We start from the raw sequence: 68,576 nt of genomic DNA, 5'->3' as shown, positions 1-68,576 counted from the left end.
TAACAGCTGCAGGGATTCACTTAGCTGTGTCAAGAAAGGTCGTGAAATGGGGTAGGGAGCTCAACAGCTGTCTTGCTTAGCAACGGAAGCCTTGGGCTCAAGTGTGGTCGTAAGTCAAGGATTACCTGCACGTTGAAGAACAAGAGTTTCATCCTTCCTGCAAGGGGCTCTCAGATGCACAGCTCCCCCTCCCCCCCCAAAAAAAAATTGCCGAGCGGATTTCTGCAGCGAGTAGGGAAGCGGGCACCAAGTCCTAACTTTGTGCCGCTTCTGCGCGGGTGTTTTTCCCTCTCAGAGGCAGCAAAAGCAGAGGCAGCTGCTCGGCCGTCTGCAGGACATGCTCCTGGGACCCACGGCGGACGAGCAGACCACGTGCGAGGTGCTGGACTACTTCCTCAGACGCCTCAGCTCATCCCAGGTGGCCTCGCGGGTCCTGGCCATGAAGGTAAGGAAAGCAGCGGAAAGCAGTGCCCGGTTTAGAACAGAGAAGGACGCGAGCCAGATTCTTGCTAGGCAGAACGTATTTTCCCCGTCTGGCTGCCAGCCAGAGTTTGGCCAGAAGTGGACCTTAGCTCAGAGGCAGCTCAGGCTGGATGCGGCTCTTCTGTTCTCCCCCCACCCCCCCCAGGGTCTGTCCTTGGTGCTTTCGGAAGGAGCCCTCCACGAGAAGGAGGAGAAAGAGCACCCAATGGAGGAAGACTCCTGGGACTTCGAGCTGCTTCAGAGCTACCAGTGGCTTCTGCGAGACCTCCCCAAGCTGCCCTCGTTCGACAGCGTCCGGACCACGACGGCCGTGGCTTTGCAGCAGGTGCAGGACCTAAAAACCTGGTGGTTTTATTTAGCTGGCCTGGACTGAGGGGTTTTTAAATTTTTAAATTTTAAATTAAATTTTAAATTTGGGCTAACGTTATTTAATTCTATTTTAATTTTAACTGTATTCTAACTTTTGTACTGTTTTAACTGTTTTTAACTTTGCCCTGTCAACCGCCCTGAGTCCTTCGGGGAATAGGGCGGTATAGAAATCTGATAAATGAATGAATGAATGAATGAATGAATGATGAATGTTCTGATCCTGGAAAGGCTCTTCTGACCCAGCGCCCTCCTCCTCCCCCACCCCAGAGGGTGTAATGTTGCTTTCCCTTTGCTTTCCCGTGCCAGGCCATCCACATGGAGACAGACCCTCAGACCATCAGTGCTTACCTGGTCTATCTTTCCCAGCATGCTCCGGTGGAGGAACAAGGCCAACACAACGACTTGGCTTTGGTGAGAGAAGTCGTGGGTTGTGGGGAGAAGGAGGTCCCGAGAGCACAGGGCTCTTCCAACTTGGCCCTTTGATGACTTGTGGACTTCAACTCCCAGAATTCCTCAGCCGGGCACACGTCGTGTCGTGCCCTCCAGAGATAGAGGGGGACTCTTCTCCAGAAAGGGGTTGGGGTGGGTGTTAGTTGGCCCTGTCCTTCAGAGTTGGAGAGAGAAGTGACCTTGGCCGCCTTCGCTCACACTCGGCAGAGAGAAGAGCTGAATTCTTTCTCTGATCTCCGCTTGATGCCTTCGTTCTTCCGTTGCTCTGTGTTTCTTCCTCTTCCCCTCTGCAGGATGTGGCCAGGTTGATTGTGGAGCGATCCACCATTATGTCTCACCTCTTCTCGAAGCTCTCCTACTGCTCGGAGTCCGACTCCGTGTTGGTGGCTCTGCTCTCCATCTTCTCGCGCTACATCAAACGCATGCGCCACACCAAAGAAGGCGACGAGGTTTACAACTGGGTGCGTCCCTCTCTCCTCCCTTCCTCTTGGTCATATTTTTCCATTTGCATTTCCAGGGCAGTGTTTCTCAACCTCGGGAACTTTAAGAAGGATGGACTTCAACTCCCAGGATTCCTCGGCTAGCATGCTGGCTGAGGAATTCTGGGAGCTGAAGTCTTCGCATCTTAAGTGGAGAGGGGAAATTCTGGGAGCTGAAGGCTTTGCATCTTAGTGGAGAGGGGAAATTCTGGGAGTTGAAGTCCGTTCTTCTTAAAGTTGCTGAGCTTGAGAAACACTGTTTTGGATGGAAGCGTATGATTTATAAAAAAAACCCCTCAAAGCAAGAATCGGCAAAACGTGGTGGGTGCTCCATCCCTGGAGCTTTTCAAGAAGAGACTGGAAAGCCACTTGTCTGGAACTAAGCACAGGGTCTCCTGCTGGAGCAGGGGGTTAGACTAGAAGACCTCCAAGGTCCCTTCCAGCTGTGCTACTCTGTTAAGACAATGTGAAATAAAACACCAGCATTTGACCGGCTGATGTAGACGCCCGCCCACCGATCAGGGAGGGAGGGAGGGAGACCCTGTTTCCAAGAAGGAGGGAGTGGGATTGAGCCATGGGGACGGGCTTCTCTTCATTTGCCTCGTTTCTGTTCTAGTCAGAGTCCCAAGACCAGGTCTTCCTTCGCTGGAGTGGTGGAGAAACTGCCACCATGCACATCCTGGTGGTCCACGCCATGGTGATTCTGCTGACCCTCGGACCCCCTCAAGGTGAAGGAACGCTTGCTGGGAAAGCGACCCGTGGGGGGGGGAGGGAGTCTCAGGCGCTGGTTATGTTCCATCCAACTTCAGCAGCGTCCAACTTGAAGACTTGTGGACTTCAACTCCCAGAATTCCCCAGCCAGCAGAGCTGGCTGGGGAATTCTGGGAGTTGAAGTCCACAAGTCTTCAGGTTGACCCAAGTTGGACATGTCTCCTCTAAACGTTGCTTTAAAGCGGAGGATGGCGATTTCTACACCCTGCTGGACATTTGGTTCCCCGAGAAGAAGCTGCTCCCCACAGCCTTCCTGGTGGACACCTCCGAAGAGGCCCTGCTTCTCCCCGATTGGCTGAAGCTGCGCATGATTCGCTCCGAGGTGCCCCGGCTGGTGGATGCAGGTGAGGAGGTTGGGGGGAAAAAGCCGAGGCCGTGTCCGTCTGGCACGATTATGGAAGAAATGGCTGCCTCTGCTGGCTTGTCGTCAGCAGGGTGGATCCGGAAAGAAAGCCGCCTCCCTTTTTGCTTCGGAGGGCGTTGAATTTGGGGGTGTTTTATTGCAGCCTTGCAAGACCTGGAACCTCAGCAACTGCTGCTGTTTGTCCAGTCCTTTGGCATCCCGGTTTCCAGCATGAGCAAACTTCTGCAGTATCTGGATCAAACCGTCTCTCACGACCCTCAGACGCTGGAGCAGAATATCATGGACAAGAGTAAAAGATGTTTTTTTTTGGGGGGGGCATGGGATTTTCCCTCGAGTCTCTTCCGTGCCTTTGGGGATTCTGCCAAAGCCACCTAGGACGACTCTGATGGAGGCCTCTCCTCTCGTCCCCTTACAGACTACATGGCCCATCTTGTGGAGGTGCAGCATGAAAGAGGAGCTATCGGCGGGCAGACCTTCCACTCCCTCCTCACCGCCTCCCTGCCGTCTCACCAAGGTTCGGCATTTAGCTTTCAGCCGTTATTTATGGGTTTGATTGATTTCTACAGCCACCTCTCTCAGTAATCGGAACACAGAACCAAAGAGTTGGAAGGGACCTGGGAGGTCTTCTAGTCTAACCCCCTGCTCCGGCAGGAGATCCCATATCATTTCAGACAAAGGGCTGTCCGGTCTCTTCTTAAAAGCCTCCAGCGATGGAGCGCCTACAACTTCTGAAGGCAACTTCCGTCCCGTTAATTGATGGTTCTATAACTGTCAGGACGTTTCTCCTTAATTCTAGGTTGCTTCTCTCTTTGGCTCGTTTCCAACCATTGCTTCTTGTCTTGCCTTTCGGTGCTTTGGAAAATAGTTGGACCCCCCTCAACTTCGTAGGAGACTCTGGGCGGCTTGCAATTCAAAACACACAACCATTAAAAATAAAAAATAAAAAAACTTCTTAAAACAGTAAAGGTAAAGGTTCCCCCCCCGCACGTGCGTGCTAGTCGTTTCCGACTCTAGGAGCCGGTGCTCATCTCCGTTTCAAAGCCGAAGAGCCAGCGCTCGTCCGAGGACGTCTCCGTGGTCATGTGGCCGGCATGACTGGACGCCAAAGGCGCACGGAACACTTAAAACAGTAGAAAGCATTAAAAGCAATAGCGTGAAGACACCTAATTCAAAGGACACACGAGGGCAAGATAATCTGGCCCATGAAAAAACATAGTCAGGAGATGGGGGTCCTTAGCCTATGCGGTGCCCCAAACTCGGGAGCGTAGCCAGGTTTTTAAGCCTCTATGAAAAGCTAACAGGGTTGGGGCCATTCTAATCTCCAAAGCTCATGAACTGAAGAAGCTTCTTGGGTGAGAAGTGAAATGTTTTCAAGGAAAAAAACCACACCCAAGAAAGTCCAGTTGCCTTTTGGGAAAGCACTTTAGGGACAACCAAGACCTGGGTGATCCATAGACATCACTGTGGGGGAAACTCTGTGTGTGCGTGTGTGTGTGTGTGTGTGTGTGTGTGTGTAAGAAAGGGAGGGGGCTTTACCGTCCCACTGACAAGATTTCGTTTGTCTCTCTGATCAGAGAGCGATGATGCCCCACGCATCAAATCCAGCCTCGAGGTTCCTCAAGGGCAAGGAAGGAGCCGAGCTTTAGCCCAGTTCCCTATCGTCAGTCCCGAGGCCGACTTGGCGGGTATCCTCCTCCAGGTAATCGGCTTTGCCTTGTCTCCTTTTGGGGTGATGGGCCTGCCTAGTTTCCCCCTTGCTTTCAGGCAGGCAGCTCCAGCTTCCCACGTCCTCTCTGATGTTGGAGACGTTATTCCTATCTTTGAGAAGAACAGAGAGATCAGCCTTGCCAGTTCCAGCTGACTTGTTCTGCACTGCTTCAAGCGGGACTGTTTTTTCTGGGAAATGAAGCTTGAAAGAACTTGCTTATTCTTCTGCTTGTTGGATAAGACAGCCTACGAGCCGGTTGACGTGTTCACAGGCATCCCATAATTCTCACGTGGCCAAACCTTTAAGCCCCTCTGATTTCCCTCGCAGAGGGATCCCATCTCTGCCATCATAGTTCCTTTTGGAATACATGTTGTTGGAATGTATTTTTGTGTAACAACTACAGTAGCATTCAGCCAGTAGATGGCAGCATTTACAAATATGGATCTATGGTATATAGCAGACATGTCAAACTCGCGACGTCATGCGACGTATCGGAACCTTTTCCCTTTGCCGGCAATGGGATGGGCGCGGTTTCTCCGTGACGCTCCGGCCCGCGGGCCGGCAGTTTGACACCCCTGGTATATAGTATACTCTGTTCTTTTGTTCTGAGTAGAGTTTCCCGTTTCCTGTTACAATTAAGCAGCAAAGCACATGATGACTGTGTTCTTTGATCTGTGGTGCTATATATAAACAGAATTCCTAACAGGTTATCGGCCCAGAGACTACATCCAAAATTGCAGCAGATCCGTGTTTGCTTCCAATTTTGGACAAAAATGCCCAGTGAACAAATGGGTTCTCTTAATGGGCCACGGATTCACTTAACGAACATGGTGATTTGTTTAATGATCGCTGCAAACCCCTCCCCCAAATAAAATCAGGCCGGTCATGTGGATCAGCTGCTTTACAGTCGTCCCCACTTCTTACCATAAAGGGCAGCAGGCTCCATTGCGGTCGTAAGTCGAGGACTACCTGTAAGCAAACATCCTCTGGAGTGACGTTATGTCTGAACGGCAGAAATGCACCTGGATCTTTAAAAACGAGCACTCCTAACTTAGCAGCGAGCGAAACGGGGGTCTCCCTTTCAGATTTTTCTCTTTCTTCGGTCTGCCCAGTTGTTTCCGTTGGCTCCGGACCCCCGCTGGCAGAACTCGAACCCGCGGCCCCTCGCCCTGGCTTTGCAGCAGACCCTGGGCCAGGAGCTGGCTCATCTGCGCCAAGGAGGCGGCCCGCCGTCGCCCAAGACGGCAGCGCGTCTTCTAAAGGCCCTGGCGGCCCTCTTGAACTCGCCCCACGGAGGAGCCCTGGTGATGGCGATGCACCGCAACCACGTCATGGCTTGCCCGCTCGTGCGCCTGCTGTGGCAGCACCAGGTGAGGCAGCCAGCCAGCGCCTGCTCGGCCAGGGGCAACCTCGGGTCGTGGGGGTGGGGGGAACTGGGAGGTAGAGTTTTCGCTCTGTTGTACAGGTGGCCCTGGGCTTACGACGGTTCGTTTAGTGACCGGAGTTCACAGCGGCACCGGAAAAAAAGGGACTTAGGCCCATTTTCCACCGTGGCATCCCCAAGCTCACGTGATCAAAATCCAGAGGCTTGGCAACGGATTCCTATTTATGACGGTTTGCCGTGTCCCTGGGACCACGTGATCCCCTTTTTCCGACCTTCCGACAAAGCCAAGGTGGAAGCCGGATTCACTTAACAACCGGGTTAACTGACTTAACAATCACAGTGATTCACTTAACAACGGTGTCCAGAAAGGCCGTGAAAAGGTCATTTAAGAGCTACCTTGCTTAGCAACAGAAAATTGGGGCTCAGTGGTTGTAAGCTGAGGGCTGCCTGTACTTCTAGGACCTTGCTTGTTATTTTGGAGGGGAGGGGGGGCTTGGGGGCTCTTGGCTGGCCCTGTGGCCCCTCAGGTGAGACTAGGGAGGCTATACAGGGTCAGGAGCCCTCCTGATTCCAGAAATGAGTAGGTGGGGGCATTGGGAGGGGCTCCTGGATCGGGACTCTTGATCCGAAAGGTGCAAATAGGAATCTCCCCTCCCCACAATTGCCATGAGTTTGAATAATCTGGATTATAAGAAGAGAGCCTATGCCATCCTTGTCTGGAATAAGGTTTGGGGGAAAGGACCGATGGGGAGGGGGACAAGCAAAGCCAGGGAGGGCAGTAATTAAGCGACATGCAGTGATTTTTATTTTACTTTATTTTTATTTTATCTTTTCACTTTACTGTTATTTTATGCTTTTATTGTTTTTAACCCTTTACGAGCCGCCCGTCTCGCTCTCCAGAGACTCTGTGCAGGTCCCGTGGCCAAATGTTCTGGTTTCAAAGCCCCTTGGGCCATAAAGTCGATTCCCTCCCGGAAGTGGGGGACCTCAGCTGTTGGGGGTCTTCACCCTGGGGCTGCTCAGCAAGGAGTAGAGCTTTCTTCCAAGGCCTTTTGAATGCCTCTTTTGGGGCTGGGCGATGCTGCCTGTGACCCCACCTCCTCTTCCTCCTCTCAGCGCCACGCTCCCCAAGACGAGGCCTTCTCCTCGCTGTTTTTCAAAGTCCTCATGCAGATGTTGCAGTGGCTGGAGAGCCCCGGGGTGGAAGACGGCCTTCTGCGGACCCAGCTCAAGTCTCTGGCGGTGCAGTTTTCCTCCCAGCACAGAATCGGCGATGGTAGGAAGAACGTGGGGAGAATTGGGGGGAGCGGCAGGGGGGCTGGGCGGGCGAGGTAACTTCCCCTTTGAACGTCTTTGGTGGCATCTCTTGACTCTTCCCCACGGTCCCTCTCTAGGCGTAGCCCCACGGACTAAATGAACTGCTTTTCTGTGTTCAGACAATAGATTGACCTGACCCAGCGGGCTGCTTCACACACCAAAATCCGAAGGAAGCTTTGGGTATTTTGTGAATGCAGCCACTAAGTCTGGCCCCTTTAGGGATGGGGATTCACGCACCAGCCCAAAATAGGAATAAGGGGGGAGAGCAGAACCTGGAAGGGATCCAGTTGGCCAAGAGGGAAGCAAGCATCCGTGTTTGAGCCGTGTCTGTGGGAGGGCACCTGCCCTGAGTCAGTCTGTGGGCTGGTGGCTCTTCAGACTGTCTGCATTTTGTGGCCTCAACCTTGGGCAAATTAAGATCTGTGGACTTCAACACCCAGAATTCCCCAGCCAGCTGGGAGTTGAAGGCCACACAGATTTAACATCTCTGACCTGACTAGCAGGCCTGGGCCCAGGGGCCCTTCCCAAGCGGAACCCGTCTTCGTTCCATGCTGTCTCACAGCCCTTTCCGTTCTGTAACTGCAGCCCAAGCAGGCTTCTTGCACCTGGCCGATGCGCTGGCCTTCTGCCACAACTCTGAAGTGATCGGCTCCGCCGTCCGTGCCATCGTGGCCACCTTGAAGTCCAGCAAAACATGGAACGTGGAACCCGAGCTTGTCAGCAAAGGTAGGATTGAGACACACACACACACACACAGACACCCACACACACACACACACCCCGTTTCTTCTGCCTTGCCTGTCCTCCGAGTCTCGGAATGTTTTTGTTTCTCCCATCCAGTCCTCGAAGGCCTGTCCAGAACGCGCTCGCCGCATCTGGAGGAGTTGCTGGTGACCCTCTTCTCCGTGGCCACGGAAATGACGCCTCATTTCCCTACCGCTGGGCCCATCTCGGTGGTGACCTCCTTGCTGCTCCAGTGCAGAGAGGAAAGCCTAATTAAGAAAGAAGCAGAGAGCTCCAGGTTGGGACGGGGGCTGTTTTGGGCTCCTTCTCGCCTCCTCTGCGCACGTTGCTCCCTTTTCCCACCCCCTGCTTTGTTCCCCCCTTCAGTGTCGAAAGCGCCTCCGGTCTCTTCATCGACTGGCTGGAGTTGCTGGATCCAGAAATCGTCAGCAGCTGCCCTGATCTCCAGCAGAAATTGCTGTTCTCCTGGGACAAGGTGAGGATCGGTCTGGAACATGGGTCAAAGCTTGAGAAGTCGCCATCCCTCGAGAGCTGGGAAGCCGGCCTACACGGTCTGGGCTCCTCGCGGTTTGCGGGATCTGCAAGTAGAATCTGCCTGGCCTGCAGAGGCTGCAGGTGCCCCTCAGTGTAGTAGGAGGAGAAGAGACAAGAGTCTAGGAGTTACAAGTGCGATAGAATTTAGAGTGGTGTTTTTTTTAGTTAGCATATTTTAGCTTAAGTTGGTAAAAGTTAATACCCTGTATTCAGCTCTGGGAAGTTGGGGGGGAGGGGGAGGGAGGGAAAGTGGGGGGGGGAGGGGGAGGGAGGGAGTTTATGTTTTTAAAATGTATTTTAAAACTTTTCAATTAAAAAAAAAAGTCTAGGGCGGAGTCAAGCACGGCATTAGCTTAGAATCCTTAACGTTCTCACAAGCCAACATATTTTGGATCTAAAACAAGCGGAGGAAGGAAGGATCGGGGATCCCGATGCAGATCTTTCAGAAAACATGAGGGGGAAAAACACGCACACAGAGAGAGAACCGAAGGTGTAGGAACAATTCTGAGTGCTGAGTTGTCATCCATTCCAGAGATTTCATCTTTTGCGTGGCCTTATCGACGCTTCCTGCTAGCCTGTTGGTGCCCCTTTTCTAGCCTGCCTTTTTCCCTTTGCAGAGTAAAGACTCTTCCCAGTCGGAGCCCCCGTCCTTCCGTCCCTACCTTCTGGCCCTCCTCACTGACCAGTCCAGCTGGTCCACCCTTCACTCCTGCGTCAGGACTTTGCTCTGCCGAAAGAAAGTGGGCGGGTAAGCTGCCCAGAGCCCAGAAGTTCTGGGAAGTGGGCAAAGCAGAGGCTTCTCTGAGGAAAGCAGGCTGGAGGGTTCTCCATTCAGGAGAGAGAGAGAGAGAGAGAGAGGGCGATCCCTTTGGATCCTGCATCCTCACTTCCATCTCTTCCAACAGTTTTGACCCAACGGCTTCCCTGGATTTCTTGTGGGCCTGCATTCATATGCCCCGGATCTGGCAAGGCAGAGACCAAAGGATCCCGCAGGTATGTGTGCCCAGGAAGGGGTTGATCTACAGTTCTTTTGCACAAACCCTACTTTCCCCTTAGCCCTACCTACTTGTTTTGTTTTGTTTTAATCCCATTTATATCCTGCCTTTCTCCGAAGACTCAGGGCGGCTTACAATCTAAAGCACAAATCATTCTATGTATATGCCTGCTTATTAGGGCTTTTGCCCCCCCCCCAAGTGGCATTATTACAAAGTCAGCTTATTGCCCCCAACAATCTGGGTCCTCATTTTACCTACCTCGGAAAGATGGAAGGCTGAGTCAACCTTGAGCCTGGTGGGACTCGAACCTGCACTAATTGCAGGCAGCTGGTGTTACTTAAGGAGGCATTAGCCCACTGCTCCACCAAGGCTCATTTTAAAGGTCTGGGATCCAATTCAGGGATTTGGTTTGGTCCGAACTGAGTCTTAACCGGATTGTTTCGATCTTCCGAACTGATCCGCCCCTTCAGATCCCTTCCCCTTTGCGCTTGCCTGATCCGTTTCTTCCGGCTGCTGAATAGAAACGCCGAGAAGAGTTTGTCCTCCGCCTGAAGACCTCTCAGCTGCTGAGCTTGGTGGACCTCATCCTGGCGGAATCGGAAAACAGAACCCCGGATCCCAAAGGGACCGCCTGCTTGGTCCCCCAGTCCCGGCTGCCGCTTCTCCTGAGCTGCTGCCATGGAAACGTGCAGAGGATCCAAAAGGCCACCGGGTACCTAATCTCGTCCACCCAGAAGTGGGGAAAGAGGTGAGCCTAACTCTTACTCAGGTAAATCGATAAAGGTTTTTAGCAGGCTTGTAGTTGGACCCTCTAGAGAGACCAGGCCAGGAAAATCGGTTCTGCAGACAGTGGAAAACTCTTGAGATGGACAAAAGTAACTTGAGTCTTGCAAGACTGATTGAGCTGAATGTCCTCCTCCTCTTCCTCTCCTCCTCCTCCTCTTCTCCTCCTCCTCCTCCTCCTCCTCCTCCTCCTCCTCCTCCTCTTTTTCTTCTCCTTCTTCTCCTCCTCCTGCTTTTGATCCTTCTGGTCCATCATCCAGATGTGCCTTCTTTGGCATCCAAGGGAAGAAATGGCACATCTCTTGCAAATCCCAGCAGCAGAACGTGACCTTGGGTGGAAATGATAGGACTGCTAAATCCGCAAGGGCTGTTTTGATCGGGCGGCAGTGCTCCCATCCGATCTTCATCTCTGTTTCAGCTCCATGGGACAACACGGCCAGGATCTCCTCCTACAAATGTACCTTCAGCTGCCGGAGCTCTTGGTCCCGGTGCCCGAGGCTCTCTTGTCCTGCGAAGGGGCCACGGACAGCAGCCCCTGCAAGGTAATTTTGCTCTGGTGGGGCCAGAGGTTTGCCACAGACTCCTGCAGGCTGCTTTTTGTGTGGCTCTCCCAAGCTGAGAATTCGCCCTCTCCTCCACAGCAGCTCGTGTCTTCATCCGCCCTTTCCGGTTTTTCTGATTTGTTTGTTTTATTTGTTAAATTTGCCTGCCACCCTCCTCACCCACAAGGTGATTCTGGGTGGCTTTTTTATTAGTGCCTTACTTTTATTCAAGAGGCTTACTTTGGTGTCGTGGTGAAGGCCCCAGGCTAGAAACCAGGAGTTGTGAGTTCTAGTTCTGCCTAAGGCACAAAGCCAGCTGGGTGACCTTGGGCCAGTCTCTCATCCTAGGAACGTCGTGCTGCTGACAGCTTTGAGTCCCCCCCCCCTTGGCTTTGTTCTCACGTTGCCCAAGTCAAACCCCAAACTCTTGATGACGGTCAGCGACCGATGTAAGAACAATTCATCGAGAGGAAAAGGAGGGTTTTGCTTTGGGGTTTTTCAGTTCACCCGAGAAAGAGGATGAAAAGCAGAATCGGTAACAGCTGGAGAAGCAGACTTGTCTTACGTAAAGTAATGGGAATTGCAAGAAAGAGTCAGCTCAGGAGTGTCCAACTTTGGCAACTTTAAGACTCGTGAACTTCCGACTCCCAGAAGTCTCCACGCTGGCCGGGTTGAAGTCCACAAGTCTTAAAAATCGCCAAGGTTAGACATCCCTAGGTTACCTGTTCAATAAAGTCCGTGTCTCTGCAGCTGGACAGCCTGATCCACCGGTTCATCACCCTCCTTGCAGAGGCCGGCGATGTGAAGATGAACGAAGGCCGGCTGTGGGACGCCAACATGGCATGTCGGAAGTTGGCTGTGGCTCACCCCCTCCTCCTGCTCAGGTTCGTGGACCTCTTGGTTCATTTGGGGGTGTTTTTAAGAGTTTTTGGCTGCACCAGAGTCTCACCTCCACGCAGCCTTGTTGGTGTTTTCATGCTGCAGGGGGGGTTGATCTTGTGCTTTCTGCTCCAGGCCAGAGCCCCTCCCTTCCTCTTTCTTCGGATCTTGGAGCAGCGAAGCTCAAAAAAAGGGGAGTTCCTTCTCCCCAAGTTTGGTTATTATAATCGGTCGCACAGTCAGCCAGATGTTTGGACTGGATTTGGGGTGTTTTTATCCACCTATCGAGTCCTTCTCAAGGACCTGGGATAGGCAGATGTGGATGTTCGGTGGGGTTAAGAGGTTTCATAGGAGGTTGTCAGCTTTTCCAAGTCAAGCTGCCTTTTGCAATTGACCGATGGGGATTTTGTCAATGCCGATGGCGGTTCAAAGTGATGCTCCAGATATTTTGAGATTGCCATTTTTTTTAAATTATCCAACTTATTTAGCCACCCAACTCATAGACAGCGACCGCCCTGCCCCACTGCCAGAAACCCCTGCTAAGCTGGCTCCTCTTCCTCCTGTGTCCCTTCCCAGGCACCTGCCGATGATCGCCGCTCTGCTGCACGGCCGGATCCACCTCAATTTCCAGGAATTCCGCCAGCAGAAGCATCTCGCCTTCTTCCTCCATGTCCTGGGCATTCTGGAGCTCCTGCAGCCGCAGGTTTTCCAGAACGAGCACCAGGGGGCGCTGTGGGACTGTCTCCTTTCCTTCATTCAGTTGCTTCTGGTAGGGGAAAGTGGGGGGGGCTGCTTTGGGGAAGGGGGGGCTGCTGTGTCCTGCAGACAGACAGACAGACAGACAGACAGGCACCAGGATGCCAAAGAGTTATGTTCACAGGAATCCACTTCACATAAGGACATCACCCAGAAGGCCACCATCATCTCCAGCAGAGTTGGGTGATGATAGCTCAGAGCAGAGCCAGTTACAGGACGTCCAGTTGCCATTATGGTCATTCTAGGATGACATTTGGAAGAGAATCTCTGAGGCTCAGGGTCAAATTATGGGGCCCTTGAGGCTCTCTGAGCTTGATGGTTTTCTTGCAGATGTTTCATGACCCAACTAGGTAACATCATCAGTGTTAGAAAGGACGGGGACTTGGGAGGAGGAGAAGGACTGTGGGGTCCTTGCTGCTCTCTGAGCTTGGTGGTTTTCTTGCAGACCCAACTAGGCCACATCACAGACCGTAGACATCACAGGAACCAAGCTCGGAGAGCACCAGGGACACACACACACACACACACCCAGAATGACACCTGGCCTGACCTCCCACACCTCTTCTAACTTCTTAGTCCAAGTTCACAGAAGCTGGGAATCCTGGTTAATCCTGAGCAGGAGTTGGGGGTTTCAGTCTTAACGTTCTGGATGCAGCCAAGATCCCCCGCGACTCAGAAGGGGCCCGGGCCAGACCCAGGTTGTCTGTCTGTCTCTGTGGGTCAGTCCTAAGAAGATCCTACAAGATGGGCTCACTTGTCCTCCATCCTTCTCTGCTTCAGAGCTACCGGAAGTCTTCTCGCCACCTGGCCTGCTTCATCACCAAATTTGTGCAGTTCATTCACAAGTACATCACCGCCAATGCCCCGGCCGCCGTCTCCTTCCTGCAGAAGCACTCCGACCCCCTCCAGTAAGTCCTTGGTTCTCCGTCCCGGTTGGGCCTCGATGGCTAAAGCACCAGAGCCAGGCTTGACCTTTATCTCCGGCTTCCCTGCAGTGACCTTTCCTCGGACAACAGTGACCTGGCCATGCTGAAGTCTCTTCTGGCCGGTCTCAGTTTGCCCAGTCGGGCCGGTGCTTCAGATTGGGGAGCCGAAGATGAAAAGAACGGTGAGTCTTCTCCAATCTTCGTTGGCAGATAGTCGGGAGGTGAGTCACCGGGTTTGTCCCAAAGCAGATAAATCTGGAGCTTTTGAGCGATCACGATACTTGGTTTGTGTACAAATCGGGTCCTTCAACAGAACAATGGTGTGGAGGTTGGTTGCTCTGGAGAGTATCTACCTCCGAAGACAGTCCAGTTTGGGGCAGGGGGCCCTTAGGTGTTGTAGGGCCTCTGGGGAATGGGAGATTAGCCTTCCCAGATGTGGTCCCCGCCAGGTGTTGGGCCTTGAGGCCCCTCCTGGCTGAGAGTTGGGGGATTCGCAGGGCCAGCCCATCAGGAAGTAGATGGGGATCACGGTGACCCTCGTCAGAAAGGCCGGTCGCTGACCGCCAGAATTTTAATCCCGTGCTGCTGCGGCAGTCGTTAAGTGCGAAGACCGGTTGCAAGTCGTTATTTTCAGCACCGTTTGTAACTTTGGTCGCTAAATGGGAGTTGTGTTGAGAGCCACCCGTCCTGCCTTTGGCCAGCCCTGCCCCACAGAAGAGGGTGGGAAAGAGCGCCCCCTGCTGGCGGAGGGAGAGAGAACCTCACAGGTCTCCCCCTTCTGGTGCCCGGAGGGAAACGTTCGTTGGTGGTCTGGTTTCAGATGAGGCTGCAGCCGGATCTTTGCCCCTGGTCAGCGTCTCCCTCTACACGCCTCTCACCCCTGCTGAAATGGCCCCCTACATGAAGAGTCTCTCCAGGGGCCAGAACGTCGAGGGTAAGTAAGAGCGAAACCCCCTCACGCACACACACACCTTTCCTGTGGCAGAACTGGAAATCGGATCCCCAGAGAATCTTCAACTTCGGGGTACCCCGTACTAGGCACTCTGCAAAACTCTTTAGTACAGTGTTGTTATTTTTTCCAAACGTGGCTGCTTTAAGAGGTGTGGACTTCAACTCCCAGAATTCCCCAGCCAGCTGAAGTCCATACCTCTTAAAGCCGCCAAACTTGAAAAAAAACACTGCCTTGTTGAAGTCTATTTACAGCCAATCAAAGCTGATGCCAACACGTGGGGCAGCCTCGTTGTAAAAAGGCACTTTTTTGAGCATCAGAAAGACCTCTGCGAACCGAGGGCTTCCCCCTTCCCTGCCACACACACACACACACACACTCACTCTCTCTCTCTCTCTCTCTCTCTCTCTTACGTCCCTTTTCCAATTCTCAGATATCTTGGAGGTGCTGACCGACATTGACGAGATGGCTCGGCGGAGGCCGGAAATCCTCGCTTTCTTTTCTGTAAGTCAACCCTCCTCCTCCTCCTCCTGTTTATTGTTGGGGGTCTCTCCTGTGGCCTTTGCCCCCCTGCCAGTTTTGGTAGGGGTGTTGTTTTCTCTTTGGCAGTGCTTCGATTAGAGTATTGTGTTCTGCTTGATTGTTTGTCTGGGGTTGATCTCTGCTTATCTGTTGGTTGCTGGATAAGATGCGTTCCAGTCTCTTGGTTTGTTTGTTTTTAGCTTTTTGTCGTCTCTTCTGAATGCCACGTAAATGTGGTTTGTGTGCCTGTTTAATAGCTTACATTCCAACAGAATTAGGTAAAACTACCAAGAAGAAAACCACACACCCCACCAACTCTGATACCGCAAATCACTTGTATATAAAGAGAGCAAAGCCCTCTCCCTTCTAGCACTGATGATGCCACCTAGCTGGGTCATGAAATGTCTGCAAGAAAATGACCAAGCTCAGAGAACACCAAGGATCCCACAGTCTTCCTCCTCCTCCTCCTCCTCCTCCTCCTCCTCCTCCTCCTCCTCCTCCTCCCTTCTAGCACTGATGATGTTACCTAGCTGTGTAGTGAAATATCTGCAAAGAAGTTCAGAGAGCAGTAAAGGCACCACAGTTCTTCTTCTTCTTCTTCTTCTTCTTCTTCTTCTTCTTCTTCTTCTTCTTCTTCTTCTTCTTCTTCTTCTTCTTCTTCTTCTTCTTCTTCTTCTTCTTCTTCTTCTTCTTCTTCATCTTCTTCCTCCTCTTCTTCTTCTTCTTCTTCTTCTTCTTCTTCTTCTTCTTCTTCTTCTTCTTCTTCTTCTTCTTCTCCTCCTCCTCCTCCTCCTCCTCCTCCTCCTCCTCCTCCTCCTCCTCTTCCTTCTCCTCCTCTTCCTCCCTTCTAGCACTGATGATGTTCCCTAGTTGGGTCATGAAACATCTGCAAACAATCGAACTCAGCAGAAGTACTCCATAGACATGCCATCCCTGGCAACGCTCACCAGATGTTCACCCCCCCACCCCTCCCTCTTTCCCCCTCTCAGACTCACTTGCAAAAACTGATGAACTCTGAAGGGGAGGCCTGCCGGAATCTGGCTTTCAGCCTGGCTCTGCGCTGCATTCAGCATAACCCCAGGTACCGGGGCGCGGAGGGGAGGGGCTGAGAGGAGGTCAGGGTCCAGCTGTGAGGAGGAACCTGCCAGAGAAGACCCACCTTTGATCCTTACCCTCCTCATTTCTTGCTCTGGGTGTCTTTCTTTTTCTCTGCTTCTTTCCTTTCCTTTTCTCGAACCTGCAGCATCGCGGCGGATTTCCTGCCCACCTTCATGTACTGCCTGGGCAGCTGCGACTTCGAAGTCGTCCAGACAGCCCTGAGAAACCTGCCTGAATACACCTTGCTCTGCCAAGGTGAGGCCCCACAGGCGTCTGACCTGCCCCCCACCCCCACTGCACCCAAAGGTGGCTCATTTCACACAACCTCCCTAACATTCCCTTCCCCGTCCCCCTTGCAGAACACGCGGCAGCCCTGCTGCAAAGGGCCTTCCTGGTGGGCATGTACGGGCAGATGGACACCAGCACCCAGATCTCAGAAGCCTTGAAGGTTTTACACATGGAGGCCATGATGTGAGCGGTGAAGACGGGGACTTTGTCTGAGAGGGCTGGCCGGCAACTCTCCTGAGAAGAGAAGAATTCTGTGGAGAAGAGCAGAATCTCACCTGCTGGATCGTTTCCGGAAGAAGAAGAAAAGGCTTGAAGGATCTTAGGATTTGTTCCATTCTGGATCCCAGTTGGATGGAGGAGGAAGACGTTTCTCCATCCTCATGGTTCTTCATCTGTGGTCACAGGCCGAGCAGGAGGAACAATCCTGTCTTGAGGGAGTGGGGCTAAAAAAAATGAGGGTGCTTCACTAAACTCTTCCTGGGGATCAAATTCCACCCCATAGAACAGGGCTATCAAACCTCGGCAACCTTTTAGGACTTCAGCTTCCAGAATTCCCCAGCCAGCTATGGGAATTCTGGGAAGTGAAGTCCACAGGTCTTAAAAGTTGCCAAGGTTGGGCCCTTCTGCCATCGAGTATCAAAACCTCTCTTGAGCAACGATCCAGTCATTCTTCTTACCCTTTTTAAATTAAAACTTTGCTTTTCATGGACTTTCCAAGTATACAACTCTTCCTTTTGATTTCCCGATATTTTTTGGCTTTGTTGTATGAGAATCACAGCTAAATAATAACAGACAGAACTCAACTTGCAACCACAACTGCGTAGTTGTCAAGTGAGACATTTGTTAAGCGAGTTTTGCCCCATTTTACAGTCTTCCTTGCCTCGGTTGTTAAGTAAACCACTGCAGTTGATAAGCTGGTCACCCGGTTGTTAAGTGAATCTGGTATCCCCACATTGACTTTGCTTGCCAGAAGGTCGCAAAAGGGGACGCCGCGACCGTCATAAGTACGAGCTAGCCACGCGTCCGAATTTTGATCACGTGACCACGGGGATGCTGCAACAGTGGCACGCACGACGTGCTCCTAAGTCACTTTTTTCCGGTGCCGTCGTAACTTGGGATGGTCACTAAATGAAACCTCAGTCCAGGACTGCGTGTATAAAAGGGAAAATTGGGAAAAACGTGATAGTAGTAGCCATCCATCGTGCCAAAAGGCAACCTGGCCCCAAGAGACGAGTTAGCCAATTGTCCCCATAGCATCCACGGTTAGGGGGAATCTACCTTGGAATAGGAATCTACCAAAGAAGCAAAATGCAGGTGGGGGTCCCAGAAGGATCTGCTCTGCCTTCCTCGAGCCACCGGCCTCTCTCTCTATCTCCACCTCGGCCAGGGCTTCAAATCCCCCTCAAGCCAGCCGATTCTCATCTCGGAAATTGCTTCCACCTCTGGAGAAAAAAAACCAAACGGTTTATATATCGGGCCGCGTCGGCTTCGGCGTGTGGCTTTAGTGGCCGCCGAGGGCCTGAAATGAAATCGGAGGCTAATCACACAGCGGTTTCCTCGGGCAGCTTAAGGATGATGAATTTGGCTTACCAGCCACCGAGTGGCTTTTAGCGCTGACTCGGGCCAGCGACCGGCCAGATTTGTGAGCGCTGCAGCCTCGGTGCCTGGCTTGGTCTTCTTTCCGAGGAAATTGGGGGGAGGGGGGGGAAAGAGAAATAGCTGGAATTCAGCTGCTTAAATTTCTCTCCCACCCCCACCCACTGCCTGAAAGATTCCTGGAGAAAATAGTTCCAAGTTGGAAACGTCAGTGGAAAAATTCCAAATATGGTAAAATTATGCAGGGCTTCTTAATTGATTCCAATTGCAGAAATTTTCCTTCAGGTTTTGAATCCAAATTTAATTCCTTCATCTTCTCTCCCCCCCCACCTTTGCAGAATTCCTAGGGAATAGAATAGAATAGAAATATTTTTATTATTTAGAATATTTTTTAATATTCTTTATTATTTATATTTTTTATATAGAGTGTAGAATTTCAAATAAGGTACAACACTTTCAAGAGTTCCCCAGGCTTAATTTATTCCAGTTGCAGAAATTGTCTTTCAAGATTTGAATTGCATCCGTGATGTTTGGGGTTGTTGTTTTTTTTTTGGGGGGGGCGCAGTTGGGCCCTGGCAGCTCCCAAAAATGTGCATCTGCGAAGCCCTGCACGAAAGGAGTCTTTGCATTAGATGTCGCCCTTGCAGGGTTGTTATTAGCACATTTATTTTGCAAATCTATTGATTTATTTGCTGAAGCGAAACAGGGTGCCCGGTGAATCTGGAGGTGCTCATCTATGCAGCCTCACACCCAGTTAAGACTGTTGGCAGCACACATCAAAAATGGCCAGAGCTTTGATTACATTCTTGCCATCTTGACTTTTTTGACCCTTCTTGGCAGATCCTTCTGCCCCTGAGCTGAGAGAGGAAACCCAGGGAAGCCAGAAAAAGTGCAAAATAAATAAATTTGAAAACAGGAGTTGGCAATCCATGTCTTTTTGGATGCTTGGACTCCCATGAGTTTCTCCCAGCGCGCTGATATCAAAATAATATGGGAGTTGTAGTCCAAAACATGAAGAGGGTGCCAGTTGGTTTTATCCAGAAGAGGAATATGATACGATGATTGGGGGGGGGGGTTGTCTCTCCTTTCTGGAGACTCAGCAGCTTTTAGTATTTATTCACTAATGAAATATTACAACTCTAGTTGGAAGTTTGCCATGTCCAAAAGGGGATGCCAGTTTGCTGGACAAGAGGCTGCCTGCCGCCCCTCTGCTTGACTCTGCGATCTGCCGCCTCCTCGTCACTCAGCTGTTGCTGCAAATGCACCTGCGTGCTTCCTTTTCTTCGGGCAGAATTCGCTTCAGGAAGTGGGCCTCCAGATAACTTGCCCACCACAAAAATCCCAAGCACGTTACCTGAGGTTTAATGTGGTTGCTTTTACCCTTGCCCTCCCCCCCCAAAAAAACCCTCCCCCCTCCCCCCCCATTGCCCAGTGCTTGCTTTGGCTCCTGACCAATTTGCCCATCAGCTCCCAAAGAGCAAAACGGCCATCACCCGCAATCTGCAATCTCTTTTATTAGTGTAAAAATAAAAGGGAGTCATTTTATTGCTATTACAGCCTGTTTGCCCTTATTTGCATAATTGTTAAATGCTAATAAGACAATTAGCAATTATAGCTTAATAATTATGCTGGTGCAATAACTGTCCTATTGTATCGTAATGAAATTCTTAATTGTTGCTAGGCATTTTTCTTGCAGCGCTCAGAGTTCCTGGAGAGGCGCAAGGGAAAGAAGAGAAGGAAGGACAAAGGAAAAAATGGGGTAAGAAAGAGAGAGAAAAATGGCCTAGAGAAAGAGAGAACTGAGATTTTTGCTAACAAATTTACTTTAAAGCAGCAGGACACCATTTTGAACTTGTGTCCAATGGTGTCAAAAGATAAAAAGTTTTGCTCTATGAAAAGGGCAGCTAAATGATTACAAGTACTCCTCGGCTTCCGTTGCTAAGCGAGACAATTGTTAAGTGAGCTATGTCCCCGTTTTACGACCGTTTTGCCGCAGTTGTTCAGTGAATCCCTGCAGGTGTTAAAAGTTGGTAACGCGGTTGTCAAGCGAATCTAGCTTCCCCTGTTGACATTGCTTGTCAAAAAAAAAAATCACAAAGGGGGATCACGTGACACTGCGACCGTCGTAAATGCAAGCCAGTTGCCAAGCGGCTGAATTTTGGTTCACACGACCCCGGGGATGCTGCAACGGTGGTAAAAGTGTGAAAAAGAGTCCCAGTGCTGTTCTAACTTTAGTCGCTAAACCAACAAGAATTATCTGTTATTGACACGTAGGTAGGACATAAAAGCAGCGGCGGCTTGTGGGTGCAACAGCTGGTAACCAAAGGGAGGGTGGACGTAGGGGGAAAAAAAAGGGGGGGGGGAGGAATCTTACAAAAAGCCACAAAATTGAAGAAGCCAAAAACACTGGCCGTTCTCCACGGCTTTTCGGTAAGAGTTAATCCCCAGAAATTAAGAAATTGGGACTGGAGCCTCGTTTTTCTTTTCAAGTTGCGGCTGGAAACCCGGCCTGCTTTGCACCAGGACGTCCTGCTGAACGGATCCTGCTTGTAAGGGGCTGATTTGGAGAAACCCAAGACCAGATGCCCAGTTGAGGTTTTGGGATTTTGGAACAAACGGAAGGGGGTCCGTGCTATTTCCAAACGGGGGCTTCTGTTGCATTGTTCTTAAAAGGCATCGCTGCTGTTAAATTTTGGACCTCAATGTACCCCAAAGAGGTTTCTTTTTATAAAAGAAAACCCATTGAACCAAGTTTGGTCCGTTTTGGGGCTCAGAAAGGACCCAAGGAGAATCTCCTGTCCATAACGCCTTCAAAACGACGTCAAGCTATCTCTGGTGACATTTTCTACAAAATAAACCCTTTTTCCTTTGCAAAGCCTTGGGTTCTCTTTGGCAAAAGCCGCTAGCTGCCAGCCGGCTGGGCCTCGTAATATTAATTTAGCTCCCTCATCAGAGCAGAAGAGGTTAATTGGTTAATATTTGAGGGTGATCTGAAGCTGAGCAGCCACTAAATACCGATTCTGGTTTATCACCAGCCCACAATTCCACCTCCCTCCGCCGACTTTTTAATTGCTATTTCCCTGATCACGATTTGCGGGGCAAATTTCAGACTGGGACAGTCTTGAAAGAAGGGAGGTGAAACCTGTTTTTACAAGAACTGGTGGGATGAATCAATTTGGAGCCGGCTTCAGAGTGAAGTGGGATTCCAGGTAGTCCTCGACTTACAACTGTTTGTTTAGTGAGCGTTTGAAATTACAACGGCAATGAAAAAAAGAGGAGCAGTCCTCACACCTAGGACCGTCACAGCACTCCCATGGTCATGTGATCAAAATTCAGGCACCTAGCAACTGGCATGTATTTACAACGGTTTTAGCATCCTGGGGTCAGGGGTCCTCCATCTGTGACGTTCCCAGCTAGCTTCCCATAAGCAAAGTCAATGGGAGAAGCTGAATTTGCTTAACGGCCGTGTGATTCGCTTAAGAACTGCAGCGATTCGCTTAAAAAAACCTTGGCAAAAAAGGGTCGCAAAATTGGACGTGACCCATTCAGTCACCCCCTTGGCTAGCAACAGAAATTGTGGCCCCCAGTTGCCGTCATAACTCGAGGACTCCCTGTATCTCTCCCAAGACAGCCCGGAAATCTCCTCTTCAGAACGCAGAAGAACAGAATGATTTCCCTCTTTTTTCTTAATCAAGATAAATCAATCCAGCATTGTAAGACAGGTTACGCAATGCGATGTGAAATGCAACCGTTGCATTGGCACCGTTGCAACCGAATGCAACAATTCATTTGTTTTATTCGTATTAACGCATCTGGAGAATATACGTGCATATTTGTAAGGCTTAGATCAGGCATGTCAAATTCACGACATCACGTGATGTCGCACGACATATCGTGACTTCCCCCCCCCATTGCCGGCAATGGGTTGGGCGCGGTTTTAGTATGATGCATCCGGCCCACGGGCCACCAGTTTGACATGCCTGGCTTAGTTGAAGAAGAGAAGGGAAAACAGGAAACGGAAGTAGAGCCAGGGCTGGTGTGCAGGAAGACTCACAATTGGACGGATGCCTTGAACCCAGGGCCAGGGCTAGACTGGAGCGGGCCCTTTAAGGCAGCCCTAAACTTGCCAAGTTTTATTGGTTAAGGCCAGTCCTGAGCTTAAAAAACCCCACAAAACTCTTTTTGAGCTTTCCATCAGGGGTTCTGCCCAGCTCTGGCACACCCTTGATTTCCTCGCTTTATCTAAAGGCCGGCAGATGTCCAAGCGACTTCCTTTCCTCGGCCAGGACCGGCTGCAGAGGAAAAAGTCTTCAGCGGCCATCTATTTTTCGTCAGCTGCCGAAATCCTATTTATTATCCCTGTTGTAGAGCAACATATGGTAAATCCTTATTACAAGAGATTCCTATAAACGGCGTGGAGGATTAATAATGCATTTATAACACAACTTTGCTTTGGTATGAAGTGATCTATAAACACATAATAAATGTTTTATCGTGTTTTTGCAGCCTGTTATAAATGATGAATGGGCAGGCTCTGGATGGCCCATCAAATATTCATGCTGCATTGTTTGCGCCGGGACTGTTTGGGAATCCATTAATAATCCAATGAATGGGGGTGCTTTACAAAAAGAAGGGAAGGGAAGGGAAGGAGATGAGAGAGAGGAAAGTAAAAAAGGAAAGAAAATAAAATTGGGATGAGGGAGGGAAGGAAAAGAAATAAAAGGGAGGGAAGGAAGGAAGGAAGGCAGGAAGGAAGGAAAGAAGAAAGGGAGGGAGGGAAGGAAGTAAAAGGGAGAGAGGGAGGAAGGAAAGGAAAGAAAAAGGAAAGATAAGAAATTTGGGATGGGGCTCAACAGTCCTAATGCCTTTCCTAATCCTCCCCATAAAATAAATAGGCTGCCCAGTGACCAGTAATTAGACGGGAGAAAACACGGTGAATTATTTGTCAGGGTGGTTATATATTAATGTATATTATCCATAGCATGCCCATAGAAATATCATGAATATATTATATGGCATGTATTATTCATCCTTTCCACCCAATTTATAGGCAGCAGCTCTTTCCGAAGGGAGAGGGGAGAGACCCCCTCACGTCATTTCTCCCGTCGCAGCCCAGGCAGAAAGCAGGCTGGTTACTTCCAACGGATCTTCTGGACTTTTTCTGACATTTTCTCTGAATTGCAGAATTCTTTTTTTTTTTCCCTTCTCGTTCCACGGCTGTGGCTTAAAGTGGCCCTGGGCTGGGAGCAAAGAAACAGACCTGAGATGGAAACGAGGAGGAAAAATCCTCTTTCGTTATTCTCCATAAATTTATTGTTTATTTATTTATTTAATTTATATGCCGCCTGTCAAAGAGACTCCAGGTGGCTCATTTGTATGTTGGGCGTATCCCTCTCCCTCCCTTCCTCTCTCTCCGTAGTAAGACATGGACTAAAACAAATAAGTAAATACATACATACATACATACATATATACATACATACATACATACCAAACAGCCAATTGCAAAGTTCAGTATCCAGGCAGGGTAAGGGAACGAATGGGCCCGATTTTTGCCGTGAAATTCATGGCAATTCATGACTCGTTTCAGTGGGAAAAGGGAAATTTTGCACCCCTACAGAATATAAGTCCAAATAGTTCTCAACTTAATTCAGCAACTGTTTGAAGTAACAACGGCACTGGAAAAAAAAAGTGATTTACGCCCCGGTCCTCACACTTACGACTGTCACATGCAAGGAACCACCAGCTTACGGCCATTTTCGGCAGAAAGTTCCTTGGCTCAAGCTGAGAATGGAGCTTTTCGCCAACAAAGTTCTTGATGGGGCCCATTTGCAGCTCCTCATGGTTTCCTTGCGTGATTGGGACACAGCAACCGACAATATCCTCTAGGTCTAGGACGGGTAGGCAACCTCAACTCTTTTATGACTCATGGACTTCAACTCCCAGAATCCCTGAGCATAGCTGACTCAGGAATTCTGGGAGTTGAAGTCCATGAGTCATAAAAGAGCCGAGGTTGCCTACCCCTGGTCTAGGAAGACTTTTAAGAGTGAGCGTGATGCTTCACACGTCTCCATATAGCAAAGTTTCATCTAGCGGTTAAGGCACCACGCTAGAAACCAGGAGGCTGCGAGTTCTAGTCCTGCCTTTGACATGAAAGCCAGCTGTGTGACTTTGGGCCAGTCCAATTGTTGTGGGGAAAAGAGAAGGAATGAGTATTGGATACCTTCCCTTCCTCGCGTAGTTTAGAACAGAGGACCCCCAACCATTTGAGAACCAGGGACTGGTTCTGTGGAGAAGGGTTTTTCCATGGACCGGAGAGTGTGTGGTTTTGTGTGCTGACAGCATCCCACGGATGGGGCTTTGCTCGTTTTTGTGTGCGCGCTAGTTGCTAAATCGGGGGGGGGGGGATTGGGGAGCCCTGGTTTAGAAGAAACAATAAAAGCAGGAGGTAAAGTAAATAAATAAATAAACACAAAAATAAAATAAAATAAAATAAAAAATAAAAATAACCCATTCAACCAAGGTCTAGCTGCCCCCAAGCAGCGAAGAGAGGAGCAACTGTGATAAAAATTCATGTTTGTGTGAACTTTCCCAAATTTTTCTTTTCCAGAATCCGGGACAGCCAGAAATTCTCTGTTCCTCCGCTTCATCCGGGGTGCGCAGGGAGAATTGGGGTGCGTTTCCTCCCAAATGCAAAATCTTTCCCTCCTTCTCCCCCTCTTCCTCCCCCTCACAAGGGCGACCCTCCTTCCTGGGGGGTGGGGAGGGGGGACGCGGATTTTTTAAAGGCAGCTTTTTAAACTGGGGGGGGGGAAATCCGCAGCACCGGCAACCGCCTGCTGGGGTGGCGCCGCTCCGGGGTCCTTTGCAAAGCGGTTCCGTTCGGGGCGGGTTCGGCAACCTCTTTGGGGGCTCCTTTTGCGGACGGGACCAGCCCTGGGGGGGGACGCGGGGGGGGAGGCTTCCCCAATCTGGCTCTTCCGCCTCTTTGGCCCCCCGGGACCTTGCCAAGCTTTTTTTTTTTGGCACCCTCCTGGAGCTCTTTGGCTCCAGCCAACTGGCCCAAACTGGTCTGCCCCTCTCCCTTTCCCCCCCCCCGCCCTTGGGACCCCCGGTACCGACCCTCCCCACGAGCCCCCCCCGCCGGGCTCCCCCTCTTCCAGCCTGCCCGGCCCTCCTCCAGCAGACGCGGGTCCGGGTCGTGCGAACGCCGCTCGCCTGCCTGGCTGCGCCCTTTCCCCGCGTCGGAAGGCGGAGGCGGCGCCTCTCGGCCGGGCCGGTCGCTCCCGCCCCGCCGCGGCCATTGGCGGCTCCCCTCGCCCGGCCCGCGGCTCCGCAACAGCCCAGTCCGCTCGGACAGCGCCGGGCCGGCCGTTCGGAGAGCTCCGCGCGGCTTTGGGCGCCCCTCTCCGGCGGGGATGCTCCGGCGGGAGATGCGCGCCGGCCGGCTGGCTGGCGGCCGGGGCTGGGCCGGGGGAGGCTCCCAGCTGCGCGGCGGCCCCTCCGGCCGGGAGGCGAGGCCAGGCCAGGCGGGGGCGGCGCCTTGCAGGAGGAGGCGTGAAGATCCCGGCGGAGAGGGAAGAAGTTGGCGTTGCCCGCGGAAGAAAGTTGTTCTTGCCCTTCTTCTCGTCCTTTTCCCCCCTCCTCCTTTCTTTGGGAGAGGGGGAGAGACCCCCTCCCCACTTTCCCGACTCAGCCTGTCCCGCTCCAGAAAGGCCAGCCTCTGGCTGCCTTCTTCCCACTCCTCCTCCCTGCTTTTCTCCCCACTCCTCTTTCTTGCTTTTTTCCATCCCTCTTTCCCGCTTGACCCTCCTCCCTGCTTTTCTCCCCATCCCTCTTTCCTGCTTGACCCTCCCCCACTCCTCCTCCCTGCTTTTCTCCCCATCCCTCTTTCCTGCTTGACCCTCCCCCACTCCTCCTCCCTGCTTTTCTCCCCACTCCTCTTTCTTGCTTTTTTCCATCCCTCTTTCCCGCTTGACCCTCCCCCACTCCTCCTCCCTGCTTTTCTCCCCACTCCTCTTTCTTGCTTTTTTCCATCCCTCTTTTCTGCTTGACCCCCCCCACACTCCTCCTCCCTGCTTTTCTCCCCATCCCTCTTTCCTGCTTGACCCTCCCCCACTCCTCCTCCCTGCTTTTCTCCCCACTCCTCTTTCTTGCTTTTTTCCATCCCTCTTTCCCGCTTGACCCTCCCCCACTCCTCCTCCCTGCTTTTCTCCCCACTCCTCTTTCTTGCTTTTTTCCATCCCTCTTTCCCGCTTGACCCTCCCCCACTCCTCCTCCCTGCTTTTCTCCCCACTCCTCTTTCTTGCTTTTTTCCATCCCTCTTTTCTGCTTGACCCCCCCCACACTCCTCCTCCCTGCTTTTCTCCCCATCCCTCTTTCCTGCTTGACCCTCCCCCACTCCTCCTCCCTGCTTTTCTCCCCATCCCTCTTTCCTGCTTGACCCTCCCCCACTCCTCCTCCCTGCTTTTCTCCCCACTCCTCTTTCTTGCTTTTTTCCATCCCTCTTTTCTGCTTGACCCCCCCCCACACTCCTCCTCCCTGCTTTTCTCCCCATCCCTCTTTCCTGCTTGACCCTCCCCCACTCCTCCTCCCTGCTTTTCTCCCCATCCCTCTTTCCTGCTTGACCCTCCCCCACTCCTCCTCCCTGCTTTTCTCCCCACTCCTCTTTCTTGCTTTTTTCCATCCCTCTTTTCTGCTTGACCCCCCCCCACACTCCTCCTCCCTGCTTTTCTCCCCATCCCTCTTTCCTGCTTGACCCTCCCCCACTCCTCCTTCCTGCTTTTCTCCCCATCCCTCTTTCCTGCTTGACCCTCCCCCACTCCTCCTTCCTGCTTTTCTCCCCATCCCTCTTTCCTGCTTGACCCACTCCTCTTTCTTGCTTTTTTCCATCCCTCTTTTCTGCTTGACCCCCCCACACTCCTCCTCCCTGCTTTTCTCCCCATCCCTCTTTCCTGCTTGACCCTCCCCCACTCCTCCTTCCTGCTTTTCTCCCCATCCCTCTTTCCTGCTTGACCCACTCCTCTTTCTTGCTTTTTTCCATCCCTCTTTTCTGCTTGACCCCCCCACACACACACACACTCCTCCTCCCTGCTTTTCTCTCCATCCCTCTTTTCTGCTTGATTTTCCCCACACACACATTGTCTCTGCCACCACCCCCACGCCCCCACACCCTTCAGGATGTCCCCCATCCAAGCCTTACAACTCTGGTGCAAGCAACAATGCGAAGGCTACAGAGACGTCTCCATCACCAACATGACCACCTCGTTCCGGGACGGCCTGGCCTTTTGCGCCATTCTGCACCGCCACAGGCCGGACCTCATGTGAGTCGTGCTGGGGGTCCCCTTCCTGGAAGGGGTACACGGGGGGGGAGGGGGAGAAGTGTGGAAAGGGAGGAGGACCTGCTCGTTTTTCCCAGCGGAAGTTGAGGGGAGCTTCCAGCTTCCAAGGCAGTCTACCCCTAGAACCTCAAAAGCTGAAGGTCCTTGGTCCATCATGTTCTGTCTTGGCAGCACCTATGCCCAGGCTGTTGGGCATCTCACAGAGGGTGAAGCCTCTGCCCCGTCCTGTCCCCTTCGGAATTTGTCTGGTACGAATTAAGTGGGGGAGCCCCCAGTTTGGGATAAACTTTTGCAACAAGGGGTGTGTACGTGTGTGTCTGTTTGTTTGTGGTATGATGCCACAAAGCTGCACCAAAGAAGCCTCTTGGTGGGCAAGATGCATTTTGGAAGGACTTTGCATTGGATTTATGTATTTCTTCCATTTTATTTGTGTCCCACCTTCATTAATTTTGAAAAGGATGAATTGAGAAGGTTTTTGCCCAGACCTGTTCCTCAAAGGATTAGCATTTCCAAACCATTTTTGGTGTCTAATTTCCAGCTTTTCTAAGCACCCCAATTCTGCTTTGTTTTTAAGATTATTTTCCTATGCACTTTTTTTGTATGCTGTACTTTGATTTTCTTTTTAATCTGTTGAATCGTCTTACGGATTTATCCTTGTGTTGGCTTTGTTTTTCCCCCTGAAACTGCCAAGGATGAAAGAAGATGCTCTACTGTTACAGGACGTACCAAAAGTCAGGTCCCGTAAACAGTTTATTACAGTATATAAATTCCACTAAATAGTCAAATGGGTTTCTAGTTTCTGATAAAACCGCTCCTTATGCATTTGATCTCTGACCTTTGAAGATTGCTATTTGCAGTGGCAGCATTTTCTCTGGGAAAAACATAATTAATTAATTAACCAGACTGGGATTGGCTTATGGGACCTGTATATCAATCTTAACACTTCTGACAACAATCAGATTATTGCTTGATATTAATATCACCCCTAAATCCACCCAGTCCAGAGTGAACTTTGAGTTTTCCCAGTTAAAACCGAAGTCCAAAATAATAACACCCATTGTCTGCAGCTGGAACAGTACTTTCCCCCCCCTAAATTAAAAAAAAAACAACAGTTACAGTTTAAGAGCTTGCAAGTATTTGTCACTTCATTACACATTCTAAGTTTGTCCTCTTCTCAATAAGAACCAAACAGAAAACTCATTTATTTCCTAATTTCCCCACCAAATTTCGCCAGTCTGATGTCATCCGCAGCGCAACCAGAGTCAAGAGTTTGTGAGCAACAGGCAAACTCCAGCTATGGCTGGACGCATATTTGTCATTTCCTTCCACGTGACTGACCCCAGTGAAGAAACGGGCCCTGGGAACAAAGCCACAAAGCCGTCCTTCTTTTCTCCAGTTGGTATCTCTTTAAGAGACCCATAAAGGGTTTTTTTTTCCTCCTTTCTTTTTTAAGCAAAAAAGGAGTAAGAAAAAAAGAGAGGGGAAAAAAACAACAACAACCCAGACCCCAAACACGAAAACACACACTGACCATAGGAAGAGAACATCATATTTATCCGAATGGGGAAATCATTAAACACGGACGCCATAAAATAGCATTTAATCACGGTTGATGTGGTTGAAGGCTTCTTATCTAGAACAACCTTTGGCAGGCAGAAAGCCGGCCAGCCAGTTACTAAAGGCTGGTTCCTGTTTGGGCAGGGCCTAAATCAAATAAATTAAATTAAATCCTGGACAGAATTCCGGTGGAGTCTTTTCCCTCGATGTGTTCAGTTTCTGCATGCAGGGATGGATTAGGGTCCCCTGGTGGTAAGATAGGCAGCAAACAAACAGAACGATAAACTAAATAATAAACTAACTAACTAACTAAGTAAATAAATAAATAAATAAATCGTATCTCCCATGAAGCTTCTGGTCGGTCTAGAAATTTTGGCGGAAAGGTAAACCGTGACGACTTGCTGGTACTTTTCAAAAAGCTATTTATAATATTTGGATTGACATGAGCAAGCAGGATGTGATCCAGAGAAAGCGCCTTGCCCTGTTGATCAGCTGCTTCGCCTTGCTCTCCATCCAGAAAAAGCGAAGTAACTTACAGAGATGGAACGATGGAGGGAGGGGGGGGGAGGAGAAAATTAGAGGATGCCCAACGTGGAGGTGGCAACTGGCATTTTTTTAAACAAATACTGTTTGACTTGTTTTATAATTTTAGCATTGTAGGCTGCCCAGAGCCTCTTGACTTCGTTGGGCAGCTTCAGAAGTTGAACAAATAAATACAAACGAATTTTCTCTCAAGTTACTTGGTGGTTGTTCCTGACTTCAGGAGGGTCTGCAAAGGAGGTCCAAAAAGTCAACATGCCCGCTAAGACTCTCTGATCCAAGCTCCTCCCACTTTTTATGGGCATCATGGACACCATCTTGATGTTTTTGACCTCTCGGCCCTGCCTTGGTACAGACAGTTCTGCCTCGTCTCAACCAAAAATAATCAGAAAGCCCCTTGTTCTTGTCTTGAAATTAAAAAAAAACCATTTATTTCAGAGCAGTTGTTTGCCATGATACTTGGAAAGGCGGGTTTAAAACAAACAAGGGTTTGTCAAGATGGAAACGCTTTGCGTCTCCCAGCTGATGTTTAGACACCTTCGGCTAACAGTCCTGAGGTATGTTGGCTGTTTACATTTATGTGTGACAGCCTTTGTGAGCAAAGCCAGCGAGGCGGAGGGGTGGGCAGGAGTGGAGCTGATCGCTGGGGGGGGGGCTTCCTCCCCTCCATTAAAATCTCGTTGCTGTCATCTCTGGGGAGAGCAGGACTGGAAGAAGCCCATTCCCCTCCTGTCTTCCTCAGCCAATTTTGGTCAAATCAGACCCAAATTTTTGGCAACCAGTGCAGGTCTCGGCACGATGGGTCTGCTGGGTGCCGAATTGGACTTTGGAGACTAGACGGTCCCATAGGCTGAAGTTCCTGCGAATAGAAGGCTTGATTGTGAAGATAATGTTATGATGCCAACACCTACCTGGCTGTTGTGGTGTGGCCGTTTCACAAATGAAGCTACAGGCATGTCCATAGCAGCTCAAGAATGCTGGTTTTGTTTTCCTGGATTGATTGATATAAGAAGTAGCTCAAGGACATCAAGTCTGTTTTCCTGGTTTTCCTTACCTGGGGCAACCTGGGGTTACTCTAGAGCAGGGGTCCCCCTGGTCCATGGACCGGTCCCAGGCTGCGGCATGCCAGCAACCGGTCCACACAAACAAGCAAAGCCCCATCCGTGGATGCACGCAAGCACACAAAACCACGCACTCTCCGGTCCACGGAAAAACCTCTCTCCACGGAACCGGTCCCTGGTGCCCAAAAGGTCGGGGACCTCTGCTTTAGAAGAGTGTCAATGTTCCCAATTCTTTCTGGCAGATGTGAGATTTAAATCAGGGTTTCGTGGCCCACTTGGCTCCTTGTCAGGTTGCAATGATATGCCAGCTTTTTTCAACAGAGTCGCTGGCTTACTCCTTCCCTATTGGCAGAGCTGCCCTGAACCTGGGCTGGAAGACTATGGTTGTCAGTCAGAATATTATTCACATTTGGATTGGATCTCCCTGTAAAATTGTGAGCCCCAAGAATTCAGTAGGAAGTTCTTTCTTTTTATATGTACATTTATTGCCTGTCTCCTTAGATGTATTGTTTACATCACCCAAAACAAAACTGGAAATTCCATTTCTCCCCAAATCCTTCTCACACACCTTCCAGTTGTAGCTTCCTGGTTGTTACCCAAGAGATGTATGTGACTGTTCAAACCTCCTGCAGGCTTTTCCCGAATTCTGTTGAACTGTTTTCTTCTAACTTCCCAGCCCCCGTTTAATTTTTATTTGCCTGAATGCTGTTGCAGTGGGGGGGGGGGGGAGAAAAGACCTACATTGCCCAATTCTTTGAAGCAGGATCTTGTTTTTACAGAAACAACAAATATATACCTTCTTGTTGTAAAGATCAAACTCCTTATAGTGATGAAATTCCCATAAAAATGTTCTCCAACTAATATATTGTGGATGGATGAGATCTGGTTCTTAGAAACTTGCATCAGGCATGTGGAATTATTAATTAAAAGTTGACAATGGATCCCTTTTCCTGAACTAGCCATGTAAGGGCAAGTAGATTCCTGCAGGAGGAGATAGCTGAACTTGGTCAGGACTATTACAGGAGAGATTTTCAGGTGTACGAAAATTGGAGGACTGTGTCTAAACTTCAAAAACATTCAGACTTAGAGAATATAGAATAACCAAGTTGGAAGGGATCCTGGATGTCTTCTAGTCCAACCCACTGCTCAAGCAGTGTCTGTCCAATCTTTTCTTAAAAGCCTCCAGTGATGGAGCATCCCCACACCACTTCTGGAGGCAAGTTGTTCCACTGGTTTATTATTCTCACTGACAGGAAATTTCTCCTTATTTCTCGGTTGATCCTCTCCTTGATCAGTTTCCATCCGTTGCTTCTTGTCCTGCCCTCAGATGCCTTGGAGAATAGGTTGACCCCCTCTTCTTTGGGGCAGCCCCTCAAATATTGGAAGATTGCTATCAGGTCACCCCTAGTCCTTCTGTTTGTTAGAGACATAGCCTGTTCCTGCAACTATTCACCATATGTTTTATCCTCCAGTCCCCTAATCGTTGACCGAGACTGTCTTCCATCATCATAAGGAATGTAAATTCCAGGAAGGAAGATTTCCGTAGAGTGTTAGGACAAACATCTTAACATTGAGAATATGTTGCGTGCTTTGATGGGGAAAAACTGGCTGGATGGAGAGTTTGGCCTGGCAGGCAACATAGTGGGGCAAGGAATCCTGGCCTGTTGCTACTTGTTTCTCTATAACTTTTGCTTTTCTTTCTGTTTCAGAGATTTTACTTCCCTGAGCAAGGAAAACGTCTTCGAGAACAACGCCTTGGTAAGGTGGTTTTCCTCTCCCCTTCGCTTCCTCGTCATTTCCCTCCAGGCTGTTTTTCTTCCCCTTTCTTTCTCCTGCACACCTTGACCTCAGGTAGATCAGAACAAACAGATCATAAAACAAATACTCGACCCCATTAACTTTCCTTTTTTTAAAAAAAATAAAAATTAGCAGTTTGCCTTTCATGCGTAGGATTACTCAATTTTTCCCTGGCCTTTTTCTCTTTGCGTGCGGCGTTCTTGAACTGTGTTGGTAGAGCAGGTTCCACGCCTCGCCTGGGGCCCTTGAGACACTCCGAACGCGGATGGGCTTCAGGTTGAGGGTGTGGAGGAACCCCAAAGTCTGGCGGCAAGAGATCAAACCTTAAAAATAAGGGGGAGGAAAAGGTGGATTAATCTTGAAAGTGAACTCAGTCACGTTCAGTTCAAGGCAGAGTCTGGAAAAACCAGTTTGACGAGATTACCAGCGCCGTCCATTTGAATGGGGGGAAAGTTGGACGAGGATGAGGACCTATCAGTCAATGTCTGGACCGCCTCAGAGCACCAACAGCAGTCGCCATCCTGAACCCCATTTGGCAACAAGCAGGGCCCTGATTTGTTATTTGTCTGGACTGGACCAAGCGGTTGTGGAATGATAGCTGGTGATCACCTAATGGTAGCTTATCCTTGGGTTGCACAGCTGGCATATCGTGGTTCTGCAGGGTGGGTTAGCTCCATCCAGGTGACTTACGAGCCGCTTTGATAGATAAATAAATACATAAATGTAATTTGGGGTGTAAAAGGTTGTGAAAGCTGGCAGTATGAATACAGATACAGACTTACGGAAGTTTAGTTCTTGAATGCAGGTTTTACAAGGGAGAGTCTCGATGCATCTATCTCTATCTCTCTATCTCTATCTCTCTATCTCTCTATCTATCTATCTATCTATCTATCTATCTATCTATCTATCTATCTATCTATCTATCTATCTATCTATCTATCTATCTATCTATCTATCTATCTATCTATCTATCTATCTATCGTCTGTGTCTTTTTGTCTGCCTGCCTGCCTGCCTGCCTGCCTGCCTGCCTGCCTGCCTGTCTGTCTGTCTGTCTGTCTGTCTTTTACCTACCTACCTACCTATCTCTATTTTCATCTCTCTATCCATCTCGATCTATCTCTTCTCTCAGTCTCTCCTCCCTGCAACCCTGTAAAGCCAATCTGATTTCTGGCGATCCAGGGGACCCTCCCTGAGAAATCAAAGATCAGATTTAGATGCACATCGTTTCACCCCTTCGCCTCTGGCCAGTCCGTTGTGCTCCCTTGTGCTCCCAGTCTGGCTGCCTCCTGAAATAGGTTCCTCCTTCCCCTCCAGAAACCAGATCCTCCTCCATCCCCCCCTTCCTTACTCTGTTTTTTGGAAACCTGAGATCCTTGGATGTGGAGCGCCTGGGAAAGCCAATTGTTGTCAGGAAGGAAAGTCTCCCAGATGTTTGTGAGGAGGAAGCAGGCTTGGACCACCCATCGTCTGCGCGCCGGGTCCAACAATCCGAGCGTGGGTTGAGGGCCGGAGGAATGGAATGTCCTGGTGAAGTTGCTGAGCCTCCACGTTGAGTTTCTGTGGCCTGGCTGGTCTTCAACTTTTGGTGCCAGACTTGGAGATGAGATTCTTTTTCAACCACACCAAAGAGCCCTTTTTTAATGAGGACTAGAAGACTTGGCAGCCTCTTGTCTCTATCGCAGGATTCCCTTTGCACATGCTGGCTTGTCTTCCTCTCCTGCTAGGGAGGCTTCCTCCCGTTTGGTGGAATGGCGCTTTAACTCTGCAGTGAAAATTCTCCTTCACACCAGGGTTGACTTCTGGGGTCTCCCAGGCCACACCGGTCCACTGTTCATGGCAAAAGTGTGTGGCCTCGATAGAAAGTGTGTAGTTGGTGGAGAACAATTTGCAAAATGCTGTCTTTGCTTCTTGACCATGAGGACCATGAGGACAGGAATGGATTTTCTGGAAGGGGGTTGTTCCGAGGTCAGGATTCAGGACCTGAACTCGTCACAGATCTGGCTGTCCTGCAGAATCGTTTGGCCATGGATCTCCTCTTGCTTGGCTTGGTTAAAGAGAAGGACATCACCTCAACCTCTCTGTTCGCATCTCACAGGCTTTCCGGGTTGCGGAGAAGGAGCTGGGCATCCCGGCTTTGCTGGACGCTGAAGACATGGTGGCCCTTAAAGTGCCCGACCGGCTGAGCATCCTCACTTACGTCTCCCAGTATTACAATTACTTCCACGGCAAGTCGCCCAGTGAGTATCTCTCTCTTTCTCGCTCCCTCCGTCCAAGCGTTGGACTGATGTGAAAGTCCTGTCCACGCTGTGATGGCTCCTCCGAAGACTTTTAGAGGATGGGAAGGATTAAAGAACAACAACAAACCCTGCCCCCACGAGATGTAACCAGCTTGACGTAAGCCATGGGCAGGATAGCTAGAAATGGAGCTTCCATGGGTAGAGGCAGTGTAATATCCAAGGACTAGAGGCCAGCAAAACTGGAGTGGTAATTGCTGAGACGGAGGGGAAGGGAAAGGAAGGGAGGGGAAGGGAAGGGAAGGGAGGAAGGAAGGGATGCCTCTTTAAATTGGGAAAAGAAATATTGATTTAAAAAAAAACAGACGGTTATCTCAGCAAGCAATCATCAGCCTTAATAACATAAGGCAGGTCAATCAGATTGCATTTGATGCCAGTTTTGTGGACTAAAATATCCACTCGTGCCCTTTTATGTCTCTCTTATACGATGAGAGCCTTGGCATCTCCATTCTGTTTCTTTCTGCAGTTGGAGGGATGGGTGGAATCAAGCGCCCGGCGTCCCAACCCAGTGAGCAGCCGACCGAGAAAAGAGGGGTTCCTGAGCCGAGGGCCCCAAGCTCAACGCAGCCAGTGAGGCCGCCTTTTCTGGAACCCAAAGCGGAACCAGCCGCGGTGGGCCGGAGGCTGGTGTTGGACTCCCCTCCGGCAGTCGAAGTACGAAACGCCATCCCTTTTGTCCTGGAGGCTGATTCTCTCTCTCTCTCTCTCTCTCTCTCTCTCTCTCTCTCTCTCTCTCTCTCTCTCTCTCTCTCTCTCTCTCTCTCTCTCTCTCTCTCTCTCTCTCTCTCTCTCTCTGTGTTTATGACAGCGGGATATTTCAGAATCGAACCTCCATGGATCAGCAGAGTGTATCTTAGAATAATGGCGGCTCAGGGATGAGGACTCTAATCCTCTAAAATCGCTGCTTCTCACCCTTTTGGAATCCATAACACAATATTTAATAGACCAGTGCTTTGGTGGCACACCAGAAGATTATTAATCACTTATAAGTAATTGTTGACTTGCGGCCAAAGTAGGGACCGGAATTTCCGTTGTAAGTCGTTGCCGTGGTAAGTCAAGTCACCCTGTGACTGAAGCCGATTTCACGACCATTTTTTTACAGCGGTTGTAAAGCGATTCCCCTTGGCCATCCAACGAGCCACACCATCGTTAAATGAATCCACTTTCTCGCAATGTGCGTTGTTTTTTTTTAACCAGAAATTGGCAAAAAAAAAAAAAGAAGTTGTAAATGGTGATGGTATGATTGCAGGATAAAGCCACCGGTCCTGAATGTGAGGCTAAGCTAATGGGAACAGAGAATGGAGGGTGCCCTGCGAAACAGGGGAGGGGGCTAGAAGGGTCTTGGGCTGGATGGAGGGGGGGGGCTCCTTTTGAATGCCCGTGTGCCTCCTTTTCTCTCCCTCCAGAGACGGGTCTTAGCCGAGAAGAACAATGCACAACCTAGCAACTGTGCCGTCTGCGGAACTCATGTCCACTTGGTCCAGCGCCTCCTGATGGACGGGAAACTGTATCACAGGAATTGCTTTAGGTACGGGCCCCTGGAGGAGTCGGTCGGGCTGGCCTTGCCCCCTGGGCCGTGCTCCAGGGGTCTGGCTTGGGGAGGGGTAAGGATGCTGCAAGGATTGGCTTGTCTGTAAAGTCCACTCTGGCCCACTCTTTCTCCACCTTGCCCACTTTAAGACTCCCAGAATTCCCAGCCAGCCAATCGGATTCCTTTCTTAGATGGTCACGTTTGGTCCAAAATTTTGCTTCCAGGTGCAAAAAATGTTCCAGCACTTTACAGAGAGGAAACTACAAAGCCGGGTTTAGCCCGGGCACCTTCCTTTGCAACCGACACGCAGGGGCTGAACTTGCCCCCGTTCCTCCTGCCCAGGAGAGCAGGGCGGAGAAGAAGACCACCAGCGCTTCCAAGACCCCTTCAGGGAACTGTGGGAAGGGGCTGGCACCGCCGCAGGCGGCATCCCCCGTGCCCAAACCGCGTAGGGTCTTCCAAAACAATGTGGCCCCCCAGCCAGCAGCAACTCAGCCACCACCCAGTTCCTGGAGTCCTAAAACCAGCGGGGTCTCCGCAAGTCCGAGCTTGACTCGCCCGCCCCCTCCTGCCCCAAGCGCGGATCCCCCCATGGCTTCCTCTTCGACGGAGGTGCGCTCCAGGATCCAGCAGGCTCGGGAGAAGTTTTTCCAGGCTGATCCAGCCTCTTCTGGCTTCCCGGTGAGAAAACCTGAGCCGGCGAGAAATCATAGCAGCTCTCCCGTCCAGCCTGCCCAAGTCCCTGAGAAAACACCCGTCTCTCGAACTCAGCTCCCTGTCAGCAGCAACAGCACCAGTGACAGCAAGAAAGACCAAGCACGGAGCATCCTTCAGCGCGTCTTACCGGGACCGCAGCCCTCGACCGGCCAGCCGGGAGGGGTTAGCAGCACCGCGGTGCCCCGATCTTTGGCTTACAACAGGTGAGCCTTCGGTATTCCACTGGCATTTACTTACTTGTATTCTGGCTTTTTTTTATTATTTTGACAAATAACTCCAGGTGGCCAACAAATCCGACACACCTTCCTCCTCCTCCTATTTTCCCCACCACAACAACCCTGTGAGGTAGGTTGGGCTGAGAGAGAGACTAATTGACCCGATATCACCCAGGTGGCTTTCATGGCTGAGGCGAAACTAGAACTCACCAACTCCTGGCGATTGACTCAAAGCCACCCAGCCGGCTTTCACAGTTAAGGCAGGACTAGAACTCACCGTTTCCTGGTGATTGGCCCAAAATGTTTCCTGGCTAAGGCTAGAATGAGACTAGACTAGAACTCGCTGTCTCCTGGCCCAACGTCACAGATGGCTTTCGTGGCTAACGCAGGACTAGAACTCACCATCTCCTGCTTTCTAGTCTGGTGCCTTCAGCACCGGACCAAACTGGGTCTCCTTAAATTTGCAGATTTGAGCTTGCAAAGACGGGTGTTTGCGGGGTAGGGCGAGCCGACACACCCCGGAATGGACAAAAGCGCAACTTTACCTCTTATGAATTTGGTTTGGTAGGGAGTACGTGGATTATGATTTTATTTCTTTATGAAATGTATATATGCTGGAAGAGGGCGGTTTCAAGAACTCGGTTCCCATATGCTTCCAAGACGGCCAGGTTCTGCGTCTTCTTAACTCAGCCACGAAGCTAGTAACCATCTTTTCTTTCCAGCAACTCATCTTCTGCTGCCCTCTCCAGTTCGCAGCAACCCCAGATTCCGCCAGCTAGCAAACCCTTTAACAAGCCAGCTTTTGCAGATGCTCAGAGAGGGCCAGAAACACCCCATCGGGTTGGGAATCTCCCCAAGGAGCCCAGCCACAAAGTGGAGGCTGGAGCTGAGCCCCAGAGCAAAGTCAAGGAGGGGTCCACTGGCACATCGGCCAACGCTGGACGTAAATCGGAGACCAAGCTGGTTAAAGGTAGGAAGCAGCCATCCATGTGCCTGTGATGAGTCGGGTGTCAAATCCTGACTTAAATCCCCAGCCATTGAATGGTTTCAATCCTTAGTTAATGCTTAAACCGGTGATTCTCAATCTGGGCAACGTTCAGATGGGTGGACTTCAACTCCCAGAATTCCCCAGCCAGCCATGGGATGGGATGGATAGAAACAGCAGGGAAATCCAATTCTACCTTTAAAAAAAAATCAATAAATCTCAAAGACTTTGGTTCTATAAACTGCACACTTACAATTTTGCAGAATCGGCATGTTTTCGCACCCACTCTGTAATTCACTCACTCCACGTGGTGGTTGGGACTCAGGAGGAGGAGGAGGAAGAGGGGTGCAAACCTTGAATGCTGGTTTATGCTTCACCCTCCTTTGCGTGTTTCTCATTCAGGGAAAAATGCCAGTGGGGCAGAAGAGAAGTTGGAGAACCCAGAAGACTGGAGAGCAAGGCTGAAGCCAGTCAAGTGAGTGCTAAAAAGAGGGGGAAGCAAAATCTAAGTGGTCCTCGGTTTATGACTGACTGTTTAAAGACAGTTAACAACAGCCTTGGGAAAAATGATCGATGACCTGTCCTTGCCATACCATGACCACAACCATGTGGCCACAATTTGGACAGCGTCCTTCCCAGCTGGTTTCCGGCCAAAAAAAGTCAACTGGGGGAGCTGGATTCGCTTAACCACCATGTGATTCGCTTAATGCCCACGATGACTTGCTTTACAATTGCTGTAAACATGTTGTAAACCTGGTTAAGTCCAGTCACGTGACTGACTTAAGACCGTACTGGAATACTGCTAAGGTATCGTCTCTCTACCCCCCCCGCCCCTAATCCTTCTTTCTCTAGACTGGCCATTCCCAAATCCTGCAGCCGTTCTTCTTCGTATCTTTTAGTCTCCAGGCCTTTAATAATGTAATAATAAATGTAATAATAATAATAAATCATCTTAGTTGCTCTTCTTTGCAATTTTTCCAAAGTTTCAACATCTTTTTAGTAACGTGGGGACCAAAACTGGATGCGGGTATCCCTAGGTGTGACTTTACTAAGGATTTATAAAGCGGTTCTAATACTTCATGTGATTTGATTTGCAGAGTCCAGTATGGCCAGATTCTGCCTTCCTTGGCCCAAAATGTCGGTTAGGGCCTATCCGTGCTAACGGCCTCTCTCCTTTTCTGCAGACCCCCCCATCAGGACGCAGCCAAGCCGTCTCCAAAACCTGCCGATGTTCACAAAGTGTTGATCAACATAGAGGTGAAGCCAGGACAAAACGACAAAAAGCCGTCTCTGTCAGTCATCTCCCCGGCAGCTCCTAACTCTGGTATGACTAACTGTGCTTTGACAGGATCAGGGTAATTCCCATAGGAACAGTGGCAGTTTCCCCCCCCCCCTTTGGGCTTTTGAAGCCTTTCAAGCAAGACGCTAGTCCTCATGAAGGGGAGAGAACTCCCGATTGCTCAGTTTTCTCTATTTCGGCTTGCCTGATTGGGCCTGATCTGTGTGCTAACTTTGTCCTCTCCTGGGCACATCCTTCTTGAGAAGGATCTCGCCCATCGGGATAGCTGAAAGCTGAATCTGAACTCAAGTCCACGCTCATAAGTTGGGTTTTCTCTCGTTTTTTGTTTCCATCCTAGCACCGCTGGCTGTCCAACTCCCAAAAAAGAAGCTGTTGGTGCCACAGCTGGATGTCTCCATCGGCTGGCAGAAAGAGAAGCTGCCGTGGGAATCTCAGCCAGCCACTGCCAAAGCAGAGAAATTGAGTCCCTCGAAAACAGTGGCTGCGGCCGGTCAGTTTCTCTCATTAGGCTCTGAGTTTCTGACATTGCTGAACTACAGTTCTCATCAGCCCCAGCTAGGAGGGCCATTGCTGAGGGATGCTGGGAATTGTAGTTCAGCAACATCTGGAAGGCCGTCGGACAGCAACTGAATCTTTCCCTCTCCGTTTTCAGCCCAGCCGTCCTCTCTGGGAACCTTCTGGAAGAATCTGGGTGATCAAGCCATCTCTCCCACCAAGGTAGGCTACGGATTCAAGCTGAGCTGCCGGCCTACCTTGCAGGATTGTCAGGATGCCAAACCGCCCTGAGCCTCAGGGTGGCGAATCGGATGTCTTTAACTCTTTGATGCCTTTCAGCTGCACCCGGATTACGTCCCCGAGGAAGAGATCCAGAAAGAAATCCGGCAGATTGAAAGAGATCTGGACAAGCTGGAGCAGAAGGGGATCTCCTTGGAGAAACAGCTGCGGGCTTGCGAGGGAGGTAAGGGGGTCCTGGTCAAACTGATAACAGCCCAAAGATGGGGCTTTCTGGTCTTCTTTTGAAAAAAGGTTTGCAAAGGTCCAGGTTTCTAGTCCTTATGGAGACCCAGAAGGCTACAACACGTGGCTTCTTTTTTCTTCTTTAATAACGAACAAGATTAGGGGAAGTTTTCCAAATTGGGTAATTTTTCTTCTGCAGAGGCAGGTGCTGGGTTATTTTCCCACCTGGCCTACCTTACAGGGACTGTCTGAGGTTCTTTGCGGTGGATGGTGCCTCGTTTGACCTCTTTCTTGGATCTTGTACACAGACGATTCCGAAGACGCCCTGATGGTGGAATGGTTCAAACTGATCCACGAGAAGCAGATCTTGCTGAGACGGGAATCCGAGTTGATGCACAAGTGAGTGGAACTGGATGGGGCAAGCAAAGTGGCCGGTTCAGGGCATCTGGGTAGCCAGTTGCCGACTAGCTAGGATTTGGGCTCCTTTTTTAAACCCAACAGGTCATTACAGGTAATTCTCATTTGCTGACTGTCTTGTTTATTGACCGTTTGCAGTCCTCGTAGCTTTACGAGCAGTCCTCTCATTTATGACTTTTGCAGACCTGTAGCGCAAAGGAAAGCTGAAGTCATAAGTATACTTGTGATTTTGTTTAGCAACCATTTCGCTTAATGACCAAGTTACCAATCCCTTGTGGCCACTAAGCAAGCATGTCCTCTGTTTCTTTTCCTTCACAGCCCCAAGTTGTTTGAAACAGGGAGGCTTTCCTTCCTTTCCCCCCCAATTTTAAAAAAATCTTTTTCTTATTTCTTATCTTTTCTGCTGCCCTGCATTTTTCTTCCCTTTTTTGAAATTATTGTTATTCTATGGCAAAATTCTACTCAAGATAATAATAAACAAATAAGAAGAAGAAAAAGAGGTCGTAGAATCCTTCCAGCAATCAGTTCAGGAGGGCTCCAAAACTTTGGACCAGCCCCACGTGCGAATCTGGACTCCTTAAAGTAACGTTTCTCTCCCGCAGGATAAACCAGCAGAAACTGGAAGTAAAGCAGTGGGATATTGAGACCGAACTTCGGAGTCTCATGAGCAAAGATGGTGAGTATCCCATCCACCTTCTTCTTGGAAAAGAAATGGAGAGGGAGGGAGGGAGGGAGGGAGGGAGGGAGGGAGGGAGGGAGGAAGGAAGGAAGGAAGGAAGGAAAGAAAGAAAGAAAGAAAGAAAGAAAGAAAGAAAGAAAGAAAGAAAGAAAGAAAGAAAGAAAGAAAGAAAAAGAAAGAGAAGAAAGGGAGGGAGGGAGGGAGAGAGGGGGAGGAAGGAAGGAAGGAAGGAAGGAAGGAAGGAAGGAAAGAAAGAAAAAGAAGAAAGGGAGGGAGGGAGGAAGGAAGGAAGGAAGGAAGGAAGGAAAGAAAGAAAAAGAAGAAAGGGAGGGAGGGAGAGAGGGGGAGGGAGGGAGGGAGAGAGGGGGGGAGGGAGGAAGGAAGGAAGGAGGGAAGGAAGGGAGGAAGGAAGGAAGGAAGGAAGGAAGGAAGGAAGGAAGGAATTAATTATTGGCCAGTGTTCTTAGGCAAAAAGTTGAACTTCACTGGATAAAGAAATGAAATATGTAGGAAGCAACTGATCCCTGAACAACAGAATGTCAACTTACTAAGCAGCAATATTCAGAGTTTTTCAAGCTTGGCAACTTGAAGATGAGTGGACTTCAATTCCCAGAATTCCCCAGCCAGTATTAGCGTGCATGACGTGGGTTTTCAGGTCTGGTCTACCTTGAAGGGCTGGCAGAATCTTGCAAGTCTGCTTCTCTCCCCCTTAGGCCTCCCCTTTGGGTCAGAGAGGATCCAACCTGGCCTTTTCCTTAGCAGGACCCCCTTTTCCCAGAACTTCAGGTCTTCTTCTGTCCTCCTTCCTCTTAACCGTTCCTGAATCTTCTCTCCAAGGTCATCCATGGTTGTCTAACCCAACCCAACCCTTGGGAGAGTCTTCCATTGTTTTGTGCTGTGATTGATTTCTTTAACATACAATTCTGGTTCTTCCCCTGCCGCCCAGATCACTTGAAGACCGCGACGGAGAAGGCTCGCGAGAAGGAACTTCTCGACTCATACCTGGACATGGTCAACAATCGGAACAAAATCGTCGAAGACCTGGATGAGGACAGACTGAGGTACGAACGGGTGGAGGAAGGCAGGAGGACTGGAGGGACAGCCCTTGTCCAGCCCTTGGTTTTCCCAGCCCTTGGTTTTCCCAGCAAGGTTGGCTGGGGAATTCTGGGATTTGAAGTCCACACGTCTTTAAGCTTGCCAAGGTTGGGGAACGTGGCTGAAAGAAGCTCTCGCTTGCCCTGCAGTTTGCAATTTTCCCGTTCCTTCAGAAGTAGTTAGCTTGAGAAAGGACCTTCCCGGCCTTACGCCTATCGAAGGGATGGTCAAGAGCCCTCCTGAGAAACGTCAGCAGCTCCTTTCTGCCAAACAAGGTTCATAGGTCTGGCTTTTTTGGCAAGTATCTTGGCGTAATTAGGGATGATTGTCGGTACTTTCTGGCTGCAGTTGCGCTGCTAATTGTGAAGGTGGGCTTACCGGGCTGAGGCTGCAAACACCGTACAAGGAAGCTGTTTGTGCATCTGGTGGGGGGGGGCGGGGAGCCTCTCCTTTCTCCTGAAACTTTTATCTAGCGTTTACGTTTTTAAGTGAAGTTAAAACGAGCAGCGTTTCGAGGCCCCCTTTTTTGAACGGGTGAAGAAGGGAGCGTAGTGGAATGCCGTCTGGATTCCCAGCAGGGAGGGGCCGCGTTCCAAAGAGACAGCAACGCTTGGAGAGTTTGTGTGAGGGAAAGAGGGTGAAGACCACTCCTCCTCAATAGTTCCCAATATAGTTCTCAATAGTGGTGAAAGTCATCTTTTAAGTTTCACAGGATTTCTGTCCACGGGTGAGGAATAATAACAAAATCAATAAAGAAATGCAGTTTAGATAGCCTGCGCCCGAGCATGAGAGCGAAGACGGCTCCTCCCCAGTGTTGTTGCTTGGAAGTGACTTCACTTGAGGGGACGTTTTGGGCGTGGAGCTCAGTATAGACCTGGTGGACCCTGAGGAATTCCAGCACTGGCCAGTAAGGTCTGTGGTGGGGGATGTTGAGATGTCTTGTTCAACATCTGGAGGGCTAGTCCTGTTCCAGGTGTTGGACTAGCTGCTGTGTTTCCTTCCATAGGGAGATGGAAGAAGATGAGATGTTCGTTGACATGATCAAGAAGTTTGGTAAGTCTCAACCCTACAGAGTAGATCACACTAAGCCATTTGGGTCAAGGCTGCTTCTTGCGTAATGCTACAGCTGTAACTTTTTTCACGCCTGCTGCAACTTTGAACAGTCACTGATCGAACGGTTAAGTCCAAACTGGGCTCTCCATCCCTGGAGATTTTTAAGAAGAGACCTAGACATTCCTCTGTCTGAGACGGTATAGGTTCTCCTGTTTGAGCAGGGGGCTGGACTAGAAGACCTCCAAGGTCCCTTTAGCAGCAGCCCTCATGTAATGACTGATCGATGGTTGAAGAAGGTGTTTCTTCCCCGCAGGTGTGTCTCGGAGCCCCCAGGACAATGAAAAAAGGAAAAACAAGTTTGGCTTCTTCCGAATATCGAAACCCAAGAACTGAATCCAGGAGAGGGGGTGCAATCTACGGATCTATTTGCTGTTCAGATAACTTTGTTTCGAAGGAGGAGAAGTGGTTAGCTGCTCCAGGAAGAGGCGGGGTGCGTGTGTGTGTGTGTGTGTGTGTGTGCTTGGATAGTGAGGACCAAAGCCCTGGGGAGAAATATAGGCTCTGAATGCAGCAAATGCCTTTTGGATTTTGCCAAGAATCCAAGTTTGAGCATCTTCAAAACAAAGCTTTGAAGCAAAGACTTTGCACGGATGCCTTTTTCCCCCCCATCTGCAGGAGAATTTGGCGTATATGGCTGCCCCCCCCCCCATTTTTCCCCCTGCCGGGACTGTGCCAAGAAGAGAAGAACTTCCCTTCCTACTGGGAGAAATCCCTTTTTGGACACTAGGTGGCGCTATAGCTCTCAGCAGGCCTGTTTGCAAGCCACTTCAGGGGGAAAAAAGAAAAAAATCTCAGGAAGTTTCATTCAAAAATCATCACTACAATCACCACATGTGCTTCTGTTTCCATGATTTGGAGAATCCCAGCCACCAGATTTACTCCAGACTCTGGCCTGCCGGATGATCCCAATGGACTTTTTTTTTTTTACTTTTGTACAGTATAATAAATCTAGAATGTCTTACGACTGACAATTTGCAAACTTTGAGGGAAGGGGTGTCAGGTGTCAGCACCTTTTGTAAAATCTAGTTGTCATCTCCTGGCTGGCCCAGAAGCTCGAGGTAGAAACCATTTGGAAGCTAAGAAGAAGAAGGAGGTGGAGGAAGGGGAGGACATAGATGACTTAAATAAGCAGGAGCATTTTTTTCCCATTAAAATGGTAACCTATCCAATTGTTTGAGGTGTCGGTGCCCCGGTTACTAAGGATAGGAGAGAAATACTTGAAATAACTTGCCAGACAATTGACTCAGAAAGTTGCAGCTGAAGTCCAGGTAGATCAGAACCTCTTCTGAGGCCATCTAGCCATTTAAACCAGTCTTGGTGGACTTAGCTGAGAGAAAACACCGTATAGCATGCAGTTGGAGAAAGTTCTGGATAACTAGAGTGAAATTCTGCTTTGGATAGGAGAAAAAACATCTGCTTTTAGGACTCTTGACTCCCTGGAGAATCACAGAAGCCTAATGAGATGGAGGTGGACCAGCGGAGAGGTGGACTTGACCTGGAAACCATGGAGACATCAGACTAGAAACTGTATATTTATCCAGGAGCTGAAACAGACAAGGACCATGAGCAAACCAAATCTGGCACTCGGGGCAGAAGATCCAGAGAACCTGATGATGTTGAGGAGCAGGCATGAAGATTGGGGCTTCTGTGCAACCTGGCCTTCAAAGATTGCTCCCTTTGAGTCAACTGACAGGGCTTGAGTGGGCCAGAAGGATGGCTCCAGGTTCTTGGAATGATGGACCTTGACCACGAGGGAAGCACCCAATGCATGAATTCGGAGACTTCCTTAAGGGACAGGTGCTTCAGGAAATTGGCCGACTGAGGACCAAGACCAACGAAGTCCAGGAAACTTCAGACTTTGACCCAACCTCTTTCAACTTTCACATCTTTGCAAGGTGACTGCATGACCAAAGCCCCTTGCCCACTATTCTGAAGATCTTTGAGTTGGTGAGAGAGGCCGGTGGGCTTTTCCAGGATCTGGAGTCTGCTAAGGACCGTTTTTAGCCAAAAAAATAAAAAAAAATGGAGAAGGAACGCTTGGCAGGCGCGAAGTAGCAGATGCTTCCTCCCCGCCTTTCGTTCTTGCCCTTCTTTTGTTTGTGTTCGTTTTATGTGTGCGAGTGTGTCGTTTCAATTTAAGCAATGCTCTTTTTCCTCCGCAACATAAAACATTTAGCAATGAATTGATTACGATTCCATTTGATTGCCGGCAGTTAGAATGAGCAGCAAGCCAGCAGAGAACACAGGAATGACAGACGGCGGAGGGAAAATGTCGGTTTCCAGGCACCCTCACAACCACACAAAAATCTTGGGTTTCTGTCTTGTCAAACATTGCTCCGTGGCAGGATTACCACATCCCGGCAGTGTAGGTTGTTGTTGTTTTTCTTTAAGTGGGAATATTTCAGACGCAAAATTATCAGGACAGGAAACATCAGTGGAGGCTCCCAGGTCAAAGTGGATGGATGAAATTATAAATTCACCACCATCGTTTCTTTCTTCTTTCTTTCTTTAAAAGAAAGTCCTTTCCATTCTGTTGATGGAAGAATTTGGGAAAGGTTTTCAGTTGCACATATGAGGGTTCATGTACACATTTGGGTCTGCGCCCGAATTTAGTTGCTGTGTCCAAATGTAATAAATCCAATTGTTCCCGGCATGGAGCAGATCATGGATCTTCCATGGTGCTTAAAAAAGAGCAATCTGGTTCAGAAGATCCTTTGCAACGCCTATTTCCTCCATAACTATGGTTGCCCCAAACACTAAACTTCTCCTCCTTCAGTTGCCGGATTGGGCCATTCTGCAAAGTCTCCACTTATCTTGAGCTGCTGGATATAGGCTGCGCAGTCCAGATGTCAACAAAGTTATCTGGATGTACCCCTTACATCCAGACCAATAATTTATCTCCTTCCTGGCATCATGTCCGGTGAAGCTTCGTTCATGGTTATCCCCATCTCCTCACCGATGTTGACTTGATGGTCTTCAGAAATAATCCCCCCTATAGAATAGGACCCCCAAACTGATGGGATACTAGATCTTGTTGGGTTAGATAACCCAGTGCCTTTTAGACCTCGCCAAAAACAGTCAGAAGGATCTCGGTAGCTTATCTGTGGATAGAGTTGAGGAGAAGGGTGATGCCTCTTCCTGGCTCAGATATGTCTACCAGAAGAACTGGTGACGTAAGTGAGATAGCTGGAGAAGGAACGCTTCAAAGGCCAGCCGTGTCCTAGGTACGTGATCAAGATGGAAGCTCTCAATGTCAACCTCATACAGAAGAACACCGAGACTTTTCTTGTGGTTGGCAAGCAGCTGGCAGGCGGAATTAAGCCCCGAGGCTGGCCAGACTCAGTATAAATATGAGGAGTCTGGCTTTCTGCCCAAACCAGCAGACTGAGACCTCCACCTCTGCATTTCAGGATCCAGCTGCCAGCTCAGACTGCTAATTCTGGCAACCTTGGTCTGGAGAACAGACAATGGAGGGCCGGATTCGGCTTGTGCTCCTCACTTTGATCCTCCTGCTTCTTTTTATAGAACCGCTTGGCAAGACGGTAGCAAGGAAAACGTAGAACTGTGTGTCTCAACCTTGGCAACTGGCGGTCTGGACTTCAACTCCCAGCATTCCACAGTCGGCATGAGGCGGGGAGTCCCTGTTCTCAATGCCGGAGCTGAGCTTTTGTTCCAAAGTAGGAGTAAATTTTGGGGGGGGACAATGAACAAAAAGGAACCAGCGTTTCACCGTATCTTCTGGCATACATTCTTTGAGGCCCTTTCTGCCCTTTAAATCAAGTATGTTCCGAGTAAACTAAAATAAAAATAAAAGATTGTGCAAAGTTTGGTTTCTAAGGAAGGGGAGGCAGGACATTTTGCAGACCCATGGATATTTGCTTATTTAAGTGCGTGCGTGCACACACACACACACACACACACACACACACACACACACGCATACTCAAGCCAGCGATTGCACAAACCTGCTTATTTTGCCAAGTCAGTCACTCATCATCCTAAGGGTGACTTGAAGGAATTTCTCCACTCGCCTGTCCTGACCGAGCTTTCTGGAGGCCCCAGGAAAGATCTCCAGGTATGGGGTGGGACACATAGAGGGGGGCTCTCCGAAGGACCCCCGTGGAAGTTTGATGGATGTCAAGAGTAAAACACATAAACAAAACATGGCTAAAGCCCATATCAAGAGAGACACTTAATTAACCAGTCTTGATCAAACAGTTAATAGCCCAAGTTTGAGAGTGAAATGAAGGCATTTAAAGAAAGTGGCGCGCTCAGCTGCATCATCCATTTCCTTGAGCAAGGACTTTGAAGTCAAATGAAGCCAGGACAAGGAACGGTCTAAAAGGAAGGGAAAGAAAGAAAGAAAAAGAAAGAAAGAAAGAAAGAAAGAAGAAAGAAAGAAAGAAAGAAAGAAAGAAAGAAAGAAAGAAAGAAAGAAAGAAAGAAAGAAAGAAAGAAAGAAAGAAAGATTTTTTCCCACTAAGTCCTTTGGAAACTTCTATTGGTCCCCCATCATTTTTGATTGGGGAGACCAGCCAGGTGCAAATCACTGCCTTTCTCTCCAACTCTTGGCACACACACACCCCTTTAATTTTCAACCCCCTTCCTCTGGATGCAGCCACGGTATCCATCCCAGCAGATGACCCAAACCTTGGCAGGTGATTTGAGGAGCAGGCAGGGAGGCTGGTCCTATTCTTCTGCCACAGTTCCAGCTCAGGTTTTCCCACCCCACCCGACCCTCCCAGGGCCATCTGAAGGGTCAAAGGGCAGCTCCTCCCACCCCCACCCTCCCGGCTGTTGTGTTTCCCGGCTGCCATTCTGGAGGTGATAATATAATTCACGTCAGAAGAGTTAGTGGGCTGAAAATGAATTGGCGAAGTCAATCCAGAGGGTATAAATGAATTAGCATGTAAATGAGAGTGCTTGCTCTACATAGTTTCCTATTGCCTGCAGCTGTAAATAATTCCAGGGATAGAATCAAAGGCTGGAAACAACTTCATTTTGAGACCTCTGTTCCTTCTCAAGCACCCTCTATTCCCACTCAGGAGCATTTGCAGCAGGGATGGAGGTACGCCACCTTTCCTGGGGGGTAAAGGTTTAGTAGGAGCATGCTTTCCCCCCCCCCCTAGAACAGAAGAGGGCCTGTCCTCCAATTGCTATTTTGCACGCTTCTTTTTCCTCCATCCCTTGCAGAGTTACCTGCTCATTCTTCCCCCTTTCACTTCCTGCCTGGATACCTGCAGCCACACACAGAGAGCCACTGAAGAAGCCACAAGGCCAGCACGGGACGAGGAGGAGAACCTCTCTGGATCTGCTCTGAATCACAAAAGGTGTTTGTGAAGAGACGAAGGAGGAACATCATTATGGGAAAAGATGAGTATGAGATAGCCAACAGCGCACTTGGTTTCCACAACCTATTTGTTGCTTTCTAAAGAGGCGTCAACATCCAAGACCTCTTAGAAGTTACATCAGGACATCTACAGTATGGTCCTCCAGGGTCATTGGGCCACAATTGGGCCATCCCTGACTGTTTGGGCCCTTGGCTTCCTTTGGGTGATGCAAGTTGACGTCCCTCAGCCATGTCTGAGGAGCCCCAGATTCCTGAACGCTGAGTTACATTCTTCTCCATCTTGGGCAAGAGAAACTTTTGGAATAGTTGTTGCTAAGTGGTGACTGAGAAGCTCTTAGGAGGCCAAGAAATGGACTCTAGCTATCCAAGTACATTGTGAAGAACTTCAAGACGTAGATAGGACACAGAGCCAAGGAATTGGAGGGACAAGGTGGCTTTGGAAGTCTCAAAAAAACGGGCAGCCTCCAGCAACGATCCCAAAATCTCGACTAGAGGATGCTCGGCATCTGCTGGAAATGCAAGTCCGGAGTCAACCCCTGCAAACTTTCCTCACCCGTTCCCTTCTTCTAACTTCATGGACACTGATGGATGATCATCCTCACTCTTTCATCAGGTCAGTATTTCAGGTCCTGTGCAAACTAGCTCTCCCGGATGAACTGAGGAGCACTGATGAAGACAGATGGACTTGCAGCGAGTCCATTAAATCGTTAATAAAGGATATTACAACCCCCCCCCCTCCCCTTAATCGGGAGCTGCGGGGACACCTTATAAAAGTCCATTAAGAACTAATCCAATTCCTGGCCCAGATGCGGGACCTCTCCTTCCCTCTCCACCCCCCCTATCCTAAATGGAAAGTGGAATCATATTCTCCACTTCTTAATTTTTTTAAAAAAAAATAATAATAATAAGGAAAGCCTCATTCCTTTGCTAAAATTTAATCAGCAGCTTTAACCAGGTGTCGCCTGCGCGCTTGTGTGTATGTCTACATCTCCATCGTCCCCGTGTGCTGCCTTTCTGCGCTCGTTTATTTACAAGGCAGAACTTCCTGGCAGGCGAAGTGATTCAATTTGCAGACAGATACATCAAGCACTTAAGGATTTTGCACGGGGATGGATTGATTATTTATCGTGTTATCTTGCCTGAAGACGGCTGATATGGCAGTTGCTCCTGCTATCTCTCAAGCTGCCTCGTGTTCCTCCCCCCCCCTTTTTTTAGTATCTTTCTTCCTGCCAAAGAGTCGCAAGGCTCGGGGTGGGGTGTGTGTGTGAGAGACAGGAGGAGGAAAGCTGGCGGGTGGGCATGTGCAGAGGGAAGCCGGGTTGCAGGCTGCAAAAAAGGAGAATTCGGTGGCGGAGGTGAGCTCTCCGTCGTCGGAGGGTTGAAATGATGTGTTGTCTGGATGCTTCGGGGAAGGGGAGAGGGGGGTCTTTTGCTGCCAAGCAGAGAAGTCTCTAGGTCAGGGGAGGGAATGCAAGGAAGTCCTTCTCCAGAGTGTCAGCCCTGTGAGGTAGGCCAGACAAGGAGCACGATTAGGAGCCCTAACTGTATCTTTAGTGTTGCTTTACTTTACCTGTGGGGTCCTTGGTGCTCTCTGAGTTTGGCCGTTTGTTTGCACAGAGAAGGAGAAGGATTGTGGGGTCCTCGGTGCTCTCCGAGCTTGGCTGTTTTCTTGCAGACATTTCATGACCCAACTAGGGAACATCATCTGTGCTAGAAGGGAGAAGGGTTTGCAGAGAGGAGGAAATATTATCTTCTTTTGGTTTCCTTTTACTCTCCAGAAAACCGAGGAAGGAGGCCCCTTCTGGGATGCTTTTCATGCCTTCATTCATATGCTCGTTTCCACAGCCAAAAAGAGAGCGTGGCAGTGTGCGCGTGTGTCAGGCGTGGACATCCACACCTGGGGGAAGACTAAATAATAAAATGCACATTCTCACATTGGACATATGTGCAGAAAGGATGAAGGTGACATCCTGATACGCATTTCCTCATGTTGATGCCATCCCAGCTCGCTCTAGTGGGGTCAGTCTAGATGTCCTCCTTTGCCCACCTGTGATTCTTTGTCAGTAGGAGAAATTATTTTCCATCCCGGTGTAACGTAACAGGTAAAACTGCAGGACCGAAGGCAGGAAAAACACAGCTAGTATCCTTGGCATCTCTGATCAGCATCGGAAAGGCTCTGTGCCACCTTTGATATCAATATTTCATACCGGCATCAATATTTATATTGCTTTCGCAGGGCTGTAATTGCAACCAAAGTCCGTTCTGTGTGTCGACTTGTAATGAAACTGCCCGGTTGGCAGGCGGAAGGCGGAACAGCCAAGGCGCGGTTGCTTGGGCTTCCTTTTTAAAAAAAAGTCAGAAAAGAGCGGGATTAAAACTCGGGGCCTGCCAGTCTAAGCTAAACGAAAGGTGCTGAAATCCTGCTGAGATGGCTAGGAGAGATTGACGGGGCAATCCGACCTGGCAATCGGGTTGAGAAGAGGGCATCTCGAGATGGGCACCCTGGTGCCACGTCTGTCCTGTCTGATATCCAGCTGGCTAAGCGGGAGGGCGGCGCCACGTCCAGGGGTGCCCGTCTATCTGGATCTGTGAGCATGGGCAGGGGCAGGGATGTCAAAAAAAGCGGTCCAAATTTTGCAATGGACACCCCCACACGAGTGGGGCTCTATTCCTTTGGTGCCGACCGCCATCTTGACTTTTTTGACCTGGGCTGTGGACGCCTCCGACTGCCAGAGTGGCTGCAGAGCCGAAAACGTTTGTGTGAAGTGCGGTCCCTTTCAAACTGCCAGCTGTCCTGGCACTGTTAATGGGAGAAATCGTAAAACGAGCATCTGGATTAGGGAACTGGCGCCTCTCGAAGGGGCGCTTCGCCCCCGTGCAAAGTGCAGCCCGAGCATCCCCTTGGCGCCTTTGGGAGAAGTCAATCGTCTACCGCCAAAAGGCTGAGGACGGGCTGGAGGGCCCCCCAGAGGCTCTCTAGCTTCACCCCTGCTGGGAAGCAGGTTCTGATCCGTCTGCTCTGACGGCCGGCTTTTTGGCTAGCCTCTGGGACTGGGTCTGCCTGAGCTTAGCAGTTCTTCCCCGGGACCAGCCTTATTTATTTCATTTATCAATTTGAAAGCTTTATTACAGTCTGATCCGACTGGCGTCAGGGTTTCAGGGAGGGGTAGCTGGCGATGGAGCTGCCCGCAGTCTGCCAGGGGGCAGAGGCCTTGGCAAAGCCGAGCGAAGCTGGGCCTCACTTGCCCCAACTTGGGAGAAGCCGAGTATTATGGTTCCTTATTAAATCATCATCTCACTACTGAATGGCAACAAATTCTTATCGTCCCGAGAAGCACATCCAGGCTGTTTGCTTCCGTGGCCACTTCCAGACAGGGCTATGAATTCCCTGGTTCGACACGTCACGTGTGAATGCGTCTGCCTGCTGATTTCTGGGTCTGCCTCCCGTGCCGTGAGCCTGTCCTGAACCGTCCAGAGTCCCTCGGAATCGGGGGGGGGGTGTCCAAAGAGGGCTGAGTTTTGAAGCCAGTTCGGTCCTAGGCTGGGTGAGCCAAAATCGGCTCCTTGCCAGGACGGGTTTGAAACAGAAGAGAATAGTTGTAGTTCAGGCTTGTAATGAGGGGTCACTGAGCTTGGTTGTTTTCTTGCAGACATTTCATTACCCAGCTAGGCAGCATTACCAGTGCTAGTAGGGAGCGGGGTTGTGGAGACGAGGAGGAGGAGGAGGAGGACTATGGGATCCTTGGTGCTCTTTGGATTTGGTTTTTTTTTTCTTGCAGACGTTTCATGAACCTAGAAAGGGCTTGTGTATCAACACAGAGCAAAACCCTCTCTCGTAGCACTGATAGCGTTATTTAGTTGGGTCAAGAAACGTTTGCAAGAAAACAACTAAACTCAGAGAGCAGCAAGGACCCCACAGTCCTCCTCCTCCTCCTCCTCCTCCTCTTCTTCCTCCTCCTCCTCCTCCTCCTCCTCCTCCTCTTCGTCTTCCTCCTCCTCCTCCTCCTCCTCCTCCTCCTCCTCCTCCTCCTCTTCTTCTTCTTCTTCTTCTTCTTCTTCTTCCTCCTCCTCCTCCTCCTCCTCCTCCTCCTCCTCCTCCTCCTCCTCCTCCTCTCTGCAAACCCCACTCCCTTCTCCCCACCCCGAAGATGTGACCTAGTTTGGGTAAGGAAAAGTCTGCAAGAAAACAAGTGAGCTCAGGCAGCACTACGGGCTGGTCTTGTTTCCTTGTGAGAGATTGCAGGGAAGGGAAGGGAGGGGAGAGGAGGGGAGGGGAGGGGGGGCTCCTTGCAAAGCATATGGCGGGCAAGGCAACAAGCCACAAACCGGCCAGCAAGGGAAGGGAGGTGGGTGGGTGCCTGGGATGGGATGGGGGTGGGAAGAAGCGCTTGTATCAGCTTAGCTCTGGCATCCAACTGGGGAGGGGGGGGGAAAGAAACTGCTTGATGAGAAGGTACGCCAGTTGGTGTGTTGATTTTGTGGACAGGCAATATTGTGACGGCTCTGCTCACACTTCGCTACCGAGATGCTTGGAAGAGAAGCCAGCTCGGTGCCCGAGAGGAGAGGATCTGGCACAGAACCTGGGGGGGGGGGGAAATGGGGGGGGGGAAACAGACAGTGCCTTGAAAGGACCCCGGCAAACAGGAGCAGAGGAGGAGGTGGGTGAACTGCATCTTCCCCCCCACCTCGAAGATTAGGGCCCCCTTTTCATGCAGAAGGGTCTGCAATGGCCCCTGTCTCAGCAAGTGCAGTCTGGAAGGGTGTCTTTGCTTTTGTTGTAAGAGCCAAGTCTCTAGACCTCATGGTTGGAGAGGGGGGTTGGAAAGGGCCTGGGAAGTCCAGAAGTCGGAGAAGTAGCCAGGAGATAATGGGGCGTGAGAGACCGTGTTGGGACCCTCTTCCGTGTAAGGAGAGGGGGGAAAAAACAGAATAGATTAGGCAGAAGACAATCATAGGGACGGCTAAGGTGCAGAAAGGTGCTTTTTTGCATAGTTGTGTTCAATTATTTTATACTTCCCTTGGCTTGGTGGCTTGGCTCGTTCAACACGGTGAAGACCACGGCCATAGAGAGGGGAGGGCGATGCCACGTTCGGGTGGCAAAAAGTCGGTTTGATTTTGACTTGGAAAAGGGGCTCCTGGACCCCTCCTGAATTTGAACCCGGTGCTTTCTCCTGCTCCCGTGTCCCTTGCTGATTTCTTGGAGGCCCAACAGACTCGCATTGACCTGGCCTTATTCTCACCATCGGGCGATTGGTCATTTATTTGAATTTATTTTTATCCCACCAGTGATTTATTTTTACAAATAACTCAACGTGGCAAACATGCCTAACACTCCCTCCTCCTATTTTCCCCATAACAACAACCCTGTGAGGTGGGTTGGGCAGAGAGAGAGGGGGGGAGGGGGGATTGGCCCAACGTTACCCAACTGGCTGTCATGGCTAAGGCGGGAGTAGAACGCCCAGTCTCCTGGTGATTGACTCAAGGAAGGGCAGTCCTGCTTGGAGTTGACGCCAGAGTTTAACCTCGCTGGCAACTCCAGAAGATGCTGGATTTTCACCACTGGGCAGCTTTCGGCCTCTCCTGTCTGGAGGCCCATCTTCCTTGGGGAACTGCAGAGAGGGTGCAGGGGTCGGTGTACCATCCCAGAGGATTCATTGGTGTCCCCCGCTTGAAAAGGCACCCTCCCTGCACCACCTCGAGAGGGAATCCTCAGCCTGCCCGTGTGAATATTCATGCGCCATCTGCACACCCAAATGCCCGGCGGCTGGCTCAGCTGTTTCCGCGGGACCATCGCCCTCCAGGCTGGCTCAGCTCCAGCCCCAAGACCGGGCATCCCTTCCTCTGGCTTCCCCCATCCAGGGGCTCCAGGCAGGCGGCCGAGCTTCGCCGTGGGTCCCCCCCCATTTGGGGAGGGGGTCCCTGTCACATGACGGGCCTGTCAGCTGACAAAAGAGGGATGACTCAGCCGGCAGCTGCCGGGCCGCCTCAAATAATGACAAAAACAATTAGCAGTCCGAGTGGTAGCCTCTCCTTAATTATCTCCTCCGAGTTTAATTAACTAGCTAAATTATCAGCAGTAATGTAGGCATTAATTATGTCAAATTACAGTGTAAAAATCACTAAGTGTGGAAAATGTCAATTCAGCTACGATCACCTGCCGGCTAAGCTGAGCGGAAGCGAGGAGTTTGACGCAGGGGGACGGGGAAAGGGATGGGACCCTTCTTTGGGCTGGCCTGGGCTGGCCTGCGGAGAGGGGCAGGATCCTGCGGGGGTGCAGCCCTCCCCAGAAAGGCCGAGGGGATCCCAGCCAGATGTAGACGTGGGGAGGAGACAGATAGACGATAGACAAACAGACAAACAGACAGACTGACAGGCAGACAACAGAGAGAGAGGGAGAGGGAGAGATAAATTTCTGCACAAATATAATTTTGCAGCCACGGGGGACCCACTCGGGTCTCAGGCAGGGGGGGCGGAGAAAGAGTGAGTTAAGAGCGGAACAGTTTTGGCAGAGCGGAGGGAAGCCGGCAACGCGACTCCCCAACCAGATGGCTTGGCTGCCGAATTATTAAATTATGAATATTAATACAAATCAGACATGGAAGAGGTAATAATTTTGCTGCCCTACAGAAATAATTAACATAATTTTGATAAATTGCCGGATAAGAGAATCTAAAAATTGAGGTAGGTTTATCTTAATTAACATCTTGGATTTGTTCCGAAAGGTAAATTGTTCTGCAGGGGATTAAGAAGAGACAAGGAGCAAGAATCTCCTTTGGCTTTAGAGAGTCAAGGTGGGAAGCTTCCCCCGTTGGCTTCTGTCCATGTTCTGTGGGGAATCCTGAAGGACATGATTGACCCAATTCGCAGATGTGTCTGGAAAAACTGAGGCCCACAGACACGTGGGCCTCGACTCTTATTGCTAAATGCATGACGGTTTGTTTTGTACAAATGATGGAGGCATGTTGTAGCGTAGACGATCATCCTGGCCCTATTCCAAAATGTAAGCAAGCTCCCTCTGTATTGATCTGGAAGATCACGGGAAAATGACTTTCCCATGGGAGAAGCTGAGGAGGTCCAAGGTAGAAAGTCCACGGGACACCAGGGGATATAACTAGCTTTGGGGGATCTTGCTTTCTGCTCTTGAGAAGGTCCAAGGGAGAAGGTCCATGGGACGTCGTGGGATATAGCTAACTTGCTTTATGCTGTGTTGTGTGTTTGAGCATGTATGCAAGAGTTCCCTACGCGTTGGGCTTGTCTTTAGTAGAAACTCCGTTTCATCTCTACCCTCTATGAAGCCTACTGAACCTGCCAAACTCTCTGGAATAATAATAAGAAATTAAATATTAGATCCTTTGCAACACCACCTTCTTCAGTCTAGCTCCTCTAAAATCTGCCAGCCAAATGCCTCTGGAAGCAAAGACATTTTCTGCTATTTATCCCCAGCAAGCATCTGGTGTGCAAAGGCAGGTGTGCCCAGAGTGCTAGAAAGGAGAGAAAACATACATTTTAGTAAAAAAAACAAAAACAGCACAGAAAAACCTAGCTGCTTCTGTTCAAGACAAATCCATCCCCAAAAATGATTTCATGATTTTTCTAGGCATCAGGGATAATTTGTTTTGTCACAATTCACTGAACGATTCTGAGGGATCGGCCCCAACATTAGCGGAGTTTCATCTGTACATTTTTAATAATTGAAGAGGAAAATATATAGACCTCAAATCCTAAATTTTATTCCATTTCGTATACATTTAAGTTTCCTTGAAATCAAACATGGGTCATGAGGCTCTTATCCATTCATCTGTCTGATCGCATTTCTCTTCGGCAATGGGGGAAAAAAACTACAATTTTCTCACAACTTGGAAAGCACAAATTAGATGTTTTCAGGGATGTAATTTCTTGAAACAGTGATTGCCCTGGCAGCCCTAAAAAGCTCCTGAAAAGATGTGACGCTATAGATTTAAAATAACCCGTGCAACTTTCTGGATTTAAACTAATTCATGCAACTTTGGGGGTTTAAAATAATTTATACAACCTTTGGGGTTTAATACAATTCATGCAACCTTTGGGCAACATTTTGGATTTAAATTTAGATTCATGCGACTTTCTGGATTTTTTTAAAAAAATGATGCAACATTTGGGGTTTAAAACAATCCACGTGATTTTCTGGATTTAAAATAATACATGCAACTTTCTGGGTTTAAAAAATTAATAATTCATACAGTGTTTGGGGTTTAAAATAATTTGTGCAACTTTTCGTGGAGAAAAACTATCTCTGTGGTTGCCAGGAGTTGAGAACAACTTGATCAGTGAATTGATTCATTCTTGATCTTAGAACGGCCTTGCAAAGCATTCCATGTCTTTTATTTGTTTTAGATTTAGAATTAGAGTCAGACAAACAGTTGTTAAAGCTAAAAGCAGCACACAAGATCACACATGTGATCAAACTGCAGCTCACCTCAGAAATGGGGCAACCCGGTCCTTTCCGGAGATTAAATTGGGAATCGGTTTAATCAGATTTCTTCTCACGAGTGAGACGTCGAGCAGTGTCTTTCCTTTTGGAAAACGCAACTCATCGCACAGTATACCTTCCCCAGCTTTTCAACCTACCAGGAATGTTGTTTTTCAATTCCCATCACTCCTGGCACGTGTGACCCGAGACCTTTGTATCTGGACTATGGTTAACTTGTGAAGCTCGACAGACTTGCCAATCCCTCCATCACTCTTTGGTGCCATGACAATTTGGCTCCAGGGGAGGGGAAAGGACGGGAGCAGCTGAGCTGGAGAACTTGGCAATTGTGGAGATGTGATTGTGTGTCCCCTGGGTTGCATTCCTCATTTGGAAGCCGGCCCAAAGGCCTGGCTGCCCAGTGCTGCAGCCTTGCTTCACAGTCAGCGCACACCCTTGGTGGCGCGGCGAAGATCAGGTGGCGAAATGGAAGGCCGGGAAGCGACACGTCGGAGCGTTGGAGAACGTAATGTTGAAATGAGGAGAACCCCACTGAGGAATAATTAAACTGCTCCGTTCCACCAGCTTCCCCCAGCTGGGCCTTGTCAGAGCTTCTCTGAGTTCATGAACTTCCAGGGTGACCTGTGACAGCACATTGCCCAAGGCGGTTTTGTCGTGCACACGGTGAGGGGCCAGGAGACAAAAGCAGAGATCGTGGAAGGGAGCGTCGATAGCAGGATGCCTACTTACTCGTCCCACCAAGATGCTGGTTCTCATTACACAGAATGAGGATCTAAGTGCTAGCTTTGGATCTGGGTTCTGCCGATTTGAATAGATACAACGGAAGTCGTAGCATCCTTGGATGCTGCTTTGATGTCACCGGCTAAGCCAAAGAACCGTTGGCTTGCATTGACCTGTATGGTTTGAAGGCAATCGTTCATGGTTTTGGGGTATGGGGAATGATCTCAAACCACGGTTAAACAATACTGCTAAGCTTGTAAGCCGCCCTGAGTCTTCAGAGAAGGGCGGGATATAAATGGAATTTTTAAAAAAAAATTCCATGGGGACATGTTTTTGAGCATTCAGGTTCTCCAGGCCCAAGTCCTTAGCATCAAGGAAAGGCTTGAAGATCCTATGATGATCCTGGAGGAGGACTAAGGGTTTCTGTAGAGTTGGAGATGCCAAGGTCTTCTAAGGAGTCTCAGAGTGCAGCTGTGGCAGGTGGAATATCCAACCATGAAGGTACGAGGATCTCTTTGAAGAGCTAAAGAGGTTCTCCATCTGGGAAGGAGAAGTCCAGCGTGATCATGGGATCAACATTCAGACGCTTGGCAACCGGTCCATACTTACGACCGTTGCTGTGTTCCAAGGTCACGGGGTCCAGTTTTGTGACCTTCTGACCACCAAGGTCAATGGGGGAAGCCAGACTCATTTAACAACACTTGGACTAATTTAACAGCCATGGTGATTCACTTAACAACTGTGGCAAGGAAGGTTGTAAAATGGGGCAAAACTCACTTAACGAGCGTCTCACTAAACAAGATAAATTTGGGGCTCAGTTAACGATCCGTATCCCTTAAATCCCTCAGAGGCTGAATTTCAAGAGGCAAACCAGCCCCGCACCCCAAATTTTAACAAGGGACTTCACATCATAGGTTTAAAAAAAAAAAGGTTTGGGCAGAATAGGAAGTCCTTTTCCAGGGCTAGAGGTCGGAAGTTTATACAGATGAGCCTGGTGAAGATGCTTGTTTGTTTGTTTATTAAATTTATATGCTGTCCATCTTGCTGTTTACTCTTGCTTGAGATTTCTCATCATACAGAAGACAACCTGGCAGATGAAGGGCTGTTCAGAAACAAACTCTGACATTCTTTGCTTCGAGGATTGCTGAGGCCTTCCTTGGGTGAACTACACTTCCCAGGAGCCTTGATCAGCACGGGCAACAAGGAAGAAGGCTGGGAAAAGCAGTTTCCTGCCTTGAAGGACCGCTATCCAAAATCCAATTTAAGCCGCGGGAATCAGGAGAAAAGAGGGCTGAGGTTTAGAAGGAGCCCAGCCATCTCTGACATCTGGCGAAGCAGACCTGCCCCCCGCCCCCATTGAACCCCAGCCTCCTCGGCTAGGATGCTGAGGGCCGTTTCTATTAAATATCCACATCTTCTCTTGGCATCTTTGCCGATGAACCCACGCACCCTGAGAACAAATTAAAAAATAAAGAACCAGAAGCCTATTTCTGCAAACTTTTGGAGAAACGGCAGGCCTGATCTCCAGCCAACGTTGTTCTGAACGTGTTCCATGTTCCTTGCAACAGATGGGAGCGATACTACAAATATTCAGGGGCCCCCTCGGATCTCTAGCCCGGCCTATAAAGCTTTTCATAAGAGGAGAAAGTTTGAAACGGGCTGTCCTGGGTCTCGCTTGGCTCTTTCTGGCTGTTCTTCTTCCTTCCTCTCTTTCTCTCTCTCTCTCTCCCTTTTCTTCAGCTGGGATTCCAAGCAATCCTGTTTCCCCCAGTAATGATATAATTACTTCGCAACATGCTGCAGAAATAGTTAGGGAGATGGCTAAAGCTGCTACAACAATACCGACATGGAAAACATTAATTTCTGGAGTTCTTTTAATTAATTCATCAGGACTCACGCTGGGCGGGATGATTACGATAAAGTGTTTAATTACAAATTTATATGTAATGATGCACTTTAATTACTTTGGACTTGTACATTATTATTGGGCCTTTTTCCCAAGTTTCCTGGCACCAGATCTGTGCCGCAAACAAGATGCAACGCCGACGATGCCTGGTGCCCCTCAATTATTTACGTGGTGTTGGGAGGCGTCCAGAGATGATGGATGAAGGGAGAAGCTCATTTCCAAAACTGGAGGGGCGGCCTGGGCAGTGCCAAGCCAGAATCCAGGGTCCCTGGGCAGAGAGGGGGGTCATTTTTTGGAGGGGGATATTATGGGATATTAACCGCAGGCAAAGAGTAGTGACCTGGGGGTGCCAATTGTCCCATCATATAGGGTGCAGGGCAACTTTGATGATGTTACCAAGTTAAGTAATGAAATGTCTGCAAGAAAACAACTTCCAAGTCCTCCTTGTCCTCCTCCTCCTCTCTTCTTCTCCTTCTCTTCTTCCTCCTCCTCTCCACAATTCCTCCTCCCTTCTAGCACTGATGATGTTTCCTAGTTGGGTCATAAAACGTCTGCAACCACCAAGCTCAGAAAGCACCAAGAACCTAACAGTCGTCTTCTTCTTCTTCTTCTTCTTCTTCTTCTTCTTCTTCTTCTTCTTCTTCTTCTTCTTCTTCTTCTTCTTCTTCTTCTTCTTCTTCTTCTTCTTCTTCTTCTTCTTCTTCTTCTTCTTCTTCTTCTTCTTCTTCTTCTTCTTCTTCTTCTTCTTCTTCTTCTTCTTCTTCTTCTTCTCCTCCTCCTCCTCCTCCTCCTCCTCCTCCTCCTCCTCCTCCTCCTTCTTCTTCCGAACTGAGTCTTCACCGGATTGTTTCGATCTTCTGAACTGATCCGTTTCTTCCAGCTGCTGAATAGAAACGCCGAGAAGAGTTTGTCCTCCACTTGAAGACCTCTCAGCTGCTGAGCTTGGTGGACCTCATCCAACAGAACCCCGGACCCCAAAGGGACCGCCTGCTTGGTCCCCCAGTCCCGGCTGCCGCTTCTCCTGAGCTGCTGCCATGGAAACGTGCAGAGGATCCAAAAGGCCACCGGGTACCTAATCTCGTCCACCCAGAAGTGGGGAAAGAGGTGAGCCTAACTCTTACTCAGGTAAATCGATAAAGGTTTTTAGCAGGCTTGTAGTTGGACCTGCTAGAGAGACCAGGCCAGGAAAATCGGTTCTGCAGACAGTGGAAAACTCTTGAGATGGACAAAAGTAACTTGAGTCTTGCAAGACTGATTGAGCTGAATGTCCTCCTCCTTCTCCTCCTTTTCCTCTTCCTCTTCTCCCTCTCCTCTCCTCCTCCTCCTCTTCCTCCTCTTTTTCTCCTTCTTCTCTTTCGTCTCCTCCTCCTCCTCCTCACCCCAAACCCCACTCCCTTCTAGCACTGATGATGTCACCTAGTTGGGTCATGAAACATCTGCGAGGAAGCCTCCCAGCTCAGAGAGCACCAAGGACTCCACCATCTCTGATTTCTGGCAGTAGGACATTGGAGCAAAGCGAAGAAAGGAGAGACCCATTTGCTGAGATGGTTGATCTTCACAGAGGTGACCATTGAAGGTGGATCCGCCTCCTGCCCCCTTCGGCTCCAACCTTCCCCTTTGATTCTGCAACGTCTCCCAGGGATTGGAAGCCTCCAGACATCTTGAAATACCAGGTGGGGCTGCCTGAATGCAATCCCAGGGATGGGCATCTGTCTTCCTGCCCGATCGATCTGGGTAATAGCAAAACCAAGCCAGCCTCACCAATGACAGATGGTGTCTCTGAATGCTGCCAGCTCCCAGCTGAACGGGACCCTCCAAGAGTTTGCGTCTGCTGCCAGCCTTGCCAATTGCAATGGCATATGCTGAATTTCGCCCCTACACCTGTTGGTGGGCAAGATTCGCACAGGGACTCTGGCAGCCACAGGGAAGGGGAAGGGCAGCTGAACTGACCACTCTGGGGAAGGAAGAAAAGCTGCATTGAGAGAGGGAGAGAATCCAGATCACGTGCAGTGTCGATACCCCTTTATAAGGTCTTGGTAAGACCACACTTGGAATACGGCATCCAGTTTTGGTCACCACGATGTAAAAAAGGATGTTGAGACTCTGGAAAGAGTGCAGAGAAGAGCAACAAAGATGATCAGGAGATTGGAGGCTAAAACATACGAAGAACGGCTGCAGGAACTGGGCACGTCTAGTTGAATGAAGAGAAGGACGAGGGGTGACATGATAGCAGTCTTCCAGTATTTGAGGACCTGCCACAAAGAAGGGGGTGGTGGTCAAGTGATTTTTTCTCCTTCTCTTGAGCTGGGAATTAGTGTCCCTTAAATTGGAGTTTTCTGCAAAGGAGAAATCCGCACTATAGCTTCTTCTGCTTGGGCAAAGGGCTGGACATGAAGACCTCCAAGGTCCCTCTCAGCTCTATTCTATTCTATCATTCTAACTTCTAACAGCGTTCTTATTTTTCCTCTTGACACGCAATGGAATGCAAGGGCTGGAGAGGTTTTTCTTGCTTTCTTTTGTTTTTGTTTATAATTTTGTTTGTTTTTTATTTCCGAAGTCAAAATGCAAAATAAAGTGGGGTGGGGGAATGGAGAAACAGATTTAACAACCACCAGACACTAATAATAAAAATAAACCATGGGTACAAAACGAAAAAAAATAAAATAAACAAACGACCGATATATCATTCACACTGACATGAAATGCTGAAGTGCTGAAAGACGTAGGAAAAATATCTGAGGCGTTCTCCTCCCCTTACAGAATGGGTCTACAAGTAATTATATTATATATTCAAGAATTGTTTTCTTTTTTTTTCTTCAGCAAGTCCATCGGGTCCTCTTTCCCAAGAAATATTCCGAACGGAACAGATCTATAAGCAAATAGGAAGTGTGATGTACTGAATTTCTAAAAGACCAGATTGGCTGGAAAAGAGCCCAAATGAAATGAATTTTAAAAATATCAAATGGATTGGCCGTAATGATCATCCAACTCAGCTGCGTTTTAAGTTGACGTGAAGTCAAAGGGAAGCATTTGAAGGCTTAATTTATGGAGAAGAAACAGCCTAGGAAACAGATCTGTCTTAAGAGTGATTTCTTCCTATCATCCTGTAATCTGCCAGCCAGAGACAGGGGATTCATTTTTCTGACAAATGGTTCTGCATCCCACTTAGCAACCAGCAGCTCTAATTTTCCTGCTTGTCTCCTTCCAGCTGTATGTTAGCAAAAGGGGAAATTCCAGGACCTCGGTTGCGGGAACACTGTGACTTCATCAGACAGGGCTGTTGTTGTTGTTTTTTTTAATCCCATTTATATCCCGCCCTTCTCCGAAGACTCAGGGCGGCTTACAATCTAAGAAGCCCAAATCAATGTGCTTCGCAATAGCCTTCATTCTATGTATATGCCTGCTTATTAGGGCTTTCACCCCCCCCCCCAAGCAGCATTTTTACAAAGTCAGCTTAATTGCCCCCAACAATCTGGGTCCTCATTTTACCTACCTCGGAAGGATGGAAGGCTGAGTCAACCTTGAGCCTGGTGGGACTCGATTCTGCACTAATTGCAGGCAGCTGGTGTTACTTAAGGAGGCATTAGCCCACTGCAAGGCGATCAAACTGGTCAGTCCTAGAGGAGATCAACTCTGACTGCTCTTTAGAAGGCCAGATCCTGAAGCTAAAACTCAAATACTTTGGCCACCTAATGAGAAGGAAGGACTCACTGGAGAAGAGCCTAATGCTGGGAAAGATTGAGGGCAATAGAAGAAGGGGACGACAGAGAAGGTGGCGGCTGGATGGAGTCACTGAAGCAGTAGGTGTGAGCTTAAATGGACTCCAGAAGATGGTAGAGGACAGGAAGGCCTGGAGGAACGTTGTCCATAGGGTCGCGATGGGTCGGACACGACTTCGCAACTAACAACAACAACAACAAGCCCACTGCTCCACCAAGGCTCTGCCAGTCTGTAAGAAAACCCTGTTTCCATGAGCAGCTGAGCCAGGGGTGTCCAACCTTGGCCACTTTAAGACCTGTGGACTTCAACTCCCAGAATTCCCCAGCCAGCCAGGCTGGGAGTTGAAGTGCACAGGTCTTAAAGTGGCCAAGGTTGGACACCCCTGAGCTAAGCAGAGCTTGAGCATTCTGACTTGGGAGATGGTCCACCACTTGAGACCCACCTGGTGGTAGAACTCCATGCCAAGCTCAAACAAGGAACAAAGACCTCCAGTCAACCCTAACATTGAAGTCAAGATCAGTCTGGCCAACTTAGGAGAGCTTCTCATGAGTCCTTCTTTGCGGTAGATGGGCAGAAATGTGAAAAATAATAAATAAATAACCTCAACAATGCTCTTTATTGGGTTCATCTGAGGTTCGAAGGTGACTGTTTGATGGACGAAGCAGAAGCATGATGAGGCCATCAAAAACCTCCTCCATTCTGGTGGCTTTCAAACATCTTGATAGCTTCTGGCCACCACAAAATTCCCTTCATCTCTCTCCCCCTGTTCCATTTACTCCTCTCCTTTTTCTTTCTTTCTTTCTTCCTTTTCTTTTTCCTGCTCGGCATTCAATTAATTTTAATTCGCCACGTGCAGCTACTCTAGGGGGTAATTGCTTCATCCTTGAAAATTGTGCAAACTTCAGAAGCAGATACCGTTTCTCCTCTTAACATGCTTTAAAGAGAGAATGCCTTGTTTGAACTCCGCTGGCCTGCCTCATTTAATTCTTCCCTTTGTTGTTAATAATAATATTTAGCATCTAAAGGAGCACTTTACGTCTTCAAAGTGCATTGTGTAGGTATTAAATAATGAAATGGGCTGACCCCTTTTTTGTGCCGCGAGGAGAGGCATTTAGACCAACTCCTTTAGAGGGGAGAAATTGAGCGCCGGAGTTATGAGACACGGAGAATTCCACAACCGATGCACGCTACATTCTCGTCAGGTTTAGGATTTATTTTTTTTATTTTATTTTTATTACATTTATGTCCCGCCCTTCTCCGAAGACTCAGGGCGGCTTACAAGCTTTAGCAGTAAGCCTTACGGCTTGACCTTACGGCTTGTAGGATTCTTCAGGAACCCAGCAAGAGGTGATTATTTTGGCCTGGTTGCATGCGGAAGAGTTAGGGGACTAAGATGTTTTTAACTGGAGGTCCCCTATTTTTAATAACAGCAATAAAGTTAGGTTGTTGGATTTGGATTGACTCCCAATGTGTTAATTTCATTAGATATAAGAACATTACTTCCTCTGGAGTTGTCATAACTTCAGGGAGATGCCCTCATGGTCTTCTTGGCAGCAATATAGAATTAGACTTTTTTTTTTTAAAAAAATGGAAATCTCTTGGTGGTCTCTCATCCTGGTCATACTGCTGAACTAAACCTGTTTGATTTGCCAGAATCTGGCAGTTCTGTGCCCCAAACTGTGGTTTATGCATCAACAACTAAGGATCACCACAGCAGACGAAGCTTGAAGGTTGTAAAGTGCTTGGGAGGGGGTGAAATTCTTCTGGATTCCCAAAAGAAGATCTGATTCAATGTGGCAGCCATTACACTGCACCCTGGCGTGTGTGTGTGTGTGTGTGTGTGTGTGTTTGTGAGACAGAATGAATTATAGCTTTACCTGTATTGCAGACGTTTCATTACCCAGCTAGGTAATTTCATCAGTGCAAACCTCACAGTCTTCCTCCTCCTCCTCCCCCCACCTTCTAGCCCTGATGATATTGCCTAGCTGGGTCATGAAATGTCTGCAAGAAAGTTTAAAGTTTAAAGAGCACCAGGAACCCCACAGTTCAACCCAAAGGGAGAAATATTGTCTTCTGTCAGTGTAGCTTGACATTCTAGGTCAGGGGTAGGCAACCTCGGCTCTTATATGACTCATGGACTTCATCTCCCAGAATTCCAGAATTCCTCCCAGAATAGCTGACTTAGGAATTCTGGGAGTTGAAGTCCATGAGTCATAAAAGAGCCTAGGTTGCCTACCCCTGTTCTAGGTGCTTCATGACAGATCCTTGCAAGGACTGACGAAACAAGCCATCAATGTGGGGTTAAAATTTGGAAGCTCTGATCTTCAGGACCCAGAGGGGAAAAAGTAAACAGCATGTCGGAATTTTTTAAATGCAGAGTATGAAATTCTGCTTTGCTTGTAAGTGCTGTCTATACAGCACCTGCCGGCATGCCTCTTTTGATCACGGTCATCTCCTCGTGGTTTGTGGGAGGGATCCTTCTCCTTTCCTTCCCCCTGCCTTCTGGGGTGTGTTTTCAGCTGCTCAGTGGAGTCTACAGTCCAGGGATTCCTTGGTGGTCTCCCACCGTATGAGAAACCCAGCCTGACCCTGCTTAGCTTCCAAGCTCCAGTGGCCGATTTCAATGTTCTCTTTCAGCCAGTAAGTAAGATGTCCAATAGATGGCGCCCTGCTGTTTCTTAAAGGAGACTGAAGCCCACATTTGTGGACATCTCCCTGAATTGGCTTTCAAAACAGGATGCTAGTTAGGAGACTCTGGGCATTTTCAACCAGAGCAGTTTGGGCGAGGGGAGGGGACTTGTGAATGGCAAGATTATCCTGCCCTGGTAGGTTAGACCAGCTCAAAACCACTTCCGTGCCGTGGATTATGGTTATGGGGAAGGGTAAGATCAGCCACCTTAAGGCAGGAGCTTTCAGTCCACTGTTAGTCGAACAACCACAGAACCTCTTAATTTTGGTTTGGCAACTAATGGTGACATCTGAGAAGTCTCCCCCCCCCCGCCCCCGAGTTTTCAGGTTGGTCTCTGGCTGTGCTACCAAAATCCCAGTCTCCCCAGATTCTCTCTCCTGCAGCAGTAAAGATGTGGTTACATTAAAGAGCAATGGAAATATACCCTTAATACTTTTGTAGGATTTTTGCTCTCAGGCTTACTGCAGGCTGACTCAGCCCACTGCCAGGAGTTCGATCCTGACTTTCAAGGTTGACTCAGCCTTTCATCCTTCCAAGGTTGGTAAAATGAAGACCCAGATTGTTGGGGGCAAGATGCTGACTCTCTAAACTGCTGAGAGAGGGATGTAAAGCACTGTAAAGCGGTATATAAGTCTAAGTGCTATTGCTATTCTGCCCGTCCTGTCTGGATACAAGCTCCAGGAACTGAGGTGTCTAGTCTAAGGAAGAGAAGGACTAGGGGTGAAGATGATAGCCATCTTCCCATAAAGTAAAGGTAAAGGTAAAGGTTCCCCCGCACATGCGTGCTAGTCGTTTCCAACTCTAGGGGCCGGTGCTCATCTCCGCTTCAAAGCCGAAGAGCCAGCGCTTGTCCGAGGACGTCTCCGTGGTCATGTGGCCGGCATGACTAGACGCGAAAGGCGCATGGAACACTGTTACCTTCCCACCGTAGTGGTCCCTATTTTTCTACTTGCATTTTTATGTGCTTTCGAACTGCTAGGTTAGCAGAAGCTGGGACGAGTAACAGGCGCTCACATCTTCCCATAAGCTTTGCCTATTTTTGAATGTCTGTGGCACATTCAAGCAACGGGGGGACTCCGATGGCTCCACTGCGATGGTCATCTCGACTCTTTTGACCTGGGCTGACCCCTGGATTCTCCCATCGCCTGAATTGGCTCTTAACCTCTCAACTAAGGGAGACTTCCTTTAAAAGGTTCATCACAGCTTTGCTCATCAGAGGCAGTTCAGTCTCCTCAGCTGCCAGGAGAACCCAACGAGTGACGAATGACTAAGAAGACCCACCATGCCATTTCCGAGCGGGTTTTCTCTCTTTCCACGTGCATCGTCACTTGCCTTTTGCCTGGCAGGCGCTGCGGAATCTGAAAAGCACAGTGACAAAATGAAGTGAACCAACCCAATTAAAGCCCATCAAGGGGTGACAATCTTGTCTCGGTTCTCCTCAGCAAAAAAATGGGTCTGGTGGAACACCTGCACTGGGTGGCCTTTACTACTGTTAACGTCTCTCCTGCAGGTCAAATAGCTCGTATTGTCAGCTCGGTGAAATTGTTCAAACATATATAATATACTCTCAAAAACATGGCTTAATTAAATTCTGAAGAACGTTGATGCACAAACAAAGAGGATGGGAGAGAGGTTAATGCAAAGGAGTGCCATGGCTTGCAGAGAGGAGAGAACGTGGGGAGGGAGACGGGGAAGGTGGGCAGTGGTGGTGTTTTGGGTGGAAGAGGTGATCAGCTTGAGTAGAAATTGTGCTTGTTGGCATTTCCCATCTGGTCCTCTTTTTAGATTGACAGACCACTTCCCAGAATCCTCTACAGTGGCCTTGCTGGCTGAGGGATTCTGGGAGTCGGAGTCCAGGCATCATCAGCCTAGTGGCCCAGATTTGATGACAGAAAAGGATCTAGGATGCATAAATTAGAATTGGAGATCCTGTGGCTTTCTAAATGCCACTAAATGGCATTGTGCCTGAGACTGGAGGTCTGTTCCATTCTGTGTGACAGACAAACCAGGTTTGGTTTATAGTATTTTAAAATGAGAATGTCCCTGGTTCTTCAAATGATCTCCATTCATTCTAATACAGTTAGTTACTTTAGAGCAAATTGTTTTAACAATAAGCAGCAAAGATGGAACACATGAAGGCTTTCAAATTGGAAATAAAGTTTCTCAATAAAATAAACGTTTCTCCAG

The 68,576-nt window shown here is 49.3% G+C and overlaps 3 protein-coding genes across 3 annotated transcripts in view; 2 read left to right on the top strand and 1 right to left on the bottom strand.

Moving 5' to 3' along the window:
- Positions 1-17,050, top strand: part of INTS1 (integrator complex subunit 1) — a 28,712-nt gene extending 11,662 nt beyond the window's left edge. The window contains exons 21-47 of the mRNA XM_081338183.1: positions 296-445; positions 629-808; positions 1,159-1,263; positions 1,596-1,763; positions 2,398-2,509; positions 2,735-2,896; positions 3,059-3,205; positions 3,332-3,430; positions 4,491-4,615; positions 5,737-5,994; positions 7,125-7,284; positions 7,911-8,051; positions 8,166-8,346; positions 8,436-8,544; positions 9,221-9,351; positions 9,509-9,596; positions 10,120-10,346; positions 10,800-10,923; positions 11,674-11,807; positions 12,379-12,571; positions 13,339-13,466; positions 13,554-13,666; positions 14,305-14,418; positions 14,867-14,937; positions 15,945-16,036; positions 16,199-16,308; positions 16,413-17,050. Coding sequence (XP_081194309.1) covers positions 296-445; positions 629-808; positions 1,159-1,263; positions 1,596-1,763; positions 2,398-2,509; positions 2,735-2,896; positions 3,059-3,205; positions 3,332-3,430; positions 4,491-4,615; positions 5,737-5,994; positions 7,125-7,284; positions 7,911-8,051; positions 8,166-8,346; positions 8,436-8,544; positions 9,221-9,351; positions 9,509-9,596; positions 10,120-10,346; positions 10,800-10,923; positions 11,674-11,807; positions 12,379-12,571; positions 13,339-13,466; positions 13,554-13,666; positions 14,305-14,418; positions 14,867-14,937; positions 15,945-16,036; positions 16,199-16,308; positions 16,413-16,528 — 3,738 coding nt within the window. The 3' untranslated portion in view covers positions 16,529-17,050. The remainder of the gene's footprint in view (positions 1-295; positions 446-628; positions 809-1,158; positions 1,264-1,595; positions 1,764-2,397; positions 2,510-2,734; positions 2,897-3,058; positions 3,206-3,331; positions 3,431-4,490; positions 4,616-5,736; positions 5,995-7,124; positions 7,285-7,910; positions 8,052-8,165; positions 8,347-8,435; positions 8,545-9,220; positions 9,352-9,508; positions 9,597-10,119; positions 10,347-10,799; positions 10,924-11,673; positions 11,808-12,378; positions 12,572-13,338; positions 13,467-13,553; positions 13,667-14,304; positions 14,419-14,866; positions 14,938-15,944; positions 16,037-16,198; positions 16,309-16,412) is intronic.
- A 7,669-nt stretch (positions 17,051-24,719) lies between these two features.
- Positions 24,720-26,469, bottom strand: LOC308673886 (uncharacterized protein; the record flags this gene model as incomplete). Its single annotated transcript, XM_081337932.1, has 2 exons — positions 26,458-26,469; positions 24,720-25,746 (listed from the first exon to the last, which is right to left on the bottom strand). The coding sequence occupies exon 2, from the start codon at positions 25,725-25,727 to the stop codon at positions 24,720-24,722; it is 1,008 nt and encodes a 335-aa protein (XP_081194058.1). The 5' UTR covers positions 25,728-25,746; positions 26,458-26,469.
- Positions 25,734-45,720, top strand: MICALL2 (MICAL like 2). Its single transcript, XM_081338136.1, has 17 exons — positions 25,734-27,260; positions 32,146-32,194; positions 34,330-34,471; positions 34,995-35,182; positions 35,935-36,056; positions 36,284-36,979; positions 37,714-37,961; positions 38,379-38,451; positions 39,161-39,300; positions 39,614-39,766; positions 39,929-39,993; positions 40,111-40,234; positions 40,542-40,632; positions 41,253-41,326; positions 42,276-42,390; positions 43,431-43,477; positions 43,791-45,720. The coding sequence occupies exons 1-17, from the start codon at positions 27,118-27,120 to the stop codon at positions 43,868-43,870; spliced, it is 2,550 nt and encodes an 849-aa protein (XP_081194262.1). The 5' UTR covers positions 25,734-27,117; the 3' UTR covers positions 43,871-45,720.
- Positions 45,721-68,576: the final 22,856 nt, after the last annotated feature.

Source organism: Vipera berus, assembly GCF_964194415.1.
Source record: "Vipera berus genome assembly, chromosome: 13".
Lineage (NCBI taxonomy): Eukaryota > Metazoa > Chordata > Lepidosauria > Squamata > Viperidae > Vipera > Vipera berus.
Note: the sequence above shows the minus strand (reverse complement) of the source record. Positions and strands in the feature narration are given on the sequence as shown.

What these genes read in the sequence shown, in the direction of transcription:
- MICALL2 (XM_081338136.1), top strand. Translation starts at nt 27,118, where the DNA reads ATGTCCCCCATCCAAGCCTTACAACTCTGGTGCAAGCAACAATGCGAA. An exon ending in CCCGGCAGCTCCTAACTCTG is followed by an intron (nt 39,301 to 39,613) that starts GTATGACTAACT and finishes TTTCCATCCTAG; the next exon opens with CACCGCTGGCTGTCCAACTC. An exon ending in AAGCCATCTCTCCCACCAAG is followed by an intron (nt 39,994 to 40,110) that starts GTAGGCTACGGA and finishes GATGCCTTTCAG; the next exon opens with CTGCACCCGGATTACGTCCC.